At 34.2% G+C, this 72,089-nt stretch overlaps 2 protein-coding genes and 4 long non-coding RNA genes across 6 annotated transcripts; all 6 read right to left on the minus strand.

The window, feature by feature from the left end:
- Positions 1–1,088: 1,088 nt before the first annotated feature.
- LOC148587314 (uncharacterized) lies at positions 1,089–11,281 on the minus strand. The gene is made up of 3 exons (XR_015911501.1): positions 10,810–11,281; positions 2,646–2,739; positions 1,089–1,374 (listed from the first exon to the last, which is right to left on the minus strand). It is a non-coding gene; the product is annotated as an uncharacterized LOC148587314 (long non-coding RNA).
- A 2-nt stretch (positions 11,282–11,283) lies between these two features.
- LOC148587315 (putative disease resistance protein RGA1) lies at positions 11,284–13,836 on the minus strand. Its single transcript, XM_088512549.1, has 2 exons — positions 11,339–13,836; positions 11,284–11,301 (listed from the first exon to the last, which is right to left on the minus strand). Exons 1-2 carry the CDS (start codon positions 13,688–13,690, stop codon positions 11,284–11,286), a joined length of 2,370 nt encoding a protein of 789 aa, XP_088368675.1. The 5' UTR covers positions 13,691–13,836.
- Positions 13,837–21,299: 7,463 nt separating this feature from the next.
- LOC148587316 (uncharacterized) lies at positions 21,300–22,580 on the minus strand. Its single transcript, XR_015911503.1, has 3 exons — positions 22,471–22,580; positions 21,476–21,558; positions 21,300–21,375 (listed from the first exon to the last, which is right to left on the minus strand). It is a non-coding gene; the product is annotated as an uncharacterized LOC148587316 (long non-coding RNA).
- Positions 22,581–35,556: 12,976 nt separating this feature from the next.
- Positions 35,557–45,335, minus strand: LOC148587317 (uncharacterized). Its single transcript, XR_015911512.1, has 3 exons — positions 45,284–45,335; positions 37,114–37,207; positions 35,557–35,842 (listed from the first exon to the last, which is right to left on the minus strand). It is a non-coding gene; the product is annotated as an uncharacterized LOC148587317 (long non-coding RNA).
- A 27-nt stretch (positions 45,336–45,362) lies between these two features.
- LOC148587318 (putative disease resistance protein RGA1) lies at positions 45,363–48,310 on the minus strand. The gene has a single exon (XM_088512550.1). The coding sequence runs from the start codon at positions 48,162–48,164 to the stop codon at positions 45,363–45,365; it is 2,802 nt and encodes a 933-aa protein (XP_088368676.1). The 5' UTR covers positions 48,165–48,310.
- A 7,461-nt stretch (positions 48,311–55,771) lies between these two features.
- Positions 55,772–57,052, minus strand: LOC148587319 (uncharacterized). Its single transcript, XR_015911504.1, has 3 exons — positions 56,943–57,052; positions 55,948–56,030; positions 55,772–55,847 (listed from the first exon to the last, which is right to left on the minus strand). It is a non-coding gene; the product is annotated as an uncharacterized LOC148587319 (long non-coding RNA).
- Between the last annotated feature and the right edge of the window lie 15,037 nt (positions 57,053–72,089).

The raw sequence follows: 72,089 nt of genomic DNA on the forward strand, positions 1-72,089 counted from the left end.
TTATGTAAAACTTTTGCATATTGAGTCATTGACAATTAAAGAGTTAGAAGAAATCTCACTCACTATCTTTATTTTAGAGGCACACTAAAGAAAAACTCTTTTCTCAAGAGTAACCCCAATAACATTTCGTCTGACCATTTATAGTATATTCAAGATTTAGGAGAACCATTGACGTACCCAAGAAAAGAACCTGGAGGGTGTAAAAGGGTTTATAACTTCTCTATATTTCGTAATTGGGTGGTCCAATGATGAATTGTGCTGAAAAGGCACCTCATCAATTATGATGGGAAAAAAAAAATGGAAGGTAGTCTTAAATAATTATCCATAGTGCTCTTGCTTTATAATTTGATTATTATCCCTACAAATTGTTTCATGATTACTTGTGATACACATTTTCTTCAAGCTAATGTTTTATGATGAGATTTGCCTTATCTCTTATATTACTTGTGATACACATTTTATCATGAGATTTGCCTTATGTCTTATATTTTCTTACTGGGTTGTGAAACTCGCCAATTTTAACTCTAAACCCCGTTTACTAACCCTGCGACTAATGGAAATTTTCTTTATCCTTCTCTTGTGCAGGAAGTGTAGCTTAAGAAAACCTGTGTTCAAGTTTTCTCACCATTACAGAAATGTATCCTTACAAGGGAAAGTAGTATCTTTTCTTTTACTTGTTCTCAAGCTAAATTACAATTATTATACAATTGGTTAAAATGAGAAAAGTTGAGTCCATCTAATATAACTTGTAATTGGGTGGCCCAATAATTCATGCTCCACAGCTTCATTCTTAGATGTATGTTGTTCAACCAGAAACATTTTTTCACTAAGGGAACTGTTTTTTATCCTTCCCACCAACCCCCCCCCCCCCCCCCCCCCCCCCCACTTTTTTTTTTTTCATGTAACTTTTTTAACAACCAGCCATTGGATTTGTAAAATCCATATTGGTGAAGAAATGAGTCCTACAGATCCAATGACTGATTTTTTAAAAAGATGTATGAAAAAAAAAAGGACAGGAGAAGAACAAATAGCAATTCTCTTTTCACTTATACCAGTTGCAATATTGATATTATCACCAGGTTATAACATGTCATAATTCATAAAGATATTATTACTACCTGATTAATTGAACCATAATTCATAAAGTAAGATACAACACCCACAGGATCCAAATGACTTCAACATAGTGTGATGGCCTTCAATGTTGGTCACAATCTTTTGTTTTCAAAACAGTCACAAAACTAATCACAAAACAGACACAATTAACAAAAGATTTAAAATACAAGATTAACAGGATCCATGACTTCAACACCATTGCTTTCGACTTGAGTATACGTGTTGTGCCAATCATCCCAATCATTTCACATATTTCAACTGGTTGAACCAAGAAAAATAGATAAATTAATAAAAGCCATAAATTTAATAAACATCATGGCACTTATGGAGGAAAAAATCAATGGCAACAGATAACTTATCATGCGTCTACCATTCACCTGCATAGGAATTGAATTAAATATAGCTATCAACTTTTAAATTTTGAGCTCAGATGTTGCAAAAGGAAATTGATAAAGAAAATATAGATTATAGCTAAAAAGAAAAAATTCCTACAAGCAACAAACTAAACAAACAGGAAACAGCAGTAATGATAGAATAGTAATGATACACTCAATTTTGTCATTTCTTATACTAATAAGTAATACAATATAGGGCTAAGCAAATTACCGACTAACCGACTTCCGACCGACTTTCGACTGACACCGACCGTTACCGACTAGATGGAGGATGGTAGGTGGCATGATTTTTTTATTCCGAATTTTTCGGTTCGGTAGGCGGAAGAGGTTTTTTAACCAAACCGACTTTACCGACAAATTTGCCACTTTTCCACATACCGACATTACCGAAACCGACTTTCCCGACTTCCGACCGACACCGACTTTACCAACCGCCATTCGGTTCGAAATGCGAAATAAAATAAAATTTGGCGGTATAAGTCGGTGAAATAACCGACTTTACCAGCATTGTCTGTTCGAAAGGCGAAAATACAATTTTTCTACCGAAACCGACATTACCGATTGACGCTTAGCCCTAATACAATATCTCCAACAATCATGTAGACATGAATGATGCAATTTTTAATTTATGTAGATGATCAAGAGGCCCCCTACAGGCCTGCCTTTTGCTTGATTTTGGGCTGGCCCTGCTGGCAGTAAAGTTTTTACTATCTATTTTTGGAAACGCAACTTAGAGAATCCTCTTTTCTAAATGATATGAGTATTCTCCCCTATTCAATTTTGTAATATCATGAATCATTTTGCCATCCTATGGAACTTCTCTTTTTCGAGAGTAAGATTTAGTAGTTGAGATTCGAGCTGCAAGTAGCCATTTTCTGTTCATTTTATGTAAGGTAAAATTCAACTAGGAGCAAATATCTTGATATTCACTTTTAATCATACAGAGATGAATATAAACAGTCAAAGAGTTATAGCAAGCATACACTCATACAATGATCAGGCTCTCCAAAAACAAAAGATTGCCAGTAAGGTTTACATCATGAATAAGGTTCAGAGAAAGCCCACAATCGTAGATACAAGTGCTGATTTTCTATTTCCTTCTCTTATGACATAAACAGGGGAAAGAATACTCACAGTAGATATGTATGTAACATCTTCCATGGAAACACTTTTCTCGTTCCTTCTCCTAGACCTTCACTGCATGTTCCTCCCTTCATTCATGAGATCCCTACAAATTATGACAAACATTACAGATGGTAGGAGACATTTTATTCAAGTCAATAATTATCATATCATGCCCGCTAATTTTTTTATTTTAATCATATCCTTCAGTCTTTTCACCGGCACATCAATCACAAAATGAACAAGGCGATAGGCATGCTGACCCAATCCAATCAAAAGAGGACTATATCCCGTAAATGAGTGAAAATTTCCTTGTACACTTTCTCTTTTCCCTTTCAGTGAATAAAAGGTAACTCATATTCTAAAATTTCTGAAAAGAAAAATTCAAATGCTATGCATTCAGTATCCTCATTTTTAATCAATGTCGCATTTGAGGGCAATGCTTCCTGACTATCTTTTGTGGCCTAGATATAGGAATGCTTCTTGACTCCTCAAGAACCATAAAAAGTAACCAAACCATTTAATCACAGACGTTACGCTTCTATTAGCTAATAATGGTTCAGGGCAACCCATACATTCTTAAACCGATAAATCCTTTTGGTAAGTATATACTTGATTGGAATTTTATAATATTTCAAAGTAGAAACAAGATTTTTGAAACTTGATTCAGAAACATTCAGAAAATCAAAAAATTTGATCCATAAATAAGAAACTCCCACTACTTTTAATTTGACAATATCAAGCCCATAAATGCATGAAACCTACCTTTTTCAACTTAACAGTGTGCAAAATTATAGTGTGCAAAACTTAACAGTGTGCAAAACCTACCTTTTGCTGACAATACTATCTATGACTATTCTTTGCTCTCTGTTTCTTTGGGATTAAAGATTATTCAGGGCAAATGGAAAAGATTGGCTACTTTCCAAAAATAGACTATAGCATGTAAACCTGAGAAGCTCTTACAATGTCCTTGACCGAGGTACTAACATTTCATTTTGTAGGTTTCACCTCCCGCTCCCTTAAAGTTGAACACAAAAAATATTTGTTAGTTTAGGTTTTGGCACATTCGGTTTGCATGTAAGTTGTTGAAAATGAACACCTCAACATGTCCCAGAAGCAGATTCTAGAAGGCCCTGTCCGGACCACTAGAAGCCAGGTCCGGACCCAATTTCCAGAAAATATCTATTGAAGGGCATGTCCGGACCGCCAGAAGCTGGGTCTGGACTTGATTTCCAGAAACTGCATTTTGATGAAGAGGTCCGAACCACCAGAAGCTGGGTCCGGACCCCATTTCCAGAAAGCCTCAATCTTTATGAGATGTCCAGACACAAGTGTTGGAGGTCCGGACATCGCTAGGTTACGCATATGTTACCCTAGCCATGTCCGGACCCCAGATTAGCCCTGTCCGGACATGGCTGCTTTATTTTGTTTTATTTTCTATTTAAACACGATTTTGCTACATTTATACGTACGTATTTTGGTGAGCAAAATCAGAGAGCTTAGAGAGAGATATTGTTCTAGCTTATTTGAGAAGGGATTAAATACGTGAAGCCAATCAGAGTTCCGGTGAAAGGAAATCGTATAGAAGAATTGTGCCAGATGTTCTGGAAAGGGCTACTGCGGTAGAAGTCAAGTGAGTCGCTTGTCGTGTATAAGGAAGAGTAGATTGCAAAGGTTTTGTAATTCTTCTTGTATTCCTTATTCTTCTTATAGTGGATTGATTTCCTGGGTTTGGCTGCCCCGGAGAGGTTTTACATTTAGAGAGTTCTCTAAATGGTTTCCTCTTCGTAATCAAATATCTGTGTTTTTGTTTTTCATTACATATCTGAATTTGGTTGATTATTAATTGTTAGGTCAGATCTTATTCTGCTTAATATTTGTGAATCACCTAGACATTTAAATAGGTGTCGTTTGGAGTCGTTTTAAAATTTTCAATTGGTATCAGAGCGGGTTCACTCTGAAGGATTTATTTCCTGAGTGTGATCCGAGACTCCATATCAAATGTCTCATACTGTTGCTCCTAATTCTCTTCCCGTCTTTGACGGAACAAATTATACGCTTTGGAAAATTCATATGAGAGCATATTTTAAATCCATTAATGTTTGGCATATTGTCGAATCTGGATGGACACGTCCAGAAAAAGCAATAGCTGAATGGACAACAGAGGAAAAGAATAATGCTACTGCGAATGACAAAGCTATAAATGCTATTTACATCTCTGTTTCAAATGAGGAATTTTCTAGAATTTCTAGATGTGAAATAGCTAAAGAAGCCTGGGAAACTTTAGAAATCACACATGAAGGAACTAAGGTTGTTAGAACTTCAAAAATTCAAATGTTGGTTTCTCAGTTTGAGGAGATTAGAATGCAGGAAGATGAATCTTTTGATGAATTTTATTCAAAGCTTAGTGCCATTAGAAACTCTACCATTAATTTGGGAAAGAAAATGGATGATGCTAAAGTGGTGAAAAAAATCTTAAGATCTTTGCCTGAGAGGTTTATTCCACAAATTGCTGCTATACAACAGAACAAGGACTTAGATACTATGAGAGTAGAAGAACTTGTAGGTTCCCTTCAGACCTTTGAGCTAATTCTTCCTAAACACAAAAACACCAAAAATATTGCTCTTAAGGCAAAAAATGTTAAGGTTGACTCTTGTGGTTCATCTGATGAGGATTCTGGAAATGAGGAAGAAATTGCTATGTTTGCTAAGAAGTTTAGGAAATTTTTTAGAGCCAAGAAAGGAAATTTTAGAAATAGCAATTCACAATTTTCTGAGAAATCTAGAAATGAGAATGTTGAGAAAGGAAAGTCACCTAGAGGTATCAAGTGTCACGAATGTGGAGGACATGGGCACATTCGTGTTGACTGTGCTAACTTGAGAAAGTAAAATGGCAAGACATTTAATGTGACTCAAAGTGATGAGTCAGATAAGGATGATGCTGAACAGGGAGTTAATTACTTAGCATTTGGAGTTAGTTATGAGAGTGAGCATGAGAATAGTGAGTGTAATTCTCAAGACAAACAAAGTGTGTCCGATAATGATTCGAAAGAAGAAGATGATTTGCAAAATGCTTATAATAATCTCTTTGTGGAATACACTGAACTGAAAAAGCTGAATAAGCAGCAATTGAAGAAACTCAATGAGGTTAATCTTGAAAATGATCAACTTTCTGTCACCTTAACTGATTCTCTTGCTACTCATAATACTTTGATGTCTGAAAATCAAATGCTAATTGCCAAAGTGAAATCTTTAGAGAATGAACTGAATGAATCAAAGAATCATTTAACAAAATTCTCTAGTGAAAAGCTAAATCAAATGTTACATAATCAGAAACATTCGTTTGATAGAACTGGATTGGGTTTTGATAAATCTGCTATTTTATCTACTAATGTTGCTTCTTCTTCAGATATGATTTTTGTGAAACCAGTAAACAAAGAAGATAACTTGGCTGAAAAGAAGGTAATTTCTCCTCAAATTTCCAAAGGTGGAAAAGGTAAGGGAACTCTAACTGATTCCTATATGTCTAGTTCTAAGTCGAGAAGTATGCACATGTTAAGAAACCAACCTTCTCAAAGGTTTATTCCTACGTGTTATAACTGTGGTAAGTTTGGACATATTCGTCCTAAGTGTTTTCAGCTTAACAGTCATGGGCCTAAAAGAAAATATTTCCATTCTAGAAATAGTTATGAGAAATTATTCAACATGATGAGAGACGTAGTAACACGGTTAGATGTCTTGGATAAGAGTCACACAGTTGTCCCTGATGTGAATAAAGTTTGGGTCAAGAAGATTAATACCATTCACCCATTGAGGAGGAGTGGTAATGGACTCACCTAGATTAGGTGGACACATAGACCATGCCTAGAAATTGAGCATATTGATATTTGTTTATAGCTGTTCTAGGACATTTTTGTTTCTTTTTTAATTTTTGTTTGCTTTGTTTTTATTTTCTTTGATTATTTTTTTATTCTTTTAGATTGTTTTAAGTGTTGGATACTCAGTTTCTCATGTTTTGTGCTCAAATGAATATTTTACATATGAGTGGGGTCAATATTTCTGCAATTTACATCTATTGCTCCATATGTTTCTGATATACCTTGTTTTTCTGAAGACTGTTAAAGGAGTAAGAGTCAGTTTTTCTCATGTTCGAAATTGTGCACTTTTTGCCCCCATTAAGTTTAGATTTTTGTTATGTGTTTGGGAATTTGGAGCAAACATTTTGCTTGGAAGATAGGTAGTGTCAGTTCCATTCACTTGACCAACTCGTTAGTTGAACCTAGCTCTAAAAAATTCCAACATTTTCTTCCACAAAAAAAGAAAAAAAAAAGGGAAAGGGCATAAAATAAGCCCAAATGACTTAGTTTTGCTTCTATATGTCCCTAAAGAAAGAATCAGTGATCAAATCATTGCGGAAATAGATGATTACTAAAAGACATGGTAAAAGCAAATGATTAGTCTCAGGGGGAGTGTATCGGATGAGGGAATCTAGATCCTAACATTATAAGGTTTTACTGTGGCTTGAATCAGACTGTTTGTCTTTCATTTACAAAATGTCTGCCTAGATTTTCATTCCACTGATAAAATCTTATTTAATGGGAGTTTTCACACACTACACATTCACATGAGATTTCTGATTATTGCCTACTTGACTGCATTCACAGAATAAGGTTGTGTCATGTATATGATACATTTAAGATGTAAGTGTAATTTGTTGATCACTCCAAATTGTTAAGATATTCATGAGGACATGCATGGTTTATTGATTATCTATACAATTTATCTTTTCCTTTTCAATTTAAAAAAATAAATAAATAATAATAATAATAATAATAATAATAATAAAAATTAAAAAAAATTATGTTTTCCTTTTCAATAAAAAAAAAAAAAAATTTATTATGAATTTATTTTTTTTGGGATGCGGTCCGGACAAGGAAATTTCCTGTCCAGACACGGCATTGGTTATTTTATATAACCTGCAGTGTGTTCCATATCATACTTCTCTCTCTCTCGTCCGATTAACTTCATACAAATTTTTTTTGTTTCGTTTTTTTTTTGTTTCTTTCTTTTTATCTCTGATTTCTCTGTTTCATAGTCCAGTATCCACATTCAATCATCACAGGTATGTTTTTCTTTCCTTCTTCTTTTCAATTTTGTGTTCAAATAAACTTCTCGGCTGTGACTGTTTGGGTTTAATTTTACAATTCCGAATTGTTTGAGTCCTTGATTCACATTGATTATTCTTTCTATCTCATATGATTGTTGCAAACTACATGCACTTTGATGTATTTAGGAATGGTTTTTAATCTTAACATGTGTCTTCCATGCCTACATGTTTTTTTGGCATACAATGTGTTTGATAAAATGTCTCAAAGATTCCGGTTTTCAATTGAGCTACAATTTTTCAATTACATTATTATATTTCACTGTCATTGGGTTTTAGATATTGGTTGGAATGTTCCTAGGCAAGGTATTTTCGGTTTTCATGAATTCTTTTCATCATGTTATATTCAATACCTTAATGCCTATCACCTGTTTGATTGAATGTCTACATGACATATGTTTGCATCTATCTTCACTTTTCCTTGTGAAATAAATTATTTTTGTTGTGTTCAACATTTATTTTTTGTTTCTGGTACATCTATCTCATTTTTCGAATCACATGTTTCCTATAAAATTTTTTTTTCAATCTAATTTCTTCTAGTAATTTGTGATATTCTTTTATCATTTACTTCTTTCTTTGGGGTGAGAATGCAGAAAATGGTGTATCAAAATTCGGAATCCACACCAAGGAGGAAGCGCGCTCGAGAAGAAAAATCAATCTTACAAGACAAGCCTTTGACACGCAACATTGTGATCGAGCGTGGAGTAGAGCAAAATGATCTTCAAGTGGAACCGTTTCGATTCATTCATGAAATATTCCAGGCCAATCAATGGACCTCTGTGTTCGTTCCTGTTAATGCATAAACTCGATTAGTTCGGGAATTCTACTACAACATCGAAGACATTGACTTGGTTGGTTTTCCGTCATTCAAGACCAAGGTCTCAGGGAAAACTCTCAATGTCACTCCTGAGTTGATAAGTGAAGTTACTGGGATTCCTTTGACAAATAAGAAGCCGCTTCCATTTTTGGAGACTGAGCCATAACCAACTAAAGCGGAGATCATGGCGGTTCTTAATCCAAGTCGAAAGCTTGTATGGGACGAAAACAAGAACAAAATTCCGATTGGTTATGTACGGGCTCTAGAGAGGCTGCTAACACAGATTGCGCTGCATAATATTTGACTTACTTAAAGCCTAAGGCCAAAGCATTGAAGCTATCAACAACCGCCTGATGACTCAAGGCCAAAGCATCGAAGCTATAACCACCCGCCTAACTACTTTGGAGAAAGATGTAAAGTATATCAAGGACAGTTTTTGGCAAGAATGATCTTCTCATATGTTTTGTTTTGTTCTTCTTTTGGCCAGAATATTTTTTTTAGTCTACTTATTTATAGGTTTAATGGGTTGTTTTTCTTTGTTTTTTTTTTAACTCTAGAATTTCATTTGTTTTTGTGTGCCTCCTTTGTTCTTCTGAGACAAAAAGGGGGAGTTGATTTTGATGTGTCATTTTCATGTATATTTTTGTCCCCGAATGGCCAAAGGGGGAGTTTGTTAGTTTAGGTTTTGGCACATTCGGTTTGCGTGTAAGTTGTTGAAAATGAGCACCTCAACATGTCCCGGAAGCAGATTCTAGAAGGCCCTGTCCGGACCACCAGAAGCCAGGTCCGGACCCAATTTCCAGAAAATATCTATTGAAGGGCATGTCCGGACCGCCAGAAGCTGGGTCCGGACCTGATTTCCAGAAACTGCATTTTGATGAAGAGGTCCGGACCACTAGAAGCTGGGTTCGGACCCCATTTCCAGAAAGCCTCAATCTTTATGAGATGTCCGAACATAAGTGTTGGAGGTCCGGACATTGCTAGGTTACGCATATGTAACCCTAGCCATGACCGGACCCCAGATTAGCCCTGTCCGGACATTGCTGCTTTATTTTGTTTTATTTTCTATTTAAACACGATCTTGCTACATTTATACGTACGTATTTTGGTGAGCAAAATCAGAGAGCTTAGAGAGAGATATTGTTCTAGCTTATTTGAGAAGGGATTAAATACGTGAAGCCAATCGGAGTTCCGGTGAAAGGAAATCGTATAGAAGAATTGTGCCAGATGTTCTGGAAAGGGCTACTGCGGTAGAAGTCAAGTGGGTCGCTTGTCGTGTACAAGGAAGAGTAGATTGCAAAGGTTTTGTAATTCTTCTTGTATTCCTTATTCTTCTTATAGTGGATTGATTTCCTGGGTTTGGCTGCCCCGGAGAGGTTTTACATTTAGAGAGTTCTCTAAATGGTTTCCTCTTCGTAATCAAATATCTGTGTTCTTGTTTTTCATTACATATCTGAATTTGGTTGATTATTAATTGTTAGGTCAGATCTTATTCTGCTTAATATTTGTGAATCATCTAGACATTTAAATATGTGTCGTTTGGAGTCGTTTTAAAATTTTCAATATTGTTCGACACTTAACAGACTTTTGACTACCAAGGATTGTTAAATAGCGTGCACAAACTTTTATGATTTTAGCAAATGCAATAAGAATCGCATGAAAAATATACAATACTTGATCACGGATTGATAAATTTGAGTAATCTCAACAATTTAGAAGAATTTGATCAGAATTCATAATATTTCCAAGCTACCAAATAAACCGAAAGAGCAAGAAAAAGAGGTAGTGAATAAATGCATGCCCCATTATCTTAGTTTCAGTACCAAGAAAAATTACCGATATGCATAAACAATTAAGTAAATCATCAAATTGCAATAACCAGGTGAAAGTATTAACTAAATAACAAAAAAAAAAAAAAATAGTTAAAATAAATACATCCAAACAACGAAGTAAATCCCAATGTAATTAACAATTAACTCCAAAAACAATAGGTCTTCAACCTCCTCAGTTATGAATCATAACTGCAAGTATAAATACTTATAAGATTTGGAATTTGATACTTCGAAAGATAGTGGAGGACAATGGGAGAGAGACGGACACTAGAAACCCAGCCTAATATTTACATAAAAAAAAGAAAGACGAGTACAAAAAAATTAAATACTAGTAGCAATTAATAATAGGAAACAAAAGCTTACCAAGCAAGGCTCAGGATCAAAGATGCCTGGGTGCTAGAACTAAGTATACCCCTGGAAAGTCAACAATCTTTTCCCAATCCTCACCAGTGTCATTCTCGCATCTTCGCAATAACATGGGACAACCCCAAATTGATAGGCTCTGCAAAGACGTTGGCCTACGCATTCCTTCAGGCAGTGATGTCAAACTGGAGCATTCATAAATGTCTAAGTATTGAAGTGATTTGAAGTTGTGGATCCAATCTGGTATAGCCTTCAAGCTTTCACAATTCGAAAGACTAAGCCTTTGTAGAGTGGTAGTATGTTGAAGTCCTGAGGGGAGAGAAACCAATTTTGGAAGTCCTCTGAAGGAAAGAGAGAGGAGGCTCGTAAGGCCATGCCATTGCATCCCATCCTCATCATTGGCTAGCTCAAGGTCAAGACAACGCTCAAGAATCAAGTCTTGAACGGAAGTGAGATGTTGAAGGGGGAGAGACTTTAATGAATGACAATCAACTAGCCACAAGCACACAAGATTTCTCAATGAAAAAACCCAACTCGGAAGCCTTGAACCCGGATAATCATATAAGCCTAGATGTTTCAGATTTGGGGGCGGTTGGAAGCCTTCCAATTGCATTTTATCATCAACAACGTCCCAATCATTGACATATCCTTTAGTACTCCAGCATAAAAACAAAGAATGAAGATATTGCATCTCCTTTAGATTTGCAGCCTCATATTCTAATGCAACATCTTTCCCACGTCCAAGATTTGAAATCTGTAAACTTCCTCTTAGCTTATTGAGCCCATTCAATTCTCGTAAACCACTGCAGTGCTTGAATTTAGAACCCGAGTGGACCACAAAATTTGTTAACCTCTCAAGATTAGTCAATTGCCCCAATCCCTGTGGCATATAAGTCAAACCATCACAGCTATCTATATCAAGATGCCTAAGATTGACCAATTTTTTAATGTCTCTCGGCAATTCTTTAAGTGACTCACAATAAAAGAGTCTTAATGTTTGCAAATTGTGCAACCTAGTTATAGAATCTGGTAACTTCTTGATATTCTTATTGCCAGAAAGATCAAGACACCTTAAATGCTTCAGCTCCCCGATAGAGCTTGGCACATAATCAAGATCTCTACTAGACAGATCCAACATGCGCAAGAACTTGAAACTTGAAAAAATTGCATCACAATCAATCTTATACTTATACACATCGTTATCGAGGCAAAGAAATGAACGTATCCTACTTGCTTCACACAATGAAGAAATATGTTTATTGTAACCACGCAATGATAGATGACGATTTTTCTCATCGATGTTTGTCTCCTTATCACCTAATGTGGCCATCAACGATCCTGCCACTGATATGGCAAGATCATGCATGAGGTCATGCATTTTGCATTGATACATGTCACCAAACAGAAAGGTTTCAGCTTCTTGAAAGAATGATCTCTGTAGTAAATCTATAAAATACTCCCTACCAACCTCTTCCAAGCATCGGCTTTGATCATCAGAAGACTTGACAAACCCTTGTGCTATCCAAAGCCGAATTAGTTCTGCTGAAGAAAATTCGTAATGCTTTGGAAACAAACTACAATAAGCAAAGCAGTGCTTCAAATGTGAAGGAAGATGGTCGTAACTCAACTTCAGAGTTGGTAAGAGGTCAGTTTCATTTTGAGATATTTTTAAGAGATCACTGTTCTTAAAAGAAAACCACTCTGCTTCTGAAGTTTTGGAGCCCAGTAAACTTCCGATTGTCAATATGGCCAGAGGGACGCCTAAACACTTTGTTACTATCTCCTTCCCAAGTGTGACAATGCTTGAATTCTCTGGCTCTTGTCCTCTCTCAAAAGCCTTTTGCTTAAATAAAGACCATGACGCATCTTCATCTAAACATTCCAAGGGATATGATTTAACAGTCCCAATAATCCCTGCAACGCTTTCCTGGCGGATGGTCCTTGCAACGATTTCTTGGCGGGTAGTCACTACTATTCTACTGCCTCTCGCACCACCCATCAGCACTTCTTTCAAGCGACACCATTTTCTATGATCACCACTCCACACATCATCCAACACTAGGAAGTATTTCTTTCCTTGGATTTTTTCTCTAAGTTTAGCCACCAATGTATCCATTTCAGCGTCTTCTGGTTTCTCCTCGGTTGCAGATTCTAAGACTTTTGCAACAATATTTTTAACATCGAAGATATCAGAGACACACACCCACATTTTGAGCTCAAAATGTTTCTGGATTTGGTGATCATTGAATACGAATTGAGCGAGTGTAGTCTTTCCCAATCCACCGATGCCAACAATTGGAAGGATGGAAACATTCTCTTCAACGTTGGAGTCCAGCAGAAGGTGTATGACAGCCTTTTTATCATCCTCTCGCCCAATAACTACTTCATCAGGTACAAAAGAATGAGTGTTATCCCTCTCCCTTTTCCCGACTCGTGGCTCAACCTGGAGTACCTCCAAGTGGAAATTCTGCCTATCGGCGTTGATGGCATCTAACTTCTTTCGGATGGCTTTAATCTCACGGGCCATTCTAATACGAAAGGCAAACTGGTTTGATTCAGAAAAGAAAATGCGTACCTTTTTGGCCTTCTTATCACGGGTCATTATTTCTCTTCTTAGAGCTTCAGTTGAAACGGCATCCAGCAAGTCATCTGCATCATAAATCACATCTTCTAGCCTTCCGAGCCAACGTTTAACAGCACGGTCTCCTGCAGCTTGTTTGTCCTCCGCATCCAGAAGCACATCTTTGATTGTTGAAACGGTGTCGGTGAGGCTTTGAAGCTCATCTTTGACACCCCAGAGCAGCCCGATCTGTTTGACAGCAAGTGAGCCCAAAGTCTTAATGATTTGCTCGGCAACAAAGGAGAGAAGTGGTTCCGCCATTTCCTGATGGTGAGTGAAGGAATGAATGCTCAGAAGTGAAACTACACAGCGCTGTTGATGGAAGGGGTTGAAGGGTAGAGTGAAGAAATGATGAGTGAAGTAGTTAGTTGAAGGGTAGAATTGCAGAAATGTGTTGAGAAGAAGAAATGATGAGTGAAGGAACGAGCAATTATTATGACTTGGTTGGACACTTTTTAGTAATGTTGCAGAAATGTTTTTAATTAACTTGTTTTCATTCGCATTTTTCTTTTTTCATTCACACGCATGGATTGATTTTTACTGATTTTGCTTTTTCTCTCTCCTTATAGTTGTACACCTTCCTTCCAAGGGCTTCTTCTTTTTACAAGTCAAACATTTTTTTTTTTTTTTTTTTTTTACAAAAATGCATCAAAGCAATTATCTTCACGTGGATAAAGCTGTTAATGATGGACTACTCTTCTTTCTCTTCACATGCTATGTTCCGCTTCTTCTTTTTTTGGTCATCTTCAAGAATCTTAAGAATTCCCTTCTTCAAATCTCTCATTTACAAATTCATTGTATTAGATTTTGTACATTGAAAACAAATTGTGCACTAGTGTCTTTATATGAAAATAAGTGAACGCATATGATGTTCCCCATCCTTTAGAAAAACATTATAGCCCTTTATATGACAACAAGCTGACTTTGACTACTACATCACACACTACTGCTAGTTGTCTACACTGAGCCTCATAATTAGCCGTAGAACACTAAAAAGGGATTGAATTCAAACTATGCACACTTCACACCAAGATCGATGTCTCATAGTTTAGTGGAAATATTCCGAGAGTAATCTGATGTATATTAATGAGGTTTATTTTTTTTAAAAAAATTATTTATTTAAATGCAGTGTTGAGCTTATTGAGCATTGTAGCAATTGGCCAAAGTAATTAGTTGAGAAATTTTTTTGCTATTTTTTTTTTTCTATATATGGGTTAAAATAATCTTTTGCCTATTTTGGCTAGAGGCCAATTATCTCGTCGGTACAAAAAAAAAAAAAAAATTATCTCATCAGATTTGGAGATCCAAGCTTCATATATATATATATATAAACAAAAAAAGGTGCACATCGACTACAAATTCTAGTACATTGCAGTATAAAAGTTGCACTCACTTTATTTTATTAGATGTAATTTCATACAAAATGCCATGGATTAACTGATAAAACTGTTCTTAGAAATATGTAGTACTAGACTTTAGTTAAAAATTGCTCAAAATATCATTGGTTAATTAAGTGGATAAATTTTTACTTTGCTAAATTTTGTGAGATTTACCAAACATTAATAGCGTCTTAATCGTCTTCAAATAGCAGTTCAATCGCAAGTGACCATGCATCTTGATGCGGATGTCATTAAATTGAATTATCTACCCCCTTTCCTCTCCTGATGTGAACATGTTAAAAAAAAAAAAATAGAGACGTTGGTATGCCTTTTTAACAACAAGCCATTTTTTAGATTGTATTTAAAAAATAAAAATTCTCAATCTCGTTTAATGGAAAGGATCATAGGCCACACATAAATCAAAGACCAAAGGAATCTAAAGCCACAATTAAAAAACAAGAATTTGTAAAAACACGTGTGAAACCGATTTGAAAACAAATCACGAAAAAACAACAACTAACGCCACTGGCTCACCATAGAATTACACTATAGCCCTTGATATGACAACACGCAAAACTTTGCCTATATTCCACGCTGCCTACAGTCTACGCGACTAAAGTGATATTGCAGTCCATTCTGCTTCTTCTGTAATTGAATGTTAGCAGCGTTGCTTGAAGTTGATGGGCTTGCAGAATGATGAAAAGTTTCACGAAGAATGGAATCAACCAAGTGTGCAATCTACATCCGTCTCCCTTCACCAAATTCTTTGAGCGCTTCACAAAATTCCTTGAGCACTTCAAAATTCCTTGAGCACTAGATGTGTTATCAATGTTGGGAGATATGCTGTTCGAGAGTTTGTCCGTTTAAGTTTGCGATTTTAAAAAGTGTAATTTAAAAGTTACGATTTTAAAATGTGTGATTTGACAACATGATTTTTAAAAACACAGTTAAACGTTTAGAAAAATCGTAATTTAACCTTTAAAATTGTAATTTATCTTTTAAAAATTGTGCGTTTTTTAAAAAAACACATCATTATGTATAATTTGAAAATGCAGATTTTTTATATTTTTCATATTTGGACACGACATAAACCAAAAAGTCTAAGCTAATGAACTTGGGTTGACTTAGGTATGTTAACCACTATTCTTCAATACAAACCAAAGTTTAAGCTAATGGACTTGAGTTGACTTAAGTATATTAACCACTATTTTTTAATCATAAGTTCAATGGCAATTTTAAAAATCATCTTACGCTTAGAAGGGCACAAAAAAGACTCCTAATATTACTCATAATGCCACACTCATTTTTTTTTCACCTCCATTTTCAGACACTTTTAAAATTATTATTAAATTTAAAATAATTTTTTACCCAGTTTAATTTAATAATGAATCTAAAGGTTTGTGTGAAAATAAATGTACGAAAGTAATAGTATATGTACCATTACTTTTTTCCGACCAAGATTGATGCGTCATAGATATTCCAAAAGAGTAACTCCATGTTATGTATTCTATTCTTAATCATTAGTTGAGTTTTTTTTTTTTTTTTTTTAAGAGGAAGGAGAGGTCTGCAGCGACCGGCCAATTCTTTAGCCAGATTTTTTTTCCCGTGTCTACAGCATTAGCTAAAACAACTATTAAGTACTGAGCCAAACGTGAATGTTCTTAGGTTATATGAAAGCGCGAGAGGTATTTGTATCATTGCGAGTTGATTTCAACTAAAGAGGATCCGGTCCCTTTTAAGTGAAGAGTAAAACTGTAAACAAAAATGTAAAACAAACATTCCGTTCTTCACTTAAATGGACTACCTTCTCTCCTGTTAATCAACTTGAGAGAATCAATTTCTAAGCGAGAGAAGGGTCAATGCACTTCATCAAAAGGGTAACAAGAAACCAATAAAAAGCAAAGTAAAGACTATAGAAGATGAACTCAATTATGCCAATTATGTCATCAGTTGTGGAGATCTAAGCTTCATATAAAAAAAAAAAATAAAAAATAAAAAAAAATGGTCCACATCCATTACAAGTTCTAGGCAATTACATTGCAACATAAAAGTTGCACTTACTTCCTATGCCTTTAGTGATGAAATATCTGTCAAAGTGCAAGTGGGTCTTTATATAAATCTGTAAGCTGTCTTGTGCCTATCTCAACTATTATATAGACATTCGGAATATTTGCACTGCAACTCATTCTTTATTTGTTGTACTAATTTAGATTTGCCAGCATTATTTGAGGAAAAAAATGATCCAAAAGTATTCTTCTGCATGCTTTTTCAAAAGTAGCGCTTATTTTTCTTCTGATGCCTTATCTTCAATCTTCCCCATTGTGGTAGGGTCAAAGATAAAGTTGATAATGATGCTCATCCAGCTGTTTGGCGGGAATCTTTTTACAGTTTGATGATCATCATGCTGTCCTCTAGATAGCTCCCTTGTCTAATTAATTTGATTCTTTAAAAAATACAATAATTGAGTTCAAAAAGTTTTTATTTGTAAAAATAACTTAAGGAATTACATAGTCTACGCCTCATTCAATAAAACCAAAGGAATCCCAGTCCATGAGAAATATGCTTCGGAAAACTCACACTACAACACAACTTCCCAATCCCCACGTCTTTCATGATCCTCTGTTTGGGTTCTCCGTTTTTGGGAGCCAAAATTTAGATGACATTGATTCCGATATTGCAGTCCATTAATATTCTGCTTCTTCTGTAATTGAATGTTAGCCGTGTTGCTTTGAAGGTGATGGGCTTGCAGAATGATGAGAAGCTTCTCAAAGAATGGAATCAACCAAGTGCAATCTCCATCAGTCTTCCTTCACAAAATTCCTTGAGCACTTGACAAAATTCCTTGAGCACTTGTTGTGTTATCAATGGTAGGAGATACGCTGTCTGAGAGTTTGTCGGTTTTAGTTTGCGGTTTTAAAAAGTGCGATTTAAAAATAACGATTTTAAAATGTGTGACTTGACAACGTCATTTTTAAAAACACAGTTAAGCGTTTGGCAAAATCGCGGTTTAACCTTTAAAATTGTAGTTTAACTTTTAAAACTTGTTTGTTTTTAAAAAAACACATCATTACCTGCGATTTGAAAATGCAGATTTTCTAGCCTTTTCAAATCACAATTTTTTTAAAATGTAATCACAAACAATTTATTTTCTGTAATTTTGTTTAAAATTGCACTTTTTGTCTATGAAATATCAATGCCAAACGCACCATAATATACATATTTCGACATCACACTAACCAAAAAGTCTAAGCTAATGGACTTGGGTCGACTTAAATATATTAACCAATGTTTTTTGAATCATAAGCCCAATGATGATTTTAAAAGCCACCCTATTCTTGGAGGAACACAAGAGAGACTTCTAACATTATTCGTAATGACACACTCATTTTTTCACCTCCATTTTCAGACATTTTTTAACTGGCTTTTAAAATTATTATTAAATTTTGAATGAATTTTTATTGTGTTTAATTTAATAATAATTTTACAAGTCATCTAAAGGTGTGTAAAAATAAATGTACGAAAATGAGAGTGTATGTAACATTATTTTTTTTTCCAACCAATATTGATGCGTTATCATATTCCAAAAGAGTAACTCCATGTACATTATTCTTCATCATTAGTTGAGTAATTTATTAGAGGAAGGAGAATATATATTGCAGAGGCCTGTAGCAACTAGCCAATTGGCCCAATTCTTTAGCAAGATGGAGAGGTTTCTTTAGCTTCTCTTCTGTTCAGCTATTTTAACTAGGACAATATGAATGCTCTTGGGCTATATAAAAGAGAGAGGGCTCAAAAGGGTAGAAATAAACCAATAAAGACAGAAGATGAACTCAATTAGGCCAATTATGTCATCAGTTGTCTAGATCCAAGCTTCTTATAAAAAAAAAAACAAATGGTCCACATCCATTGCAAATTCTAGGCAATTACATTGCAATTTATAAGTTGAACTTATTTTCCATGCCTTAGTACTGATCAAACATCTGTCAAAGGCACAATGCAAGTGGGTCATTATAAATCTGTTAGCAGTCTCGAGCCCATCTCAACTATTAAATAGACACTGGTACCATTGCAGATGGGGAAAATTTGCATTCTTGTGACACATCATTATTTGTTGTACTAATTTACATTTTCCAACATTATTTGAGGAAAATAATGATCCAAAAGTATTTTTGTGTTAATCAAAGGCATGGTTAACAATTTAAAGGTTTACCTTAAACAAACCCCTAAAGTTGCATCAGCATCTCAATAAAAATATCTAAACACAAAAAGTGGAAATTTCATAGGACTTAAAGGAAGAGCAGAGTTCAAATAATTATCAATTGGTTCTTAAAGAATGAACAGTGCATTATTTTGTTAGAAAAACTTCACACATCATTTAAATAATTACTATGGCAAATATTTTATAAAAGGTGCATTCCAAAGTTTAACAACCCACATTAAACTTCTGTTACAAAATGAAAAAAATATTATGTAATGGTAAGAATACCTACGATTGAGCTCTACGTAAGGGTAGGAAGAGCTTTGAGATAGTTATGTAGAAAGACATTTTATGTAATTCTTGGTGGTTTTGTTTCGATATTTCCATGCTTTTAGGAGCTGCTTAGAGGGTCCTCTGTATTATGTTCTAGTTTTGATTTTATGTATTGGTAAAACCAAGGTCATACGTTGAAGCCATTGTTTTGAAAATGGATCCTCGAAAAAGTGTACAAATTGGGATAGTTAAAATTGAGATAATTTTGTCCCACCTTTTTATTTAACCCGCTTATCTCCATTTCATTTGAAATTAAGAGTATCTAATTTTCATTGTCTCTAATGTATGGTCATGAACCTTAAGAATCATAGCATGTTATGACTTTTGTCTTTATTAAATAGTCGCTTACCACGTTTATAAATAAAGACCATCAAGTTTAGACAAAAAGGTTATCAAAAAGTTTCATACTCATTTTTTGAGTTTTCAACTTCGTCATTCATAACTCATTATTGGTTCTAGTATTTCACTTTGTTACTTAAAGAGAGAAATATAGAGCAATTCAGTGCTCATTTTTCATTTTATTACATTGAATCTTGTAATTAAACTAAATGGTTGTTTATTTGACCTTCGTACTTTGAAGTGCATCCTTAATTAAGGTAGTCACTATAATCTAATTCTTAAAGGTTAAGTGTCAACAGACCCAATCGTACCGAGTTGAATACTTCACGGGACAAAAAATCAACATTTAAGGACAACGCTCTTACATGATTCTATAGCATTATGAGATATTTCCTTGCTTTAATTTTAATTTCTTGCATTGTGAGTATCTTATTATTTATTTTTCGAATTAATATTATTTAGTACCAATAAGATATTTTCCACCTTCAAAATAATCATCTACTGACATATACTTGCTATTATTTATTTTTCATAGTTGCGAGAAATTATATTTGTCACAGAGGGCTAAGAATGACCACTACAGAAAATTAAGGAAATAGCCATTCCATTCATCAACAAACCAATTATGTTTACCCTTTTTGAGACAAATGAGTTTTCTATTCATAAACAAATCAATTCCAAATAAAAGAAAAATCTCTAATTATCTTTAAGTTGATCAATTGGGAACACTGTTTGGCTTCAAAAGTGATCTGTAGCTCTCTGATCAAATGCAATTAGGAAAAATGTTTGGCTTCATGCTTCAACATTCTTCTGCTACTTTGCCCTGTAAGGGCCCTTATGTTAATATTGGTAGCACAACTCTCATTTTCTGAAGAAAGATATCATACAGCATTACAAGAAATTAGCAATTTCACAAACAGAAGAAAAGATCATGGAACCCTGAGCTCAAAGCTAGAGTCCTTGCTCAAATAGCAATGTAAAAAGGATTGAATTAACACCCAGCAGAGATAGTCTCAATCATTGAAAATAAAGTTTTATTTTCATTCAAAGAAGTTCAATATTAACAGTGCCTCTATAACCAACATGTTAAATAAAGTGGAATTACAACTGTATATGATAATTCCACTACATCAATTATCAGTCGTTAAATGGAAACTGAAATCAACTAAATGTTCTCCATAATTTTGGTAAGGCATCAACCTAAGTACTGTAAAAATTAAAAAAGAAAAAAAATAATAATAACAATCACATGAAAATATATGTACTTGATCATGGATGGATAAATCAGAGTAATGTCAACAATTTGGAATCTGATAAGAATTCATAATCTCAACAAATCAACCAAAAGAGAGAGAGAGAGAGAAAGAGAGAGAGTGGTGAATAGATGCATGCCCCATTATCTTAGTTTCAGTACCAAGAAAAGCTACAGATATACATAAACAATCAAGTAAATCACCAAATTGTAATAACCAACTGAAAGTACTAACTACATCAAATATTTGAACTAGTTTAAATAAACACATCAAACAATCTAATTAACAATTAACTCCGAAAACCGCAGGTCTTCAACAACCTCTATTTCATACCATATTGAGTCAGGAGTAGCACCAAAAAACATAACCCCCAAAGTTTCAGCAAAGATGGCACATTTTCTAGTAGGTTTCCTTGCTATATATCTCCTCAGTTCCGAATCATAGCTGCAAGTATAAATGCTTTTAAGATTTGGAATTTGTTACTTTGAAAGATAGTAGAGAACCATAGGAGAGAGACAGAGACAGAGGTAAACAAATAGAAAACCTGCAAATGCTGCAATCAGCATTCAGCCCATTATATTAGCTTGATTGGTCTTCTTTTGTAAATATATCTCTATATATATTTTCCTGTGAAAGCAATACACTATATGTAAGGTGGGAGGAAAAATCAAAGAAAGATCTAGATTCAAATTAAAGCAACCAAAGTCCCAACTAAAAAAATATATAAATTTCGTATGTATGACATTTCATACAACTATTAATGGGTTTATTGCTCATACACCTCACAGAAAATCACAGTAAGACCACTTAAGACAAAACTATTAAACAAACACTCTTGAGTTCTAAGCGGAAAAGGTTTAAAAAAAACAGAAAATAAGTAAATTAATGGAACTAACTTAAGTAATAACTTGTCACAAACAGAAATGTTCTGCTTAAGAGGAAAGCAGGCCAAAAAGTAAACAATTAATTTTGCTCTTTATTTCTAGAGAAAATGTTTGTTATCAAACAAATGGTTCTAAAAAAACAAATTAAGAGCTCTGTATAAAGGCTTTTGGAGCATATGGAAAAGCCAATGGAAAATGTCCAATGATGTTCAATGTCATCAAAATAACTTTGGCCTATGCAATGGCTTAGCTCATTAGTAATCTCCTAGGCAATTGCAAGGACAACTTTATACTTGCAATATCATCATTCGATGCACTTATGTAAAACTTTTGAATATTAACAATCGAAGCGCCAGAAGACATATCACTCACTACTATCTTTTTAGAGGCACACTCAAGAATAACTCTTTTCTAATGAGTAACCCCATGAACATTTTGAATGGCCATCTATAATATATTATACAATGAAAAATTGGACAATAATTATCTTCCAACTAGCAGATGTAGTTTTCCAGCGTAACCCAATAAATCATAGCAGTACATCTATCAAAACAAATACTAGAAACCCAACCACATATTTACATAAAAAAATGAGATACAAGTACAAAAAATTTTAAGTACTAGTAGCAGTTAATAATAGGAAATAGAAGCTTACCAAGCAAGGCTCAAGCCCAAAGAACCCAGTAGTGTAAGTCATCCTCTTTCATTTGGCATCTACAGCATTATCAACAAGTACAAAAACCATCCCATCTTTTTTTCGGTAAAAAAAAAAAAGAAAAGCTGAAAAAGAAGACAAGAAACCAAAATTAAAGAAAACCAAACGTTTGGATACCAATTCCCGTGTAGGGGCCAATCTGTGCTTTGTCCCACTTGTCAACGTTCAATCCTCCTTGATAGTGTTAGTTCTTGTGTTGGCTTAATTCAGTTCCAAAATGCAGAGGCTACTGTTCACGAGCTCAAACACTGATATAGAATGCTCAGAATCCAATCTCCACCGTTCATAATGTAGATTCATGTGTTATGAACGTCCCTGCAAAATTTCAGCTCAATCGGACCACAAACGCCCATCGATCGGGGCTGTTGATCAAGACTGGACAGCATTTCCAGAATGCTGTTTCACCCATGTCCGGACATGCCTTCCCCGGGTCCGGACCTCATTTCCAGAAACTCAAATTTTGCTCCGCAAAGCTGTGTCCGGACAGCCCATTAACATGTCCGGACACCCCGTAAGTTTTAGGCCCAAAAACATGATTTTAAGTGGGTTAGGTCTAGGGTTTTGTCGGAGATATATATACATCATTATAGAAGAGAGAAGTACGAATTTTCACCCCCAGAGAGTTCGTCGGAGGCTGTGCTAAGAGAGATCATATGTGGTGAGCGTTAAAGTGAATCTCTTAAAGTTTTAATTATTCCTTTGATAAATCTACGGTTGAGAAGTCTATCGGAAGGGTCCGGTAAAGGAGAATCACGTTGAAGAAGATTGTGAGCGCGGAGACGAGTTGTAGGCTTGTCGATCTTACAGAGCCAAGGTCTTGCAAAGGGTTGTAAGTGTTCCTAGTGTCTGTAATCTCTGGATAATCTTTTGATAGTGATTTCCTGGGTTTGGCTGCCCCGGAGAGGTTTTACTTTTAGATCGGTCTCTAAAAGGTTTCCTCTTCGTCACCAAAATCTTTGTGTGTGATTGTTCATATTTTGGTGATTGTTTGCTTTGATAAATATCCGTTAATTCCGCATAAAATTGTGATATTTTTCTGTTTAGAGTTTTTCAATTGGTATCAGAGCGGGTTCACTCTGTTTGGATTAAATTCTTGAGTGAGATCTGTTGACTCCTGTTTACTATGAATACTTCTCAAGGGGAATATGATCTTATAAACTCCTTCAACAATTTGTTGGAAAAATTCACTCTTTTGAGACATCAATACACAAATTGTTTGGGGGATTTTCAAGATCTTAAGCATGTGAATGAATCTATTGTTAATTAATTGTCTGAATCACATGTCCTAATTGATTCTTTGAAATCTGATAAAGAATCTTTGGCGAATGATTTGTCTAAATCACATATCTTGATTGATTCTTTGAAATCTGAGATTTCTGTGCTTGTTGAAAAGTCTTTATCACTTGAGAATGAATTGAATGTTTCTAAGGAACTCTCACGAAATTTCTCTAGTGATAATTTGAAAAGTTTTCTTTGTACTAAAGAATTTGTTTCTAACAAGCCTAGTATGATTGTTGATAATGTTGGTGCATCTACTTCACATGTTTCTAATGAGTCCTTGAATCATAATCCTGTGAATGTTAAAGAAACCAAGGCTAATTTTTCTAAGACTCCTTCAGTTAAACAAACTCAAGGTAAGCTTTTTCCTACATGCCATCATTGTGGGATTGTTGGTCACATTAGACCAAACTGTTGGAAATTCAAAGCTGCTCCAAAGAAAGAAAATCATGCAGCTGCTCCGACTCTCCATGGTAAGAAAGGTAAGAAAATTTATGTTAAGCATCATGCATCTTTCCCTAAGCTTAGAGTCATGCATCCTCATAGAAAATTATCTTCTAAAAGGTTTGTGCCCACTTGTCATCATTGTGGAAAGGTTGGTCATATTCGACCAAAGTGTTTTGATTTGAAATCCCATAAGCATAAAAGTGAAAATTCCTATTCTAGGAAAGAAAGTGAGGGTTTGGTCATAATGATGAGAGAAGTGCTATCTAGGCTAGATAAGTTTGAGCAAAGTCATAAGTCTAGACCTAAGATTTCTCAAGTGTGGGTTAGGAAGGATGATATCATTCACCCATTGAGGGGGAGTGGTAGTGATCTCACCTAAAATTAGGTGAGTCAATAACATGCCTAGGATTGATTGTTTTGCTTATTTTATAATATCCTAGAGCATGTTGTTTTTTTTTTCATTGCATTTTTTTTGTTTTTGCTTTATTGTTTATGCACTGCATTGTTTTTGTTGTTACACTTTCTGTATGAAGAGTATATACATGATTGTTTTGAGATTCATGTTTTGAGGCATATTCATAAAGGATTTTTCAAGAAATTCATATATCATGATCTTTGAAAAGTTTATAAATGAGATGTTGTGTGCGGACCACCAAGATTTTTGTCTACTTGCTAATCAAATGTTTAGGAATGTGTAATGTCTTGTGAAGACCTAGAAGTAGTTATTAAACCAAATCATTATTTTGTAGTGGGACCTATAAGATGTGATGAAAGTTTAATGCTAAAGGACATTCATGTCTTGCCAAATGTAATCTCAATTCAAGCATGTTGCTTTGTTTTGCATTGCATTTTTATTTGTTTTGCATTTGTTTTTCTTTTGTGAAAAATTTCAAAAAGACAAAAATATTTTACTTTGGTTGTTTTTTTTCTTTTCTTTATTTTGTCTTATGCACCTAGATAGTTCATTAATTTCTCATGTTGCTTTTTATGAATTTAATTCCTTACGTCTTGGAATGTTCTTAATATGCATGAGATGAAAATTTGTGTCAATAGACTTGTTTTTGTGGTTACCTAAAGCCTGAGCTTATGTGGTACTTTTTGCCTATGCTTTATCTCTTGTGCACAGTTAAGCTTAAATTGAAGTTTTGTTTCACTTTATTTGTGAGGTCTGTTAGGTAGCCATATGAGGTTTTTGACTAGTCATATTTTTCAAATTGACCATATGCTAGTTGAACCTAGGGCTTAAAAATTCCTGCTTTCTCTGTTGTGATAAGCTCCAAAAGTTTAAGGACACTTTCTCAAAGAGAAAAATAAACAAAATAGTGAAACAAATAAAATCAAAATATCATATTCCAAAAGGAATTTATTTCACTGTGTCAAACTTGTGCAAAATATTTTACAAAGAGAATTGTATAGGATGAGAGTGGCTAGACCCTAGTATGATAAGGTTTCACTTTTGATTTGATATACTTGTCAAAACCTCATGGTGGTGAAACTTTCTCCTCATTTTATAAATTGAAAATTTTTCTCTTTGGATGGCTTACCCACACACCACACAAACATAGGTTGAATGGAACATTTTCTTGGCTTGGGTTAAGCAATATGAGTTTCTAGCCATTTCTAGTCTCATGTATATTTTGCATATTTGGAGCATGTTTGGATATTCATTGTACAATACATGAGTCATTGATGTGTTATCATGTGTGTTCTTTTAACTTTTAAGGGGGAGAAACATGTTTTGCATTTCCAGTTTCCTGTTGTTAATTGAGTCATACATTGAGGGGGAGTTTTGCTGATGTTTCTTTATAATCACGCATGCTACGTCATTTTTTTATCATGAGTTTTATTTATGTCTTCTTGTTCCACATATGCCTTGATGTATTTTGTGAAGTGTTTCAGGAAATATGAAGACCTTTTGTCATTCTGTGACAAAAAGGGGGAGTAAATATGGGGAGATGATGGGATTGGCTCGACATTTTGGTTTTGTCACTGAATTGCCAAAGGGGGAGTTTGTTAGTTCTTGTGTTGGCTTAATTCAGTTCCAAAATGCAGAGGCTACTGTTCACGAGCTCAAACACTGATATAGAATGCTCAGAATCCAATCTCCACCGTTCATAATGTAGATTCATGTGTTATGAACGTCCCTGCAAAATTTCAGCTCAATCGGACCACAAACGCCCATCGATCGGGGCTGTTGATCAAGACTGGACAGCATTTCCAGAATGCTGTTTCACCCATGTCCGGACATGCCTTCCCCGGGTCCGGACCTCATTTCCAGAAACTCAAATTTTGCTCCGCAAAGCTGTGTCCGGACAGCCCATTAACATGTCCGGACACCCCGTAAGTTTTAGGCCCAAAAACATGATTTTAAGTGGGTTAGGTCTAGGGTTTTGTCGGGGATATATATACATCATTATAGAAGAGAGAAGTACGAATTTTCACCCCCAAAGAGTTCGTCGGAGGCTGTGCTAAGAGAGATCATATGTGGTGAGCGTTAAAGTGAATCTCTTAGAGTTTTAATTATTCCTTTGATAAATCTACGGTTGAGAAGTCTATCGGAAGGGTCCGGTAAAGGAGAATCACGTTGAAGAAGATTGTGAGCGCGGAGACGAGTTGTAGGCTTGTCGATCTTACAGAGCCAAGGTTTTGCAAAGGGTTGTAAGTGTTCCTAGTGTCTGTAATCTCTGGATAATCTTTTGATAGTGATTTCCTGGGTTTGGCTGCCCCGGAGAGGTTTTACTTTTAGATCGGTCTCTAAAAGGTTTCCTCTTCGTCACCAAAATCTTTGTGTGTGATTGTTCATATTTTGGTGATTGTTTGCTTTGATAAATATCCGTTAATTCCGCATAAAATTGTGATATTTATCTGTTTAGAGTTTTTCAGATAGTGCAACTCACACAACGTCGTGTAGGGGTGGGCAAAGATCTGATGAGAGCGGTTGTTTGAGATGACAGTAGTGTGGAATTGGAGGAGAGTGATGAACAAAGGTTCTCTGTTGCAAATTGATTAAGTGGGGTTGAGGGAAAGAGCAAGAATAGAGACTAACTATTTCTCATGATATGTGAAGAATCAAGAATGCAGTGCGCTACATTTTTGAAAGTTACTCTTCTACGTCTCCGACATTTTTAGTTTCTAGGAAATTTATGTTTGAAGACGTATCTGGTACCAATTTTCTTGACATAAAGGGTCTTAGTTGGACACTTATTTATTTATTATTTATTATTATTTTTAATTCAAATAAGGGGAAGCCGGAAGCGGGTTATGCATCATACAACAATAAAAGTGTGGGCAACCCAACAACAAAGTTCAAATAAAAAATATAGTACAGTGAAAATAACAGTAATAGACTAGCAATGGTGTTATTCATGGTCCCAGAAGGATCATAAATAAGTCTGGTATTTTTAAGGGCTGCACAAGGCGGTAATTAATGACAAAATGGCTAAATAAAGAGTTGCAACCGGTGAAGGCAACAACCACAATTAAGAGGTTGTTGCAAGAAAGGTACTGCAGTAAACCAGATGGACTCCTTAAATGGTGTCTTTTGAATCTTGATTTTGTGCATATACAATGCCTTCCAAATGCATATATTGTTTATGGAAGTCATTTTGTGAGGTAATTTTCCTTGCGATAAGAAGGGATAATTATATTTACCTCTATGTGGTAAAATGATAATTAATACAAAACTACTTCTGTTAGTCGGTAACTGCTTTTTAAATAGAATTTAAAAAAAAAATAAAATCCAATACGATAATTTGATAATACTCTACTATATATAACGTCATTTTTAGAATTATATATATATATAATACTTTTAAAAACTTTTACCCGTAAATTTTTAAAAACTTTATAAAACGTCACATTGAGTTCTATTGATGCCATAGTGAGGCGGGTGTTAAGCTATGGCTCGATCAATCTACTACAAAAAAATAGAGGTTTAGTAATGTTTTTTTATGATGGTTTAGGGCTAAAAACCGTCGCTATAAAACTAGTGGCGGTTTTGTAGTGACGATTCCAAAGAGTAGCTAAACAAGGGTAGGGAAATGGGAAAAAGTTGTCGGTTTAGGCAAAACTGACACTAATTAGTGATGGTTTGTCCAAACCGACACCTTTTGAAAGGTGTCGGTTTGTCTTTGTAGTGACGGTTCCAAAGAGTAGTTAAACATGGGTAGGAAAATGGGAAAAGGTGTCGGTTTAGGCAAAACCGACACTAATTTATTAGATTCCAAAAAATATATATATATATATACCCACATATATTTTCCACTTATTTATTGATTTCATTTTTCATTTTTTACATTTTATTTTTATTTTCATTTTAATGTCGATCAGATCCAAATCTCCTCCTTCTTCTTCTTCTCCCTCTCTTTTCTCGATCTCTCTTTGTTGACGTCGGCATCGATCTCTCTGTATGTTGGACTTCTTCTTCTTCTTCTCCCTCTCTTTTCTCGACCTCTCTCTGTTTACGCCGGCATCGATCTCTCTGTTGGGCTTCTTCTTCGTGTGATTTTGGCTCTTGCGGCTTGCAATCCAAATATGGCACGCACAAAATCAACCATGGATTCCAAGAAAGTAGCACAAAACTTCATTTCTCGAACGGGCTTAGATTCACAAACATCCAGTATCCTCTTAATTGTCTTGGCTTGGGAAAAATGTTGAGGAACCACCAAATGAACAATCGCCTACAGAAAAATGAAGGAAAAAAAAAGGTGATCAGTAGATCCAGTCAGAAAAATAAAAGAAGATGAAAAAAAGAAAAAAGAAAAAAAGGAAGAAACGTGAAATGGGATTATAGTGTGTTAAACTTTTAAACCCAAAAAAATATTTAAATTAGAAAGGAGGGTTGAATTGGTATTCAAAATTCAAAATTTGAAATTGGTGTCAATCGGTTGAACAGTAAACCAACACTATTATTAGTGTCAGTTACTGTTCAACTGACACCATTTTTAATTTGATGTCGGTTGAACAGAAACCAACACCTTATAGTGTCGGTTTCTTCCAAATCGTCAATAAAACTAGTTTTTTTTTTTTTTTTGGTAGTGGTCATGAGAGTGCGTTTGCGGAAACTCCTCTTAAGCGGCACCCCGCGAGTTGGTGTTATTATGGTCAAGCCCTGGTAAGATAGCTACAATTGGCCTCTCACTCCAACCGTCTAAAAAAAAGTTTTAATGATTTTATCTCCCAGGCTAGTGGTTCTTTGTAAAAAAACTACTTGAATCATTAAAAGGAGAATCTATTTTGATCGGTCAAATCATTAAAAGTAATAAAACAAAATACTTTTTTATAGACTCAAGCAAATTAGCGAGTTTTATTTTGTGAGTAAACAATACTCACCAAAATCATTAAAAATCACAAAAAAAAAAAAAAAAAAAAACTTGTCAATAGACTCAGCAAAGTTTTGCTTGGAATATATATATAAACTTGCTACAATTTTCCATAGTCGTTATGCTTGCAATTGAAGTTTGTATATGGGCTTTGCATGTTGAGAAGGGCATTTTAATTCACGGGATTCATTTTAATTCATGGCCAATCGACGTCAAGCTTTCAAAAGCGCATGCGCCAAGTTGTCTTTCCTAGTATTGGAATACAGACTCCAATTGCACCTGCAATGACTATGGAAGCAGCCACAATAGCGAGTTTATATATAATGGAGAGCTTTTTTTTTTTTTTTTTTTTTTTTAATTGAATAAGGGAAAAAAGGCTACAGGGAAATATATAATGGAGACCTTGATGCAATTTTCATACTCTTTATCCTCCCAAAACTTAGGAAAGGTGTAGAAAAAAAAAAACATAAGGAAAAAATTATACTTTAACCACCTAAACTATTATCACATATTTTTTTTAAGCTTTTAAACTTTAAAAAGTGACATTAGGGCGTCTTATAGTATTAATACCGTGTGTCAAATTAGGGATTTAGCTTAAGTACCGTTAAAAAAAAAAACTACAACATATGTGTTGTAGTTTCAATGATCCAGATTTAATTTCAAGTTTTCCTTCCAAGTGTTCCGTGAGAAAAAAAAAAAAAAAGAAGAAATTAAACCTGGACTATTGAGAAAATTACAACACGTATACTATAGCTTTTTTTTTTTTTTTTTTTTTTTTTTTTTACAACATTTAAGCAAAATCCTCAAATTTAAGACTTTTGTATTTTTCTCTCCCACATACCATTAAAGTTATTTAAAAATAACCGTTTAAAAAAGCTAAATTTATTAAAAAAACTTAAGGTTAAAAAAAGGGGTGGCCCTTTTCATATTAACCATTTTTTTTAAAAAAATAATAATGATTTAGGGGTATTTTAGGGAGAAAAAAAATGTAAAAGTGCTTAATTTGTTAGGCAATGGTTCTATGGGAGCCCTAATGTCACTTTGAAAGTTTGGAGATGTAAATGAATATGTGGTGATAGTTCAAAGAGTTAAAATATATTTTTCCTAAAAATAAAGTGCAAGTCCTTTATGAAATTCAGTATAAGATGGGAAAAAAAAAATCAGCTTCATTATGGGAATTGCTTGAATTATTGGTATCCATCAACTCATGAAAAATCGAGAAGCCTCCAGAATTTTGTAAGTAAAATTTATCTGATTATGAAACATAAGTTATTCTTATAGGTGGGAAATAATATTTGTAGCCCCCGTGATAATTGCTATACCCCATGAAGATACAAGGCAAGTATCTATAATTATGTGGATGCTGTATTACTATTTACTTAAGGAAATACTAAGGCTTTGTTTGGTTTGCCGATCGGATATTCTATAAGAAAATGAATAATTATTAGTGGGAATAGAGAAGAGTGGAATGAAATAGTTATTCCTATTATTTAGTTTGGCAATAACACATATGTTCTTACTGGAATTAAATCAAAATTACTACAAACCCCACATTTTTTTTAAACTCATATTAGAAAATTTTTTTTTTTTAAAAATAAATAAAAAAAAAAACCACTAAAAAATATAGTGGGTGACCAACCACGGAAGCAGTCGGGATAAAAGTCTTTCTCTACTAGCACTACTCTCGATCCAAGAGTTGGTTAGAATTATCATGCCAACATTATAAAATAATGATGAAATAAAAATATAATTTATAGGATTATTACTCTTTATAAAACTACCTTAATTTTTGCGTGTTTGTTTTAACTATACGTTTCCTCTGATATTCTAAGGACATTGTAAGGTTCTTGATTCATAATACAGTCAAGATAAAGGTGTTTGGGTATGGTAAACAAGTATTTGACAGGTAAAGCTTTGGTGGGGGTTGCTCTAACCATTTGAGGATTAAGATAAAGCTTCCGTCTGGTGATCAGATCTTGGAGGTCAGAGTGGGTTGCATCCATGGGAGGTAGTGGAGAAGATAGATAGCAGAGAAGACAAAAGTCTTCAGAAAATCAGTCAAAAAAGAGAAAAGATACAGAGTAGTGAAAGATCCGGCTATGTTTTAATTTTTGTAAATTTTATTTCCTTAATAATATCTTTCAATAAAATTACAAAGGGAAATTTTAACCTTAATGAGATTCAAACACATCTCCTAATGTACCACTCCATTTAGACGATAAGAGTTCGTTTGAATTTATGATTTTAAAAAGTGAGATTTAACAATAGTGATTTTAAAATGTGTAATTTGAAAATGTGATTTTTAAAAACACAGTTAATCATTTGGAAAATTGCAGTTTGACTTTTAAAATCACAGTTTGCGTTTTAAAAAAAACGCAAATTTCCTACGTTTTCACATTGTAATTTTTTAAAAACACAATTTTAAATGATATATTTTCTACGTTTGGCTTAAAATCACATTTTTTATCTATGAAATCAAAATGTCAAACGCACGTAAACCCTAAATGTCTTTCAAAATAAAATTAATTATCTCATTTATGGACCCTTGATCTATTAAGCTATTTTGGACCCAATTAATAGAGCCTTGACATTTAAGCCCATTACCATGATGGGCTAACCTACAAACTTAGCTGAATAATGTTACAACTTAAGAGATGGGGTTGCAAATCGGTTTTCAAAATGATCTGTCACATCACTTTGGGCTCTAATCGACACCTTCACCTTATTTTGTGTTTAATAAAATTCTAAAAGAAAATTCAAAATGATGAGATTTAAACTAGGGTTATACATGTAGGCAGTTGGTAACCGCTATCTGTTATCTGCATATGTAGATATATACATATAGCGGTTTTTATATGTGTGTGTTTTTGTTGGATTTGTAACGTTGTTGAATTTCTTCTAAAACAGTAAACACATGTTTACAGATTTTCAAAATCGCTTAAAATAAGTCTTAAAAAAGACACAAAGAAAACCCAGAAAAATAAAATATGCCCCTAAGGCACTGAATTTGGCCCGACTCCAAAGTTTAACAAAACTTCATTGGTGTCAATTGGTAAAGTATTCCTTCTTGACATTATGTCATTTTTATAACTACTTGTGACAGATAAATTAAATTTGTGTTATTTATGAAAGATTAAAATAACATTGTAGTGTCAAATGCATAAGAAGAGGGGAGGTTGGAGTTTAGTTATCTCCGCCTGATTTTTTAATTAATTATTTATAATTTAGGAAAAAAAGTACATATATCTCATTCAAACTATTTAACAATTTGTAATGTTTTCCCTCTCCCAGACTTTTAATTAAAATAATATTATATCCCTTACTCCTTCCCAAAACTACCAAAAAATTACAACGTACCACTTTGTATTAAGAATGACAAAAATACCTTTATTAAAAAAAAAATCAGAAAAATACAGGATATAAAGGGTAATACCCCGAATTTATATAGATTTTTACATCCAAATCATTTAGCCTAATGCCATTCCAAAAATGATAAATAGTAGTACTTCGACACAGCTTGCAAATGTTAACAACACTTGTTATATATAGTTGCTTTTTGGAGAAAGAAGTTTTTCAAAATTAAAATTGAAAAACTCTACTTAAGATTGACAACATCATTTTTTTAAAAAAGAAAAAAGAAAAAAAGAAAAGTGAATTAGCCATAATATCAATTAAAAATGATATTTTAGAAAAGCTTGAATAGAAAATTTTAATTATTAAGTTTGCATTCAAAAAAACAAAAAGAATAAGGAAAAATTACAGTTTACCCCCTCAAAGTTGACAGCCTTTTTCAATTCGAACAACAAAGTTTCAATTTTTGCAATCCACCCCCACAAAGTTTCAATTTTTTTTTCAATTTGACCAATATTATCCAAAAATTTCCATATTGCCCATAATTTTTATTTTTTTTATGAAAAGAAATAAATAAATTTGGGGCTGCAAAAATGGCAAGATGGCCAAAGTGGTGGCTACAGCCATCCCGAATTCTTTTAAATTTTTTTTATAAAAAATAAAAAAATAAAAATTAGGGGCAATATGATAAGTTTTGGATACAATTGGTCAAATTGCAAAAATTTGAAACTTTGAGGGGGTGGATTGCAAAAATTGAAACTTTGATGTTCGAATTGAAAAACGCTATCAACTTTAGGGGGGTAAACTGTAATTTTCCCAAAGAATAATTATAGAAAATATTCTATAATATATCATAGAATTGCATCAATGAAAATCCCTTTGAGCAAACTGTCAGCAAGCCCATGATTCGGCCATATGTGGCGTGAGAAATAAATTATTAAAGAAAGAGATAGAGAACAGAGGATAAGAGAAGATAAAGGAGAAGAATATGAGTAAATGCAAGCCTATGATCCGGCCATATGCGGCGTGAGGAATAAAATTCTAAAGAAAGAGAGATGAAGAAATAGAGGAGGGGAAGAAGATGAAGGTGAGGAAAAAGTAGTAAAAGGAAGAAAAGCCTCGTGTGATATGGCAGCAGGTAACATATCATGCATCTAGTATTCACCTGTGCATAGGAATTGAAAGTAATATAGCTATCAACTATATTAGCCTAATTGGTCTTCTTCTGTAAATATATCTCTATATTTTCCAGTGAAAGCAATACACAATATGTAAGGTGGGAGGAAAAATCAAATAAAGACTGTTTGGATTCAATTTAAAGCAACCAAAGTCCCAACTAAAAATTATATAAACTTCGTATGAATGACATTTCATACAACTATTAATGGGTCTATTGCCAAAAAGACTCTTACACCTCAAAGAATCGTACCTTTTCTGCTTAGAACTCAACTATTAATGGGTCTATTGCAACGGATTCATTAGTAATCTCCTAGGCAATTGCAAAGCCAACTTAATTCTTGCAAAATCATCATTCCACACACTTATGTAAAACTTTTGCATATTGAGTCATTGACAATTAAAGAGTTAGAAGAAATCTCACTCACTATCTTTATTTTAGAGGCACACTAAAGAAAAACTCTTTTCTCAAGAGTAACCCCAATAACATTTCGTCTGACCATTTATAGTATATTCAAGATTTAGGAGAACCATTGACGTACCCAAGAAAAGAACCTGGAGGGTGTAAAAGGGTTTATAACTTCTCTATATTTCGTAATTGGGTGGTCCAATGATGAATTGTGCTGAAAAGGCACCTCATCAATTATGATGGGAAAAAAAAAATGGAAGGTAGTCTTAAATAATTATCCATAGTGCTCTTGCTTTATAATTTGATTATTATCCCTACAAATTGTTTCATGATTACTTGTGATACACATTTTCTTCAAGCTAATGTTTTATGATGAGATTTGCCTTATCTCTTATATTACTTGTGATACACATTTTATCATGAGATTTGCCTTATGTCTTATATTTTCTTACTGGGTTGTGAAACTCGCCAATTTTAACTCTAAACCCCGTTTACTAACCCTGCGACTAATGGAAATTTTCTTTATCCTTCTCTTGTGCAGGAAGTGTAGCTTAAGAAAACCTGTGTTCAAGTTTTCTCACCATTACAGAAATGTATCCTTACAAGGGAAAGTAGTATCTTTTCTTTTACTTGTTCTCAAGCTAAATTACAATTATTATACAATTGGTTAAAATGAGAAAAGTTGAGTCCATCTAATATAACTTGTAATTGGGTGGCCCAATAATTCATGCTCCACAGCTTCATTCTTAGATGTATGTTGTTCAACCAGAAACATTTTTTCACTAAGGGAACTGTTTTTTATCCTTCCCACCAACCCCCCCCCCCCCCCCCCCCCCCCCCACTTTTTTTTTTTTCATGTAACTTTTTTAACAACCAGCCATTGGATTTGTAAAATCCATATTGGTGAAGAAATGAGTCCTACAGATCCAATGACTGATTTTTTAAAAAGATGTATGAAAAAAAAAAGGACAGGAGAAGAACAAATAGCAATTCTCTTTTCACTTATACCAGTTGCAATATTGATATTATCACCAGGTTATAACATGTCATAATTCATAAAGATATTATTACTACCTGATTAATTGAACCATAATTCATAAAGTAAGATACAACACCCACAGGATCCAAATGACTTCAACATAGTGTGATGGCCTTCAATGTTGGTCACAATCTTTTGTTTTCAAAACAGTCACAAAACTAATCACAAAACAGACACAATTAACAAAAGATTTAAAATACAAGATTAACAGGATCCATGACTTCAACACCATTGCTTTCGACTTGAGTATACGTGTTGTGCCAATCATCCCAATCATTTCACATATTTCAACTGGTTGAACCAAGAAAAATAGATAAATTAATAAAAGCCATAAATTTAATAAACATCATGGCACTTATGGAGGAAAAAATCAATGGCAACAGATAACTTATCATGCGTCTACCATTCACCTGCATAGGAATTGAATTAAATATAGCTATCAACTTTTAAATTTTGAGCTCAGATGTTGCAAAAGGAAATTGATAAAGAAAATATAGATTATAGCTAAAAAGAAAAAATTCCTACAAGCAACAAACTAAACAAACAGGAAACAGCAGTAATGATAGAATAGTAATGATACACTCAATTTTGTCATTTCTTATACTAATAAGTAATACAATATAGGGCTAAGCAAATTACCGACTAACCGACTTCCGACCGACTTTCGACTGACACCGACCGTTACCGACTAGATGGAGGATGGTAGGTGGCATGATTTTTTTATTCCGAATTTTTCGGTTCGGTAGGCGGAAGAGGTTTTTTAACCAAACCGACTTTACCGACAAATTTGCCACTTTTCCACATACCGACATTACCGAAACCGACTTTCCCGACTTCCGACCGACACCGACTTTACCAACCGCCATTCGGTTCGAAATGCGAAATAAAATAAAATTTGGCGGTATAAGTCGGTGAAATAACCGACTTTACCAGCATTGTCTGTTCGAAAGGCGAAAATACAATTTTTCTACCGAAACCGACATTACCGATTGACGCTTAGCCCTAATACAATATCTCCAACAATCATGTAGACATGAATGATGCAATTTTTAATTTATGTAGATGATCAAGAGGCCCCCTACAGGCCTGCCTTTTGCTTGATTTTGGGCTGGCCCTGCTGGCAGTAAAGTTTTTACTATCTATTTTTGGAAACGCAACTTAGAGAATCCTCTTTTCTAAATGATATGAGTATTCTCCCCTATTCAATTTTGTAATATCATGAATCATTTTGCCATCCTATGGAACTTCTCTTTTTCGAGAGTAAGATTTAGTAGTTGAGATTCGAGCTGCAAGTAGCCATTTTCTGTTCATTTTATGTAAGGTAAAATTCAACTAGGAGCAAATATCTTGATATTCACTTTTAATCATACAGAGATGAATATAAACAGTCAAAGAGTTATAGCAAGCATACACTCATACAATGATCAGGCTCTCCAAAAACAAAAGATTGCCAGTAAGGTTTACATCATGAATAAGGTTCAGAGAAAGCCCACAATCGTAGATACAAGTGCTGATTTTCTATTTCCTTCTCTTATGACATAAACAGGGGAAAGAATACTCACAGTAGATATGTATGTAACATCTTCCATGGAAACACTTTTCTCGTTCCTTCTCCTAGACCTTCACTGCATGTTCCTCCCTTCATTCATGAGATCCCTACAAATTATGACAAACATTACAGATGGTAGGAGACATTTTATTCAAGTCAATAATTATCATATCATGCCCGCTAATTTTTTTATTTTAATCATATCCTTCAGTCTTTTCACCGGCACATCAATCACAAAATGAACAAGGCGATAGGCATGCTGACCCAATCCAATCAAAAGAGGACTATATCCCGTAAATGAGTGAAAATTTCCTTGTACACTTTCTCTTTTCCCTTTCAGTGAATAAAAGGTAACTCATATTCTAAAATTTCTGAAAAGAAAAATTCAAATGCTATGCATTCAGTATCCTCATTTTTAATCAATGTCGCATTTGAGGGCAATGCTTCCTGACTATCTTTTGTGGCCTAGATATAGGAATGCTTCTTGACTCCTCAAGAACCATAAAAAGTAACCAAACCATTTAATCACAGACGTTACGCTTCTATTAGCTAATAATGGTTCAGGGCAACCCATACATTCTTAAACCGATAAATCCTTTTGGTAAGTATATACTTGATTGGAATTTTATAATATTTCAAAGTAGAAACAAGATTTTTGAAACTTGATTCAGAAACATTCAGAAAATCAGAAAATTTGATCCATAAATAAGAAACTCCCACTACTTTTAATTTGACAATATCAAGCCCATAAATGCATGAAACCTACCTTTTTCAACTTAACAGTGTGCAAAATTATAGTGTGCAAAACTTAACAGTGTGCAAAACCTACCTTTTGCTGACAATACTATCTATGACTATTCTTTGCTCTCTGTTTCTTTGGGATTAAAGATTATTCAGGGCAAATGGAAAAGATTGGCTACTTTCCAAAAATAGACTATAGCATGTAAACCTGAGAAGCTCTTACAATGTCCTTGACCGAGGTACTAACATTTCATTTTGTAGGTTTCACCTCCCGCTCCCTTAAAGTTGAACACAAAAAATATTTGTTAGTTTAGGTTTTGGCACATTCGGTTTGCATGTAAGTTGTTGAAAATGAACACCTCAACATGTCCCAGAAGCAGATTCTAGAAGGCCCTGTCCGGACCACTAGAAGCCAGGTCCGGACCCAATTTCCAGAAAATATCTATTGAAGGGCATGTCCGGACCGCCAGAAGCTGGGTCTGGACTTGATTTCCAGAAACTGCATTTTGATGAAGAGGTCCGAACCACCAGAAGCTGGGTCCGGACCCCATTTCCAGAAAGCCTCAATCTTTATGAGATGTCCAGACACAAGTGTTGGAGGTCCGGACATCGCTAGGTTACACATATGTTACCCTAGCCATGTCCGGACCCCAGATTAGCCCTGTCCGGACATGGCTGTTTTATTTTGTTTTATTTTCTATTTAAACACGATTTTGCTACATTTATACGTACGTATTTTGGTGAGCAAAATCAGAGAGCTTAGAGAGAGATATTGTTCTAGCTTATTTGAGAAGGGATTAAATACGTGAAGCCAATCAGAGTTCCGGTGAAAGGAAATCGTATAGAAGAATTGTGCCAGATGTTCTGGAAAGGGCTACTGCGGTAGAAGTCAAGTGAGTCGCTTGTCGTGTATAAGGAAGAGTAGATTGCAAAGGTTTTGTAATTCTTCTTGTATTCCTTATTCTTCTTATAGTGGATTGATTTCCTGGGTTTGGCTGCCCCGGAGAGGTTTTACATTTAGAGAGTTCTCTAAATGGTTTCCTCTTCGTAATCAAATATCTGTGTTTTTGTTTTTCATTACATATCTGAATTTGGTTGATTATTAATTGTTAGGTCAGATCTTATTCTGCTTAATATTTGTGAATCACCTAGACATTTAAATAGGTGTCGTTTGGAGTCGTTTTAAAATTTTCAATTGGTATCAGAGCGGGTTCACTCTGAAGGATTTATTTCCTGAGTGTGATCCGAGACTCCATATCAAATGTCTCATACTGTTGCTCCTAATTCTCTTCCCGTCTTTGACGGAACAAATTATACGCTTTGGAAAATTCATATGAGAGCATATTTTAAATCCATTAATGTTTGGCATATTGTCGAATCTGGATGGACACGTCCAGAAAAAGCAATAGCTGAATGGACAACAGAGGAAAAGAATAATGCTACTGCGAATGACAAAGCTATAAATGCTATTTACATCTCTGTTTCAAATGAGGAATTTTCTAGAATTTCTAGATGTGAAATAGCTAAAGAAGCCTGGGAAACTTTAGAAATCACACATGAAGGAACTAAGGTTGTTAGAACTTCAAAAATTCAAATGTTGGTTTCTCAGTTTGAGGAGATTAGAATGCAGGAAGATGAATCTTTTGATGAATTTTATTCAAAGCTTAGTGCCATTAGAAACTCTACCATTAATTTGGGAAAGAAAATGGATGATGCTAAAGTGGTGAAAAAAATCTTAAGATCTTTGCCTGAGAGGTTTATTCCCCAAATTGCTGCTATACAACAGAACAAGGACTTAGATACTATGAGAGTAGAAGAACTTGTAGGTTCCCTTCAGACCTTTGAGCTAATTCTTCCTAAACACAAAAACACCAAAAATATTGCTCTTAAGGCAAAAAATGTTAAGGTTGACTCTTGTGGTTCATCTGATGAGGATTCTGGAAATGAGGAAGAAATTGCTATGTTTGCTAAGAAGTTTAGGAAATTTTTTAGAGCCAAGAAAGGAAATTTTAGAAATAGCAATTCACAATTTTCTGAGAAATCTAGAAATGAGAATGTTGAGAAAGGAAAGTCACCTAGAGGTATCAAGTGTCACGAATGTGGAGGACATGGGCACATTCGTGTTGACTGTGCTAACTTGAGAAAGTAAAATGGCAAGGCATTTAATGTGACTCAAAGTGATGAGTCAGATAAGGATGATGCTGAACAGGGAGTTAATTACTTAGCATTTGGAGTTAGTTATGAGAGTGAGCATGAGAATAGTGAGTGTAATTCTCAAGACAAACAAAGTGTGTCCGATAATGATTCGAAAGAAGAAGATGATTTGCAAAATGCTTATAATAATCTCTTTGTGGAATACACTAAACTGAAAAAGCTGAATAAGCAGCAATTGAAGAAACTCAATGAGGTTAATCTTGAAAATGATCAACTTTCTGTCACCTTAACTGATTCTCTTGCTACTCATAATACTTTGATGTCTGAAAATCAAATGCTAATTGCCAAAGTGAAATCCTTAGAGAATGAACTGAATGAATCAAAGAATCATTTAACAAAATTCTCTAGTGAAAAGTTAAATCAAATGTTACATAATCAGAAACATTCGTTTGATAGAACTGGATTGGGTTTTGATAAATCTGCTATTTTATCTACTAATGTTGCTTCTTCTTCAGATATGATTTTTGTGAAACCAGTAAACAAAGAAGATAACTTGGCTGAAAAGAAGGTAATTTCTCCTCAAATTTCCAAAGGTGGAAAAGGTAAGGGAACTCTAACTGATTCCTATATGTCTAGTTCTAAGTCGAGAAGTATGCACATGTTAAGAAACCAACCTTCTCAAAGGTTTATTCCTACGTGTTATAACTGTGGTAAGTTTGGACATATTCGTCCTAAGTGTTTTCAGCTTAACAGTCATGGGCCTAAAAGAAAATATTTCCATTCTAGAAATAGTTATGAGAAATTATTCAACATGATGAGAGACGTAGTAACACGGTTAGATGTCTTGGATAAGAGTCACACAGTTGTCCCTGATGTGAATAAAGTTTGGGTCAAGAAGATTAATACCATTCACCCATTGAGGAGGAGTGGTAATGGACTCACCTAGATTAGGTGGACACATAGACCATGCCTAGAAATTGAGCATATTGATATTTGTTTATAGCTGTTCTAGGACATTTTTGTTTCTTTTTTAATTTTTGTTTGCTTTGTTTTTATTTTCTTTGATTATTTTTTTATTCTTTTAGATTGTTTTAAGTGTTGGATACTCAGTTTCTCATGTTTTGTGCTCAAATGAATATTTTACATATGAGTGGGGTCAATATTTCTGCAATTTACATCTATTGCTCGATATGTTTCTGATATACCTTGTTTTTCTGAAGACTGTTAAAGGAGTAAGAGTCAGTTTTTCTCATGTTCGAAATTGTGCACTTTTTGCCCCCATTAAGTTTAGATTTTTGTTATGTGTTTGGGAATTTGGAGCAAACATTTTGCTTGGAAGATAGGTAGTGTCAGTTCCATTCACTTGACCAACTCGTTAGTTGAACCTAGCTCTAAAAAATTCCAACATTTTCTTCCACAAAAAAAGAAAAAAAAAAAGGGAAAGGGCATAAAATAAGCCCAAATGACTTAGTTTTGCTTCTATATGTCCCTAAAGAAAGAATCAGTGATCAAATCATTGCGGAAATAGATGATTACTAAAAGACATGGTAAAAGCAAATGATTAGTCTCAGGGGGAGTGTATCGGATGAGGGAATTTAGATCCTAACATTATAAGGTTTTACTGTGGCTTGAATCAGACTGTTTGTCTTTCATTTACAAAATGTCTGCCTAGATTTCCATTCCACTGATAAAATCTTATTTAATGGGAGTTTTCACACACTACACATTCACATGAGATTTCTGATTATTGCCTACTTGACTGCATTCACAGAATAAGGTTGTGTCATGTATATGATACATTTAAGATGTAAGTGTAATTTGTTGATCACTCCAAATTGTTAAGATATTCATGAGGACATGCATGGTTTATTGATTATCTATACAATTTATCTTTTCCTTTTCAATTTAAAAAAATAAATAAATAATAATAATAATAATAATAATAATAATAATAATAAAAATTAAAAAAAATTATGTTTTCCTTTTCAATAAAAAAAAAAAAAAATTTATTATGAATTTATTTTTTTTGGGATGCGGTCCGGACAAGGAAATTTCCTGTCCAGACACGGCATTGGTTATTTTATATAACCTGCAGTGTGTTCCATATCATACTTCTCTCTCTCTCGTCCGATTAACTTCATACAAATTTTTTTTGTTTTGTTTTTTTTTTTGTTTCTTTCTTTTTATCTCTGATTTCTCTGTTTCATAGTCCAGTATCCACATTCAATCATCACAGGTATGTTTTTCTTTCCTTCTTCTTTTCAATTTTGTGTTCAAATAAACTTCTCGGCTGTGACTGTTTGGGTTTAATTTTACAATTCCGAATTGTTTGAGTCCTTGATTCACATTGATTATTCTTTCTATCTCATATGATTGTTGCAAACTACATGCACTTTGATGTATTTAGGAATGGTTTTTAATCTTAACATGTGTCTTCCATGCCTACATGTTTTTTTGGCATACAATGTGTTTGATAAAATGTCTCAAAGATTCCGGTTTTCAATTGAGCTACAATTTTTCAATTACATTATTATATTTCACTGTCATTGGGTTTTAGATATTGGTTGGAATGTTCCTAGGCAAGGTATTTTCGGTTTTCATGAATTCTTTTCATCATGTTATATTCAATACCTTAATGCCTATCACCTGTTTGATTGAATGTCTACATGACATATGTTTGCATCTATCTTCACTTTTCCTTGTGAAATAAATTATTTTTGTTGTGTTCAACATTTATTTTTTGTTTCTGGTACATCTATCTCATTTTTCGAATCACATGTTTCCTATAAAATTTTTTTTTCAATCTAATTTCTTCTAGTAATTTGTGATATTCTTTTATCATTTACTTCTTTCTTTGGGGTGAGAATGCAGAAAATGGTGTATCAAAATTCGGAATCCACACCAAGGAGGAAGCGCGCTCGAGAAGAAAAATCAATCTTACAAGACAAGCCTTTGACACGCAACATTGTGATCGAGCGTGGAGTAGAGCAAAATGATCTTCAAGTGGAACCGTTTCGATTCATTCATGAAATATTCCAGGCCAATCAATGGACCTCTGTGTTCGTTCCTGTTAATGCATAAACTCGATTAGTTCGGGAATTCTACTACAACATCGAAGACATTGACTTGGTTGGTTTTCCGTCATTCAAGACCAAGGTCTCAGGGAAAACTCTCAATGTCACTCCTGAGTTGATAAGTGAAGTTACTGGGATTCCTTTGACAAATAAGAAGCCGCTTCCATTTTTGGAGACTGAGCCATAACCAACTAAAGCGGAGATCATGGCGGTTCTTAATCCAAGTCGAAAGCTTGTATGGGACGAAAACAAGAACAAAATTCCGATTGGTTATGTACGGGCTCTAGAGAGGCTGCTAACACAGATTGCGCTGCATAATATTTGACTTACTTAAAGCCTAAGGCCAAAGCATTGAAGCTATCAACAACCGCCTGATGACTCAAGGCCAAAGCATCGAAGCTATAACCACCCGCCTAACTACTTTGGAGAAAGATGTAAAGTATATCAAGGACAGTTTTTGGCAAGAATGATCTTCTCATATGTTTTGTTTTGTTCTTCTTTTGGCCAGAATATTTTTTTTAGTCTACTTATTTATAGGTTTAATGGGTTGTTTTTCTTTGTTTTTTTTTTAACTCTAGAATTTCATTTGTTTTTGTGTGCCTCCTTTGTTCTTCTGAGACAAAAAGGGGGAGTTGATTTTGATGTGTCATTTTCATGTATATTTTTGTCCCCGAATGGCCAAAGGGGGAGTTTGTTAGTTTAGGTTTTGGCACATTCGGTTTGCGTGTAAGTTGTTGAAAATGAGCACCTCAACATGTCCCGGAAGCAGATTCTAGAAGGCCCTGTCCGGACCACCAGAAGCCAGGTCCGGACCCAATTTCCAGAAAATATCTATTGAAGGGCATGTCCGGACCGCCAGAAGCTGGGTCCGGACCTGATTTCCAGAAACTGCATTTTGATGAAGAGGTCCGGACCACTAGAAGCTGGGTTCGGACCCCATTTCCAGAAAGCCTCAATCTTTATGAGATGTCCGAACATAAGTGTTGGAGGTCCGGACATTGCTAGGTTACGCATATGTAACCCTAGCCATGACCGGACCCCAGATTAGCCCTGTCCGGACATTGCTGCTTTATTTTGTTTTATTTTCTATTTAAACACGATCTTGCTACATTTATACGTACGTATTTTGGTGAGCAAAATCAGAGAGCTTAGAGAGAGATATTGTTCTAGCTTATTTGAGAAGGGATTAAATACGTGAAGCCAATCGGAGTTCCGGTGAAAGGAAATTGTATAGAAGAATTGTGCCAGATGTTCTGGAAAGGGCTACTGCGGTAGAAGTCAAGTGGGTCGCTTGTCGTGTACAAGGAAGAGTAGATTGCAAAGGTTTTGTAATTCTTCTTGTATTCCTTATTCTTCTTATAGTGGATTGATTTCCTGGGTTTGGCTGCCCCGGAGAGGTTTTACATTTAGAGATTTCTCTAAATGGTTTCCTCTTCGTAATCAAATATCTGTGTTCTTGTTTTTCATTACATATCTGAATTTGGTTGATTATTAATTGTTAGGTCAGATCTTATTCTGCTTAATATTTGTGAATCATCTAGACATTTAAATATGTGTCGTTTGGAGTCGTTTTAAAATTTTCAATATTGTTCGACACTTAACAGACTTTTGACTACCAAGGATTGTTAAATAGCGTGCACAAACTTTTATGATTTTAGCAAATGCAATAAGAATCGCATGAAAAATATACAATACTTGATCACGGATTGATAAATATGAGTAATCTCAACAATTTAGAAGAATTTGATCAGAATTCATAATATTTCCAAGCTACCAAATAAACCGAAAGAGCAAGAAAAAGAGGTAGTGAATAAATGCATGCCCCATTATCTTAGTTTCAGTACCAAGAAAAATTACCGATATGCATAAACAATTAAGTAAATCATCAAATTGCAATAACCAGGTGAAAGTATTAACTAAATAACAAAAAAAAAAAAAAAGTTAAAATAAATACATCCAAACAACGAAGTAAATCCCAATGTAATTAACAATTAACTCCAAAAACAATAGGTCTTCAACCTCCTCAGTTATGAATCATAACTGCAAGTATAAATACTTATAAGATTTGGAATTTGATACTTCGAAAGATAGTGGAGGACAATGGGAGAGAGACGGACACTAGAAACCCAGCCTAATATTTACATAAAAAAAAGAAAGACGAGTACAAAAAAATTAAATACTAGTAGCAATTAATAATAGGAAACAAAAGCTTACCAAGCAAGGCTCAGGATCAAAGATGCCTGGGTGCTAGAACTAAGTATACCCCTGGAAAGTCAACAATCTTTTCCCAATCCTAACCAGTGTCATTCTCGCATCTTCGCAATAACATGGGACAACCCCAAATTGATAGGCTCTGCAAAGACGTTGGCCTACGCATTCCTTCAGGCAATGATGTCAAACTGGAGCATTCATAAATGTCTAAGTATTGAAGTGATTTGAAGTTGTGGATCCAATCTGGTATAGCCTTCAAGCTTTCACAATTCGAAAGACTAAGCCTTTGTAGAGTGGTAGTATGTTGAAGTCCTGAGGGGAGAGAAACCAATTTTGGAAGTCCTCTGAAGGAAAGAGAGAGGAGGCTCGTAAGGCCATGCCATTGCATCCCATCCTCATCATTGGCTAGCTCAAGGTCAAGACAACGCTCAAGAATCAAGTCTTGAACGGAAGTGAGATGTTGAAGGGGGAGAGACTTTAATGAATGACAATCAACTAGCCACAAGCTCACAAGATTTCTCAATGAAAAAACCCAACTCGGAAGCCTTGAACCCGGATAATCATATAAGCCTAGATGTTTCAGATTTGGGGGCGGTTGGAAGCCTTCCAATTGCATTTTATCATCAACAACGTCCCAATCATTGACATATCCTTTAGTACTCCAGCATAAAAACAAAGAATGAAGATATTGCATCTCCTTTATATTTGCAGCCTCATATTCTAATGCAACATCTTTCCCACGTCCAAGATTTGAAATCTGTAAACTTCCTCTTAGCTTATTGAGCCCATTCAATTCTCGTAAACCACTGCAGTGCTTGAATTTAGAACCCGAGTGGACCACAAAATTTGTTAACCTCTCAAGATTAGTCAATTGCCCCAATCCCTGTGGCATATAAGTCAAACCATCACAGCTATCTATATCAAGATGCCTAAGATTGACCAATTTTTTAATGTCTCTCGGCAATTCTTTAAGTGACTCACAATAAAAGAGTCTTAATGTTTGCAAATTGTGCAACCTAGTTATAGAATCTGGTAACTTCTTGATATTCTTATTGCCAGAAAGATCAAGACACCTTAAATGCTTCAGCTCCCCGATAGAGCTTGGCACATAATCAAGATCTCTACTAGACAGATCCAACATGCGCAAGAACTTGAAACTTGAAAAAATTGCATCACAATCAATCTTATACTTATACACATCGTTATCGAGGCAAAGAAATGAACGTATCCTACTTGCTTCACACAATGAAGAAATATGTTTATTGTAACCACGCAATGATAGATGACGATTTTTCTCATCGATGTTTGTCTCCTTATCACCTAATGTGGCCATCAACGATCCTGCCACTGATATGGCAAGATCATGCATGAGGTCATGCATTTTGCATTGATACATGTCACCAAACAGAAAGGTTTCAGCTTCTTGAAAGAATGATCTCTGTAGTAAATCTATAAAATACTCCCTACCAACCTCTTCCAAGCATCGGCTTTGATCATCAGAAGACTTGACAAACCCTTGTGCTATCCAAAGCCGAATTAGTTCTGCTGAAGAAAATTCGTAATGCTTTGGAAACAAACTACAATAAGCAAAGCAGTGCTTCAAATGTGAAGGAAGATGGTCGTAACTCAACTTCAGAGTTGGTAAGAGGTCAGTTTCATTTTGAGATATTTTTAAGAGATCACTGTTCTTAAAAGAAAACCACTCTGCTTCTGAAGTTTTGGAGCCCAGTAAACTTCCGATTGTCAATATGGCCAGAGGGACGCCTAAACACTTTGTTACTATCTCCTTCCCAAGTGTGACAATGCTTGAATTCTCTGGCTCTTGTCCTCTCTCAAAAGCCTTTTGCTTAAATAAAGACCATGACGCATCTTCATCTAAACATTCCAAGGGATATGATTTAACAGTCCCAATAATCCCTGCAACGCTTTCCTGGCGGATGGTCCTTGCAACGATTTCTTGGCGGGTAGTCACTACTATTCTACTGCCTCTCGCACCACCCATCAGCACTTCTTTCAAGCGACACCATTTTCTATGATCACCATTCCACACATCATCCAACACTAGGAAGTATTTCTTTCCTTGGATTTTTTCTCTAAGTTTAGCCACCAATGTATCCATTTCAGCGTCTTCTGGTTTCTCCTCGGTTGCAGATTCTAAGACTTTTGCAACAATATTTTTAACATCGAAGATATCAGAGACACACACCCACATTTTGAGCTCAAAATGTTTCTGGATTTGGTGATCATTGAATACGAATTGAGCGAGTGTAGTCTTTCCCAATCCACCGATGCCAACAATTGGAAGGATGGAAACATTCTCTTCAACGTTGGAGTCCAGCAGAAGGTGTATGACAGCCTTTTTATCATCCTCTCGCCCAATAACTACTTCATCAGGTACAAAAGAATGAGTGTTATCCCTCTCCCTTTTCCCGACTCGTGGCTCAACCTGGAGTACCTCCAAGTGGAAATTCTGCCTATCGGCGTTGATGGCATCTAACTTCTTTCGGATGGCTTTAATCTCACGGGCCATTCTAATACGAAAGGCAAACTGGTTTGATTCAGAAAAGAAAATGCGTACCTTTTTGGCCTTCTTATCACGGGTCATTATTTCTCTTCTTAGAGCTTCAGTTGAAACGGCATCCAGCAAGTCATCTGCATCATAAATCACATCTTCTAGCCTTCCGAGCCAACGTTTAACAGCACGGTCTCCTGCAGCTTGTTTGTCCTCCGCATCCAGAAGCACATCTTTGATTGTTGAAACGGTGTCGGTGAGGCTTTGAAGCTCATCTTTGACACCCCAGAGCAGCCCGATCTGTTTGACAGCAAGTGAGCCCAAAGTCTTAATGATTTGCTCGGCAACAAAGGAGAGAAGTGGTTCCGCCATTTCCTGATGGTGAGTGAAGGAATGAATGCTCAGAAGTGAAACTACACAGCGCTGTTGATGGAAGGGGTTGAAGGGTAGAGTGAAGAAATGATGAGTGAAGTAGTTAGTTGAAGGGTAGAATTGCAGAAATGTGTTGAGAAGAAGAAATGATGAGTGAAGGAACGAGCAATTATTATGACTTGGTTGGACACTTTTTAGTAATGTTGCAGAAATGTTTTTAATTAACTTGTTTTCATTCGCATTTTTCTTTTTTCATTCACACGCATGGATTGATTTTTACTGATTTTGCTTTTTCTCTCTCCTTATAGTTGTACACCTTCCTTCCAAGGGCTTCTTCTTTTTACAAGTCAAACATTTTTTTTTTTTTTTTTTTTTACAAAAATGCATCAAAGCAATTATCTTCACGTGGATAAAGCTGTTAATGATGGACTACTCTTCTTTCTCTTCACATGCTATGTTCCGCTTCTTCTTTTTTTGGTCATCTTCAAGAATCTTAAGAATTCCCTTCTTCAAATCTCTCATTTACAAATTCATTGTATTAGATTTTGTACATTGAAAACAAATTGTGCACTAGTGTCTTTATATGAAAATAAGTGAACGCATATGATGTTCCCCATCCTTTAGAAAAACATTATAGCCCTTTATATGACAACAAGCTGACTTTGACTACTACATCACACACTACTGCTAGTTGTCTACACTGAGCCTCATAATTAGCCGTAGAACACTAAAAAGGGATTGAATTCAAACTATGCACACTTCACACCAAGATCGATGTCTCATAGTTTAGTGGAAATATTCCGAGAGTAATCTGATGTATATTAATGAGGTTTATTTTTTTAAAAAAAATTATTTATTTAAATGCAGTGTTGAGCTTATTGAGCATTGTAGCAATTGGCCAAAGTAATTAGTTGAGAAATTTTTTTGCTATTTTTTTTTTTCTATATATGGGTTAAAATAATCTTTTGCCTATTTTGGCTAGAGGCCAATTATCTCGTCGGTACAAAAAAAAAAAAAAAATTATCTCATCAGATTTGGAGATCCAAGCTTCATATATATATATATATAAACAAAAAAAGGTGCACATCGACTACAAATTCTAGTACATTGCAGTATAAAAGTTGCACTCACTTTATTTTATTAGATGTAATTTCATACAAAATGCCATGGATTAACTGATAAAACTGTTCTTAGAAATATGTAGTACTAGACTTTAGTTAAAAATTGCTCAAAATATCATTGGTTAATTAAGTGGATAAATTTTTACTTTGCTAAATTTTGTGAGATTTACCAAACATTAATAGCGTCTTAATCGTCTTCAAATAGCAGTTCAATCGCAAGTGACCATGCATCTTGATGCGGATGTCATTAAATTGAATTATCTACCCCCTTTCCTCTCCTGATGTGAACATGTTAAAAAAAAAAAAATAGAGACGTTGGTATGCCTTTTTAACAACAAGCCATTTTTTAGATTGTATTTAAAAAATAAAAATTCTCAATCTCGTTTAATGGAAAGGATCATAGGCCACACATAAATCAAAGACCAAAGGAATCTAAAGCCACAATTAAAAAACAAGAATTTGTAAAAACACGTGTGAAACCGATTTGAAAACAAATCACGAAAAAACAACAACTAACGCCACTGGCTCACCATAGAATTACACTATAGCCCTTGATATGACAACACGCAAAACTTTGCCTATATTCCACGCTGCCTACAGTCTACGCGACTAAAGTGATATTGCAGTCCATTCTGCTTCTTCTGTAATTGAATGTTAGCAGCGTTGCTTGAAGTTGATGGGCTTGCAGAATGATGAAAAGTTTCACGAAGAATGGAATCAACCAAGTGTGCAATCTACATCCGTCTCCCTTCACCAAATTCTTTGAGCGCTTCACAAAATTCCTTGAGCACTTCAAAATTCCTTGAGCACTAGATGTGTTATCAATGTTGGGAGATATGCTGTTCGAGAGTTTGTCCGTTTAAGTTTGCGATTTTAAAAAGTGTAATTTAAAAGTTACGATTTTAAAATGTGTGATTTGACAACATGATTTTTAAAAACACAGTTAAACGTTTAGAAAAATCGTAATTTAACCTTTAAAATTGTAATTTATCTTTTAAAAATTGTGCGTTTTTTAAAAAAACACATCATTATGTATAATTTGAAAATGCAGATTTTTTATATTTTTCATATTTGGACACGACATAAACCAAAAAGTCTAAGCTAATGAACTTGGGTTGACTTAGGTATGTTAACCACTATTCTTCAATACAAACCAAAGTTTAAGCTAATGGACTTGAGTTGACTTAAGTATATTAACCACTATTTTTTAATCATAAGTTCAATGGCAATTTTAAAAATCATCTTACGCTTAGAAGGGCACAAAAAAGACTCCTAATATTACTCATAATGCCACACTCATTTTTTTTTCACCTCCATTTTCAGACACTTTTAAAATTATTATTAAATTTAAAATAATTTTTTACCCAGTTTAATTTAATAATGAATCTAAAGGTTTGTGTGAAAATAAATGTACGAAAGTAATAGTATATGTACCATTACTTTTTTCCGACCAAGATTGATGCGTCATAGATATTCCAAAAGAGTAACTCCATGTTATGTATTCTATTCTTAATCATTAGTTGAGTTTTTTTTTTTTTTTTTTAAGAGGAAGGAGAGGTCTGCAGCGACCGGCCAATTCTTTAGCCAAATTTTTTTTCCCGTGTCTACAGCATTAGCTAAAACAACTATTAAGTACTGAGCCAAACGTGAATGTTCTTAGGTTATATGAAAGCGCGAGAGGTATTTGTATCATTGCGAGTTGATTTCAACTAAAGAGGATCCGGTCCCTTTTAAGTGAAGAGTAAAACTGTAAACAAAAATGTAAAACAAACATTCCGTTCTTCACTTAAATGGACTACCTTCTCTCCTGTTAATCAACTTGAGAGAATCAATTTCTAAGCGAGAGAAGGGTCAATGCACTTCATCAAAAGGGTAACAAGAAACCAATAAAAAGCAAAGTAAAGACTATAGAAGATGAACTCAATTATGCCAATTATGTCATCAGTTGTGGAGATCTAAGCTTCATATAAAAATAAAAAAAAAAAAAAAAAAAAAAAATGGTCCACATCCATTACAAGTTCTAGGCAATTACATTGCAACATAAAAGTTGCACTTACTTCCTATGCCTTTAGTGATGAAATATCTGTCAAAGTGCAAGTGGGTCTTTATATAAATCTGTAAGCTGTCTTGTGCCTATCTCAACTATTATATAGACATTCGGAATATTTGCACTGCAACTCATTCTTTATTTGTTGTACTAATTTAGATTTGCCAGCATTATTTGAGGAAAAAAATGATCCAAAAGTATTCTTCTGCATGCTTTTTCAAAAGTAGCGCTTATTTTTCTTCTGATGCCTTATCTTCAATCTTCCCCATTGTGGTAGGGTCAAAGATAAAGTTGATAATGATGCTCATCCAGCTGTTTGGCGGGAATCTTTTTACAGTTTGATGATCATCATGCTGTCCTCTAGATAGCTCCCTTGTCTAATTAATTTGATTCTTTAAAAAATACAATAATTGAGTTCAAAAAGTTTTTATTTGTAAAAATAACTTAAGGAATTACATAGTCTACGCCTCATTCAATAAAACCAAAGGAATCCCAGTCCATGAGAAATATGCTTCGGAAAACTCACACTACAACACAACTTCCCAATCCCCACGTCTTTCATGATCCTCTGTTTGGGTTCTCCGTTTTTGGGAGCCAAAATTTAGATGACATTGATTCCGATATTGCAGTCCATTAATATTCTGCTTCTTCTGTAATTGAATGTTAGCCGTGTTGCTTTGAAGGTGATGGGCTTGCAGAATGATGAGAAGCTTCTCAAAGAATGGAATCAACCAAGTGCAATCTCCATCAGTCTTCCTTCACAAAATTCCTTGAGCACTTGACAAAATTCCTTGAGCACTTGTTGTGTTATCAATGTTAGGAGATACGCTGTCTGAGAGTTTGTCGGTTTTAGTTTGCGGTTTTAAAAAGTGCGATTTAAAAATAACGATTTTAAAATGTGTGACTTGACAACGTCATTTTTAAAAACACAGTTAAGCGTTTGGCAAAATCGCGGTTTAACCTTTAAAATTGTAGTTTAACTTTTAAAACTTGTTTGTTTTTAAAAAAACACATCATTACCTGCGATTTGAAAATGCAGATTTTCTAGCCTTTTCAAATCACAATTTTTTTAAAATGTAATCACAAACAATTTATTTTCTGTAATTTTGTTTAAAATTGCACTTTTTGTCTATGAAATATCAATGCCAAACGCACCATAATATACATATTTCGACATCACACTAACCAAAAAGTCTAAGCTAATGGACTTGGGTCGACTTAAATATATTAACCAATGTTTTTTGAATCATAAGCCCAATGATGATTTTAAAAGCCACCCTATTCTTGGAGGAACACAAGAGAGACTTCTAACATTATTCGTAATGACACACTCATTTTTTCACCTCCATTTTCAGACATTTTTTAACTGGCTTTTAAAATTATTATTAAATTTTGAATGAATTTTTATTGTGTTTAATTTAATAATAATTTTACAAGTCATCTAAAGGTGTGTAAAAATAAATGTACGAAAATGAGAGTGTATGTAACATTATTTTTTTTTCCAACCAATATTGATGCGTTATCATATTCCAAAAGAGTAACTCCATGTACATTATTCTTCATCATTAGTTGAGTAATTTATTAGAGGAAGGAGAATATATATTGCAGAGGCCTGTAGCAACTAGCCAATTGGCCCAATTCTTTAGCAAGATGGAGAGGTTTCTTTAGCTTCTCTTCTGTTCAGCTATTTTAACTAGGACAATATGAATGCTCTTGGGCTATATAAAAGAGAGAGGGCTCAAAAGGGTAGAAATAAACCAATAAAGACAGAAGATGAACTCAATTAGGCCAATTATGTCATCAGTTGTCTAGATCCAAGCTTCTTATAAAAAAAAAACAAATGGTCCACATCCATTGCAAATTCTAGGCAATTACATTGCAATTTATAAGTTGAACTTATTTTCCATGCCTTAGTACTGATCAAACATCTGTCAAAGGCACAATGCAAGTGGGTCATTATAAATCTGTTAGCAGTCTCGAGCCCATCTCAACTATTAAATAGACACTGGTACCATTGCAGATGGGGAAAATTTGCATTCTTGTGACACATCATTATTTGTTGTACTAATTTACATTTTCCAACATTATTTGAGGAAAATAATGATCCAAAAGTATTTTTGTGTTAATCAAAGGCATGGTTAACAATTTAAAGGTTTACCTTAAACAAACCCCTAAAGTTGCATCAGCATCTCAATAAAAATATCTAAACACAAAAAGTGGAAATTTCATAGGACTTAAAGGAAGAGCAGAGTTCAAATAATTATCAATTGGTTCTTAAAGAATGAACAGTGCATTATTTTGTTAGAAAAACTTCACACATCATTTAAATAATTACTATGGCAAATATTTTATAAAAGGTGCATTCCAAAGTTTAACAACCCACATTAAACTTCTGTTACAAAATGAAAAAAATATTATGTAATGGTAAGAATACCTACGATTGAGCTCTACGTAAGGGTAGGAAGAGCTTTGAGATAGTTATGTAGAAAGACATTTTATGTAATTCTTGGTGGTTTTGTTTCGATATTTCCATGCTTTTAGGAGCTGCTTAGAGGGTCCTCTGTATTATGTTCTAGTTTTGATTTTATGTATTGGTAAAACCAAGGTCATACGTTGAAGCCATTGTTTTGAAAATGGATCCTCGAAAAAGTGTACAAATTGGGATAGTTAAAATTGAGATAATTTTGTCCCACCTTTTTATTTAACCCGCTTATCTCCATTTCATTTGAAATTAAGAGTATCTAATTTTCATTGTCTCTAATGTATGGTCATGAACCTTAAGAATCATAGCATGTTATGACTTTTGTCTTTATTAAATAGTCGCTTACCACGTTTATAAATAAAGACCATCAAGTTTAGACAAAAAGGTTATCAAAAAGTTTCATACTCATTTTTTGAGTTTTCAACTTCGTCATTCATAACTCATTATTGGTTCTAGTATTTCACTTTGTTACTTAAAGAGAGAAATATAGAGCAATTCAGTGCTCATTTTTCATTTTATTACATTGAATCTTGTAATTAAACTAAATGGTTGTTTATTTGACCTTCGTACTTTGAAGTGCATCCTTAATTAAGGTAGTCACTATAATCTAATTCTTAAAGGTTAAGTGTCAACAGACCCAATCGTACCGAGTTGAATACTTCACGGGACAAAAAATCAACATTTAAGGACAACGCTCTTACATGATTCTATAGCATTATGAGATATTTCCTTGCTTTAATTTTAATTTCTTGCATTGTGAGTATCTTATTATTTATTTTTCGAATTAATATTATTTAGTACCAATAAGATATTTTCCACCTTCAAAATAATCATCTACTGACATATACTTGCTATTATTTATTTTTCATAGTTGCGAGAAATTATATTTGTCACAGAGGGCTAAGAATGACCACTACAGAAAATTAAGGAAATAGCCATTCCATTCATCAACAAACCAATTATGTTTACCCTTTTTGAGACAAATGAGTTTTCTATTCATAAACAAATCAATTCCAAATAAAAGAAAAATCTCTAATTATCTTTAAGTTGATCAATTGGGAACACTGTTTGGCTTCAAAAGTGATCTGTAGCTCTCTGATCAAATGCAATTAGGAAAAATGTTTGGCTTCATGCTTCAACATTCTTCTGCTACTTTGCCCTGTAAGGGCCCTTATGTTAATATTGGTAGCACAACTCTCATTTTCTGAAGAAAGATATCATACAGCATTACAAGAAATTAGCAATTTCACAAACAGAAGAAAAGATCATGGAACCCTGAGCTCAAAGCTAGAGTCCTTGCTCAAATAGCAATGTAAAAAGGATTGAATTAACACCCAGCAGAGATAGTCTCAATCATTGAAAATAAAGTTTTATTTTCATTCAAAGAAGTTCAATATTAACAGTGCCTCTATAACCAACATGTTAAATAAAGTGGAATTACAACTGTATATGATAATTCCACTACATCAATTATCAGTCGTTAAATGGAAACTGAAATCAACTAAATGTTCTCCATAATTTTGGTAAGGCATCAACCTAAGTACTGTAAAAATTAAAAAAGAAAAAAAATAATAATAACAATCACATGAAAATATATGTACTTGATCATGGATGGATAAATCAGAGTAATGTCAACAATTTGGAATCTGATAAGAATTCATAATCTCAACAAATCAACCAAGAGAGAGAGAGAGAGAGAAAGAGAGAGAGTGGTGAATAGATGCATGCCCCATTATCTTAGTTTCAGTACCAAGAAAAGCTACAGATATACATAAACAATCAAGTAAATCACCAAATTGTAATAACCAACTGAAAGTACTAACTACATCAAATATTTGAACTAGTTTAAATAAACACATCAAACAATCTAATTAACAATTAACTCCGAAAACCGCAGGTCTTCAACAACCTCTATTTCATACCATATTGAGTCAGGAGTAGCACCAAAAAACATAACCCCCAAAGTTTCAGCAAAGATGGCACATTTTCTAGTAGGTTTCCTTGCTATATATCTCCTCAGTTCCGAATCATAGCTGCAAGTATAAATGCTTTTAAGATTTGGAATTTGTTACTTTGAAAGATAGTAGAGAACCATAGGAGAGAGACAGAGACAGAGGTAAACAAATAGAAAACCTGCAAATGCTGCAATCAGCATTCAGCCCATTATATTAGCTTGATTGGTCTTCTTTTGTAAATATATCTCTATATATATTTTCCTGTGAAAGCAATACACTATATGTAAGGTGGGAGGAAAAATCAAAGAAAGATCTAGATTCAAATTAAAGCAACCAAAGTCCCAACTAAAAAAATATATAAATTTCGTATGTATGACATTTCATACAACTATTAATGGGTTTATTGCTCATACACCTCACAGAAAATCACAGTAAGACCACTTAAGACAAAACTATTAAACAAACACTCTTGAGTTCTAAGCGGAAAAGGTTTAAAAAAAACAGAAAATAAGTAAATTAATGGAACTAACTTAAGTAATAACTTGTCACAAACAGAAATGTTCTGCTTAAGAGGAAAGCAGGCCAAAAAGTAAACAATTAATTTTGCTCTTTATTTCTAGAGAAAATGTTTGTTATCAAACAAATGGTTCTAAAAAAACAAATTAAGAGCTCTGTATAAAGGCTTTTGGAGCATATGGAAAAGCCAATGGAAAATGTCCAATGATGTTCAATGTCATCAAAATAACTTTGGCCTATGCAATGGCTTAGCTCATTAGTAATCTCCTAGGCAATTGCAAGGACAACTTTATACTTGCAATATCATCATTCGATGCACTTATGTAAAACTTTTGAATATTAACAATCGAAGCGCCAGAAGACATATCACTCACTACTATCTTTTTAGAGGCACACTCAAGAATAACTCTTTTCTAATGAGTAACCCCATGAACATTTTGAATGGCCATCTATAATATATTATACAATGAAAAATTGGACAATAATTATCTTCCAACTAGCAGATGTAGTTTTCCAGCGTAACCCAATAAATCATAGCAGTACATCTATCAAAACAAATACTAGAAACCCAACCACATATTTACATAAAAAAATGAGATACAAGTACAAAAAATTTTAAGTACTAGTAGCAGTTAATAATAGGAAATAGAAGCTTACCAAGCAAGGCTCAAGCCCAAAGAACCCAGTAGTGTAAGTCATCCTCTTTCATTTGGCATCTACAGCATTATCAACAAGTACAAAAACCATCCCATCTTTTTTTCGGTAAAAAAAAAAAAGAAAAGCTGAAAAAGAAGACAAGAAACCAAAATTAAAGAAAACCAAACGTTTGGATACCAATTCCCGTGTAGGGGCCAATCTGTGCTTTGTCCCACTTGTCAACGTTCAATCCTCCTTGATAGTGTTAGTTCTTGTGTTGGCTTAATTCAGTTCCAAAATGCAGAGGCTACTGGTCACGAGCTCAAACACTGATATAGAATGCTCAGAATCCAATCTCCACCGTTCATAATGTAGATTCATGTGTTATGAACGTCCCTGCAAAATTTCAGCTCAATCGGACCACAAACGCCCATCGATCGGGGCTATTGATCAAGACTGGACAGCATTTCCAGAATGCTGTTTCACCCATGTCCGGACATGCCTTCCCCGGGTCCGGACCTCATTTCCAGAAACTCAAATTTTGCTCCGCAAAGCTGTGTCCGGACAGCCCATTAACATGTCCGGACACCCCGTAAGTTTTAGGCCCAAAAACATGATTTTAAGTGGGTTAGGTCTAGGGTTTTGTCGGAGATATATATACATCATTATAGAAGAGAGAAGTACGAATTTTCACCCCCAGAGAGTTCGTCGGAGGCTGTGCTAAGAGAGATCATATGTGGTGAGCGTTAAAGTGAATCTCTTAAAGTTTTAATTATTCCTTTGATAAATCTACGGTTGAGAAGTCTATCGGAAGGGTCCGGTAAAGGAGAATCACGTTGAAGAAGATTGTGAGCGCGGAGACGAGTTGTAGGCTTGTCGATCTTACAGAGCCAAGGTCTTGCAAAGGGTTGTAAGTGTTCCTAGTGTCTGTAATCTCTGGATAATCTTTTGATAGTGATTTCCTGGGTTTGGCTGCCCCGGAGAGGTTTTACTTTTAGATCGGTCTCTAAAAGGTTTCCTCTTCGTCACCAAAATCTTTGCGTGTGATTGTTCATATTTTGGTGATTGTTTGCTTTGATAAATATCCGTTAATTCCGCATAAAATTGTGATATTTTTCTGTTTAGAGTTTTTCAATTGGTATCAGAGCGGGTTCACTCTGTTTGGATTAAATTCTTGAGTGAGATCTGTTGACTCCTGTTTACTATGAATACTTCTCAAGGGGAATATGATCTTATAAACTCCTTCAACAATTTGTTGGAAAAATTCACTCTTTTGAGACATCAATACACAAATTGTTTGGGGGATTTTCAAGATCTTAAGCATGTGAATGAATCTATTGTTAATTAATTGTCTGAATCACATGTCCTAATTGATTCTTTGAAATCTGATAAAGAATCTTTGGCGAATGATTTGTCTAAATCACATATCTTGATTGATTCTTTGAAATCTGAGATTTCTGTGCTTGTTGAAAAGTCTTTATCACTTGAGAATGAATTGAATGTTTCTAAGGAACTCTCACGAAATTTCTCTAGTGATAATTTGAAAAGTTTTCTTTGTACTAAAGAATTTGTTTCTAACAAGCCTAGTATGATTGTTGATAATGTTGGTGCATCTACTTCACATGTTTCTAATGAGTCCTTGAATCATAATCCTGTGAATGTTAAAGAAACCAAGGCTAATTTTTCTAAGACTCCTTCAGTTAAACAAACTCAAGGTAAGCTTTTTCCTACATGCCATCATTGTGGGATTGTTGGTCACATTAGACCAAACTGTTGGAAATTCAAAGCTGCTCCAAAGAAAGAAAATCATGCAGCTGCTCCGACTCTCCATGGTAAGAAAGGTAAGAAAATTTATGTTAAGCATCATGCATCTTACCCTAAGCTTAGAGTCATGCATCCTCATAGAAAATTATCTTCTAAAAGGTTTGTGCCCACTTGTCATCATTGTGGAAAGGTTGGTCATATTCGACCAAAGTGTTTTGATTTGAAATCCCATAAGCATAAAAGTGAAAATTCCTATTCTAGGAAAGAAAGTGAGGGTTTGGTCATAATGATGAGAGAAGTGCTATCTAGGCTAGATAAGTTTGAGCAAAGTCATAAGTCTAGACCTAAGATTTCTCAAGTGTGGGTTAGGAAGGATGATATCATTCACCCATTGAGGGGGAGTGGTAGTGATCTCACCTAAAATTAGGTGAGTCAATAACATGCCTAGGATTGATTGTTTTGCTTATTTTATAATATCCTAGAGCATGTTGTTTTTTTTTTCATTGCATTTTTTTTGTTTTTGCTTTATTGTTTATGCACTGCATTGTTTTTGTTGTTACACTTTCTGTATGAAGAGTATATACATGATTGTTTTGAGATTCATGTTTTGAGGCATATTCATAAAGGATTTTTCAAGAAATTCATATATCATGATCTTTGAAAAGTTTATAGATGAGATGTTGTGTGCGGACCACCAAGATTTTTGTCTACTTGCTAATCAAATGTTTAGGAATGTGTAATGTCTTGTGAAGACCTAGAAGTAGTTATTAAACCAAATCATTATTTTGTAGTGGGACCTATAAGATGTGATGAAAGTTTAATGCTAAAGGACATTCATGTCTTGCCAAATGTAATCTCAATTCAAGCATGTTGCTTTGTTTTGCATTGCATTTTTATTTGTTTTGCATTTGTTTTTCTTTTGTGAAAAATTTCAAAAAGACAAAAATATTTTACTTTGGTTGTTTTTTTTCTTTTCTTTATTTTGTCTTATGCACCTAGATAGTTCATTAATTTCTCATGTTGCTTTTTATGAATTTAATTCCTTACGTCTTGGAATGTTCTTAATATGCATGAGATGAAAATTTGTGTCAATAGACTTGTTTTTGTGGTTACCTAAAGCCTGAGCTTATGTGGTACTTTTTGCCTATGCTTTATCTCTTGTGCACAGTTAAGCTTAAATTGAAGTTTTGTTTCACTTTATTTGTGAGGTCTGTTAGGTAGCCATATGAGGTTTTTGACTAGTCATATTTTTCAAATTGACCATATGCTAGTTGAACCTAGGGCTTAAAAATTCCTGCTTTCTCTGTTGTGATAAGCTCCAAAAGTTTAAGGACACTTTCTCAAAGAGAAAAATAAACAAAATAGTGAAACAAATAAAATCAAAATATCATATTCCAAAAGGAATTTATTTCACTGTGTCAAACTTGTGCAAAATATTTTACAAAAAGAGAATTGTATAGGATGAGAGTGGCTAGACCCTAGTATGATAAGGTTTCACTTTTGATTTGATATACTTGTCAAAACCTCATGGTGGTGAAACTTTCTCCTCATTTTATAAATTGAAAATTTTTCTCTTTGGATGGCTTACCCACACACCACACAAACATAGGTTGAATGGAACATTTTCTTGGCTTGGGTTAAGCAATATGAGTTTCTAGCCATTTCTAGTCTCATGTATATTTTGCATATTTGGAGCATGTTTGGATATTCATTGTACAATACATGAGTCATTGATGTGTTATCATGTGTGTTCTTTTAACTTTTAAGGGGGAGAAACATGTTTTGCATTTCCAGTTTCCTGTTGTTAATTGAGTCATACATTGAGGGGGAGTTTTGCTGATGTTTCTTTATAATCACGCATGCTACGTCATTTTTTTATCATGAGTTTTATTTATGTCTTCTTGTTCCACATATGCCTTGATGTATTTTGTGAAGTGTTTCAGGAAATATGAAGACCTTTTGTCATTCTGTGACAAAAAGGGGGAGTAAATATGGGGAGATGATGGGATTGGCTCGACATTTTGGTTTTGTCACTGAATTGCCAAAGGGGGAGTTTGTTAGTTCTTGTGTTGGCTTAATTCAGTTCCAAAATGCAGAGGCTACTGTTCACGAGCTCAAACACTGATATAGAATGCTCAGAATCCAATCTCCACCGTTCATAATGTAGATTCATGTGTTATGAACGTCCCTGCAAAATTTCAGCTCAATCGGACCACAAACGCCCATCGATCGGGGCTGTTGATCAAGACTGGACAGCATTTCCAGAATGCTGTTTCACCCATGTCCGGACATGCCTTCCCCGGGTCCGGACCTCATTTCCAGAAACTCAAATTTTGCTCCGCAAAGCTGTGTCCGGACAGCCCATTAACATGTCCGGACACCCCGTAAGTTTTAGGCCCAAAAACATGATTTTAAGTGGGTTAGGTCTAGGGTTTTGTCGGGGATATATATACATCATTATAGAAGAGAGAAGTACGAATTTTCACCCCCAAAGAGTTCGTCGGAGGCTGTGCTAAGAGAGATCATATGTGGTGAGCGTTAAAGTGAATCTCTTAGAGTTTTAATTATTCCTTTGATAAATCTACGGTTGAGAAGTCTATCGGAAGGGTCCGGTAAAGGAGAATCACGTTGAAGAAGATTGTGAGCGCGGAGACGAGTTGTAGGCTTGTCGATCTTACAGAGCCAAGGTCTTGCAAAGGGTTGTAAGTGTTCCTAGTGTCTGTAATCTCTGGATAATCTTTTGATAGTGATTTCCTGGGTTTGGCTGCCCCGGAGAGGTTTTACTTTTAGATCGGTCTCTAAAAGGTTTCCTCTTCGTCACCAAAATCTTTGTGTGTGATTGTTCATATTTTGGTGATTGTTTGCTTTGATAAATATCCGTTAATTCCGCATAAAATTGTGATATTTATCTGTTTAGAGTTTTTCAGATAGTGCAACTCACAACACGTCGTGTAGGGGTGGGCAAAGATCTGATGAGAGCGGTTGTTTGAGATGACAGTAGTGTGGAATTGGAGGAGAGTGATGAACAAAGGTTCTCTGTTGCAAATTGATTAAGTGGGGTTGAGGGAAAGAGCAAGAATAGAGACTAACTATTTCTCATGATATGTGAAGAATCAAGAATGCAGTGCGCTACATTTTTGAAAGTTACTCTTCTACGTCTCCGACATTTTTAGTTTCTAGGAAATTTATGTTTGAAGACGTATCTGGTACCAATTTTCTTGACATAAAGGGTCTTAGTTGGACACTTATTTATTTATTATTTATTATTATTTTTAATTCAAATAAGGGGAAGCCGGAAGCGGGTTATGCATCATACAACAATAAAAGTGTGGGCAACCCAACAACAAAGTTCAAATAAAAAATATAGTACAGTGAAAATAACAGTAATAGACTAGCAATGGTGTTATTCATGGTCCCAGAAGGATCATAAATAAGTCTGGTATTTTTAAGGGCTGCACAAGGCGGTAATTAATGACAAAATGGCTAAATAAAGAGTCGCAACCGGTGAAGGCAACAACCACAATTAAGAGGTTGTTGCAAGAAAGGTACTGCAGTAAACCAGATGGACTCCTTAAATGGTGTCTTTTGAATCTTGATTTTGTGCATATACAATGCCTTCCAAATGCATATATTGTTTATGGAAGTCATTTTGTGAGGTAATTTTCCTTGCGATAAGAAGGGATAATTATATTTACCTCTATGTGGTAAAATGATAATTAATACAAAACTACTTCAGTTAGTCGGTAACTGCTTTTTAAATAGAATTTAAAAAAAAAATAAAATCCAATACGATAATTTGATAATACTCTACTATATATAACGTCATTTTTAGAATTATATATATAATACTTTTAAAAACTTTTACCCGTAAATTTTTAAAAACTTTATAAAACGTCACATTGAGTTCTATTGATGCCATAGTGAGGCGGGTGTTAAGCTATGGCTCGATCAATCTACTACAAAAAAATAGAGGTTTAGTAATGTTTTTTTATGATGGTTTAGGGCTAAAAACCGTCGCTATAAAACTAGTGGCGGTTTTGTAGTGACGATTCCAAAGAGTAGCTAAACAAGGGTAGGGAAATGGGAAAAAGTTGTCGGTTTAGGCAAAACTGACACTAATTAGTGATGGTTTGTCCAAACCGACACCTTTTGAAAGGTGTCGGTTTGTCTTTGTAGTGACGGTTCCAAAGAGTAGTTAAACATGGGTAGGAAAATGGGAAAAGGTGTCGGTTTAGGCAAAACCGACACTAATTTATTAGATTCCAAAAAATATATATATATATATACCCACATATATTTTCCACTTATTTATTGATTTCATTTTTCATTTTTTACATTTTATTTTTATTTTCATTTTAATGTCGATCAGATCCAAATCTCCTCCTTCTTCTTCTTCTCCCTCTCTTTTCTCGATCTCTCTTTGTTGACGTCGGCATCGATCTCTCTGTATGTTGGACTTCTTCTTCTTCTTCTCCCTCTCTTTTCTCGACCTCTCTCTGTTTACGCCGGCATCGATCTCTCTGTTGGGCTTCTTCTTCGTGTGATTTTGGCTCTTGCGGCTTGCAATCCAAATATGGCACGCACAAAATCAACCATGGATTCCAAGAAAGTAGCACAAAACTTCATTTCTCGAACGGGCTTAGATTCACAAACATCCAGTATCCTCTTAATTGTCTTGGCTTGGGAAAAATGTTGAGGAACCACCAAATGAACAATCGCCTACAGAAAAATGAAGGAAAAAAAAAGGTGATCAGTAGATCCAGTCAGAAAAATAAAAGAAGATGAAAAAAAGAAAAAAGAAAAAAAGGAAGAAACGTGAAATGGGATTATAGTGTGTTAAACTTTTAAACCCAAAAAAATATTTAAATTAGAAAGGAGGGTTGAATTGGTATTCAAAATTCAAAATTTGAAATTGGTGTCAATCGGTTGAACAGTAAACCAACACTATTATTAGTGTCAGTTACTGTTCAACTGACACCATTTTTAATTTGATGTCGGTTGAACAGAAACCAACACCTTATAGTGTCGGTTTCTTCCAAATCGTCAATAAAACTAGTTTTTTTTTTTTTTTTGGTAGTGGTCATGAGAGTGCGTTTGCGGAAACTCCTCTTAAGCGGCACCCCGCGAGTTGGTGTTATTATGGTCAAGCCCTGGTAAGATAGCTACAATTGGCCTCTCACTCCAACCGTCTAAACAAAAGTTTTAATGATTTTATCTCCCAGGCTAGTGGTTCTTTGTAAAAAAACTACTTGAATCATTAAAAGGAGAATCTATTTTGATCGGTCAAATCATTAAAAGTAATAAAACAAAATACTTTTTTATAGACTCAAGCAAATTAGCGAGTTTTATTTTGTGAGTAAACAATACTCACCAAAATCATTAAAAATCACAAAAAAAAAAAAAAAAAAAAAACTTGTCAATAGACTCAGCAAAGTTTTGCTTGGAATATATATATAAACTTGCTACAATTTTCCATAGTCGTTATGCTTGCAATTGAAGTTTGTATATGGGCTTTGCATGTTGAGAAGGGCATTTTAATTCACGGGATTCATTTTAATTCATGGCCAATCGACGTCAAGCTTTCAAAAGCGCATGCGCCAAGTTGTCTTTCCTAGTATTGGAATACAGACTCCAATTGCACCTGCAATGACTATGGAAGCAGCCACAATAGCGAGTTTATATATAATGGAGAGCTTTTTTTTTTTTTTTTTTTTTTTAATTGAATAAGGGAAAAAAGGCTACAGGGAAATATATAATGGAGACCTTGATGCAATTTTCATACTCTTTATCCTCCCAAAACTTAGGAAAGGTGTAGAAAAAAAAAAACATAAGGAAAAAATTATACTTTAACCACCTAAACTATTATCACATATTTTTTTTAAGCTTTTAAACTTTAAAAAGTGACATTAGGGCGTCTTATAGTATTAATACCGTGTGTCAAATTAGGGATTTAGCTTAAGTACCGTTAAAAAAAAAAACTACAACATATGTGTTGTAGTTTCAATGATCCAGATTTAATTTCAAGTTTTCCTTCCAAGTGTTCCGTGAGAAAAAAAAAAAAAAAAGAAGAAATTAAACCTGGACTATTGAGAAAATTACAACACGTATACTATAGCTTTTTTTTTTTTTTTTTTTTTTTTTTTTTTTTACAACATTTAAGCAAAATCCTCAAATTTAACACTTTTGTATTTTTCTCTCCCACATACCATTAAAGTTATTTAAAAATAACCGTTTAAAAAAGCTAAATTTATTAAAAAAACTTAAGGTTAAAAAAAGGGGTGGCCCTTTTCATATTAACCATTTTTTTAAAAAAAATAATAATGATTTAGGGGTATTTTAGGGAGAAAAAAAATGTAAAAGTGCTTAATTTGTTAGGCAATGGTTCTATGGGAGCCCTAATGTCACTTTGAAAGTTTGGAGATGTAAATGAATATGTGGTGATAGTTCAAAGAGTTAAAATATATTTTTCCTAAAAATAAAGTGCAAGTCCTTTATGAAATTCAGTATAAGATGGGAAAAAAAAAATCAGCTTCATTATGGGAATTGCTTGAATTATTGGTATCCATCAACTCATGAAAAATCGAGAAGCCTCCAGAATTTTGTAAGTAAAATTTATCTGATTATGAAACATAAGTTATTCTTATAGGTGGGAAATAATATTTGTAGCCCCCGTGATAATTGCTATACCCCATGAAGATACAAGGCAAGTATCTATAATTATGTGGATCCTGTATTACTATTTACTTAAGGAAATACTAAGGCTTTGTTTGGTTTGCCGATCGGATATTCTATAAGAAAATGAATAATTATTAGTGGGAATAGAGAAGAGTGGAATGAAATAGTTATTCCTATTATTTAGTTTGGCAATAACACATATGTTCTTACTGGAATTAAATCAAAATTACTACAAACCCCACATTTTTTTTAAACTCATATTAGAAAATTTTTTTTTTTTTAAAATAAATAAAAAAAAAACCACTAAAAAATATAGTGGGTGACCAACCACGGAAGCAGTCGGGATAAAAGTCTTTCTCTACTAGCACTACTCTCGATCCAAGAGTTGGTTAGAATTATCATGCCAACATTATAAAATAATTATGAAATAAAAATATAATTTATAGGATTATTACTCTTTATAAAACTACCTTAATTTTTGCGTGTTTGTTTTAACTATACGTTTCCTCTGATATTCTAAGGACATTGTAAGGTTCTTGATTCATAATACAGTCAAGATAAAGGTGTTTGGGTATGGTAAACAAGTATTTGACAGGTAAAGCTTTGGTGGGGGTTGCTCTAACCATTTGAGGATTAAGATAAAGCTTCCGTCTGGTGATCAGATCTTGGAGGTCAGAGTGGGTTGCATCCATGGGAGGTAGTGGAGAAGATAGATAGCAGAGAAGACAAAAGTCTTCAGAAAATCAGTCAAAAAAGAGAAAAGATACAGAGTAGTGAAAGATCCGGCTATGTTTTAATTTTTGTAAATTTTATTTCCTTAATAATATCTTTCAATAAAATTACAAAGGGAAATTTTAACCTTAATGAGATTCAAACACATCTCCTAATGTACCACTCCATTTAGACGATAAGAGTTCGTTTGAATTTATGATTTTAAAAAGTGAGATTTAACAATAGTGATTTTAAAATGTGTAATTTGAAAATGTGATTTTTAAAAACACAGTTAATCATTTGGAAAATTGCAGTTTGACTTTTAAAATCACAGTTTGCGTTTTAAAAAAAACGCAAATTTCCTACATTTTCACATTGTAATTTTTTAAAAACACAATTTTAAATGATATATTTTCTACGTTTGGCTTAAAATCACATTTTTTATCTATGAAATCAAAATGTCAAACGCACGTAAACCCTAAATGTCTTTCAAAATAAAATTAATTATCTCATTTATGGACCTCTGATCTATTAAGCTATTTTGGACCCAATTAATAGAGCCTTGACATTTAAGCCCATTACCATGATGGGCTAACCTACAAACTTAGCTGAATAATGTTACAACTTAAGAGATGGGGTTGCAAATCGGTTTTCAAAATGATCTGTCACATCACTTTGGGCTCTAATCGACACCTTCACCTTATTTTGTGTTTAATAAAATTCTAAAAGAAAATTCAAAATGATGAGATTTAAACTAGGGTTATACATGTAGGCAGTTGGTAACCGCTATCTGTTATCTGCATATGTAGATATATACATATAGCGGTTTTTATATGTGTGTGTTTTTGTTGGATTTGTAACGTTGTTGAATTTCTTCTAAAACAGTAAACACATGTTTACAGATTTTCAAAATCGCTTAAAATAAGTCTTAAAAAAGACACAAAGAAAACCCAGAAAAATAAAATATGCCCCTAAGGCACTGAATTTGGCCCGACTCCAAAGTTTAACAAAACTTCATTGGTGTCAATTGGTAAAGTATTCCTTCTTGACATTATGTCATTTTTATAACTACTTGTGACAGATAAATTAAATTTGTGTTATTTATGAAAGATTAAAATAACATTGTAGTGTCAAATGCATAAGAAGAGGGGAGGTTGGAGTTTAGTTATCTCCGCCTGATTTTTTAATTAATTATTTATAATTTAGGAAAAAAAGTACATATATCTCATTCAAACTATTTAACAATTTGTAATGTTTTCCCTCTCCCAGACTTTTAATTAAAATAATATTATATCCCTTACTCCTTCCCAAAACTACCAAAAAATTACAACGTACCACTTTGTATTAAGAATGACAAAAATACCTTTATTAAAAAAAAAATCAGAAAAATACAGGATATAAAGGGTAATACCCCGAATTTATATAGATTTTTACATCCAAATCATTTAGCCTAATGCCATTCCAAAAATGATAAATAGTAGTACTTCGACACAGCTTGCAAATGTTAACAACACTTGTTATATATAGTTGCTTTTTGGAGAAAGAAGTTTTTCAAAATTAAAATTGAAAAACTCTACTTAAGATTGACAACATCATTTTTTTAAAAAAGAAAAAAGAAAAAAAGAAAAGTGAATTAGCCATAATATCAATTAAAAATGATATTTTAGAAAAGCTTGAATAGAAAATTTTAATTATTAAGTTTGCATTCAAAAAAACAAAAAGAATAAGGAAAAATTACAGTTTACCCCCTCAAAGTTGACAGCTTTTTTCAATTCGAACAACAAAGTTTCAATTTTTGCAATCCACCCCCACAAAGTTTCAATTTTTTTTTCAATTTGACCAATATTATCCAAAAATTTCCATATTGCCCATAATTTTTATTTTTTTTATGAAAAGAAATAAATAAATTTGGGGCTGCAAAAATGGCAAGATGGCCAAAGTGGTGGCTACAGCCATCCCGAATTCTTTTAAATTTTTTTTATAAAAAATAAAAAAATAAAAATTAGGGGCAATATGATAAGTTTTGGATACAATTGGTCAAATTGCAAAAATTTGGAACTTTGAGGGGGTGGATTGCAAAAATTGAAACTTTGATGTTCGAATTGAAAAACGCTATCAACTTTAGGGGGGTAAACTGTAATTTTCCCAAAGAATAATTATAGAAAATATTCTATAATATATCATAGAATTGCATCAATGAAAATCCCTTTGAGCAAACTGTCAGCAAGCCCATGATTCGGCCATATGTGGCGTGAGAAATAAATTATTAAAGAAAGAGATAGAGAACAGAGGATAAGAGAAGATAAAGGAGAAGAATATGAGTAAATGCAAGCCTATGATCCGGCCATATGCGGCGTGAGGAATAAAATTCTAAAGAAAGAGAGATGAAGAAATAGAGGAGGGGAAGAAGATGAAGGTGAGGAAAAAGTAGTAAAAGGAAGAAAAGCCTCGTGTGATATGGCAGCAGGTAACATATCATGCATCTAGTATTCACCTGTGCATAGGAATTGAAAGTAATATAGCTATCAACTATATTAGCCTAATTGGTCTTCTTCTGTAAATATATCTCTATATTTTCCAGTGAAAGCAATACACAATATGTAAGGTGGGAGGAAAAATCAAATAAAGACTGTTTGGATTCAATTTAAAGCAACCAAAGTCCCAACTAAAAATTATATAAACTTCGTATGAATGACATTTCATACAACTATTAATGGGTCTATTGCCAAAAAGACTCTTACACCTCAAAGAATCGTACCTTTTCTGCTTAGAACTCAACTATTAATGGGTCTATTGCAACGGATTCATTAGTAATCTCCTAGGCAATTGCAAAGCCAACTTAATTCTTGCAAAATCATCATTCCACACACTTATGTAAAACTTTTGCATATTGAGTCATTGACAATTAAAGAGTTAGAAGAAATCTCACTCACTATCTTTATTTTAGAGGCACACTAAAGAAAAACTCTTTTCTCAAGAGTAACCCCAATAACATTTCGTCTGACCATTTATAGTATATTCAAGATTTAGGAGAACCATTGACGTACCCAAGAAAAGAACCTGGAGGGTGTAAAAGGGTTTATAACTTCTCTATATTTCGTAATTGGGTGGTCCAATGATGAATTGTGCTGAAAAGGCACCTCATCAATTATGATGGGAAAAAAAAAATGGAAGGTAGTCTTAAATAATTATCCATAGTGCTCTTGCTTTATAATTTGATTATTATCCCTACAAATTGTTTCATGATTACTTGTGATACACATTTTCTTCAAGCTAATGTTTTATGATGAGATTTGCCTTATCTCTTATATTACTTGTGATACACATTTTATCATGAGATTTGCCTTATGTCTTATATTTTCTTACTGGGTTGTGAAACTCGCCAATTTTAACTCTAAACCCCGTTTACTAACCCTGCGACTAATGGAAATTTTCTTTATCCTTCTCTTGTGCAGGAAGTGTAGCTTAAGAAAACCTGTGTTCAAGTTTTCTCACCATTACAGAAATGTATCCTTACAAGGGAAAGTAGTATCTTTTCTTTTACTTGTTCTCAAGCTAAATTACAATTATTATACAATTGGTTAAAATGAGAAAAGTTGAGTCCATCTAATATAACTTGTAATTGGGTGGCCCAATAATTCATGCTCCACAGCTTCATTCTTAGATGTATGTTGTTCAACCAGAAACATTTTTTCACTAAGGGAACTGTTTTTTATCCTTCCCACCAACCCCCCCCCCCCCCCCCCACTTTTTTTTTTTTCATGTAACTTTTTTAACAACCAGCCATTGGATTTGTAAAATCCATATTGGTGAAGAAATGAGTCCTACAGATCCAATGACTGATTTTTTAAAAAGATGTATGAAAAAAAAAAGGACAGGAGAAGAACAAATAGCAATTCTCTTTTCACTTATACCAGTTGCAATATTGATATTATCACCAGGTTATAACATGTCATAATTCATAAAGATATTATTACTACCTGATTAATTGAACCATAATTCATAAAGTAAGATACAACACCCACAGGATCCAAATGACTTCAACATAGTGTGATGGCCTTCAATGTTGGTCACAATCTTTTGTTTTCAAAACAGTCACAAAACTAATCACAAAACAGACACAATTAACAAAAGATTTAAAATACAAGATTAACAGGATCCATGACTTCAACACCATTGCTTTCGACTTGAGTATACGTGTTGTGCCAATCATCCCAATCATTTCACATATTTCAACTGGTTGAACCAAGAAAAATAGATAAATTAATAAAAGCCATAAATTTAATAAACATCATGGCACTTATGGAGGAAAAAATCAATGGCAACAGATAACTTATCATGCGTCTACCATTCACCTGCATAGGAATTGAATTAAATATAGCTATCAACTTTTAAATTTTGAGCTCAGATGTTGCAAAAGGAAATTGATAAAGAAAATATAGATTATAGCTAAAAAGAAAAAATTCCTACAAGCAACAAACTAAACAAACAGGAAACAGCAGTAATGATAGAATAGTAATGATACACTCAATTTTGTCATTTCTTATACTAATAAGTAATACAATATAGGGCTAAGCAAATTACCGACTAACCGACTTCCGACCGACTTTCGACTGACACCGACCGTTACCGACTAGATGGAGGATGGTAGGTGGCATGATTTTTTTATTCCGAATTTTTCGGTTCGGTAGGCGGAAGAGGTTTTTTAACCAAACCGACTTTACCGACAAATTTGCCACTTTTCCACATACCGACATTACCGAAACCGACTTTCCCGACTTCCGACCGACACCGACTTTACCAACCGCCATTCGGTTCGAAATGCGAAATAAAATAAAATTTGGCGGTATAAGTCGGTGAAATAACCGACTTTACCAGCATTGTCTGTTCGAAAGGCGAAAATACAATTTTTCTACCGAAACCGACATTACCGATTGACGCTTAGCCCTAATACAATATCTCCAACAATCATGTAGACATGAATGATGCAATTTTTAATTTATGTAGATGATCAAGAGGCCCCCTACAGGCCTGCCTTTTGCTTGATTTTGGGCTGGCCCTGCTGGCAGTAAAGTTTTTACTATCTATTTTTGGAAACGCAACTTAGAGAATCCTCTTTTCTAAATGATATGAGTATTCTCCCCTATTCAATTTTGTAATATCATGAATCATTTTGCCATCCTATGGAACTTCTCTTTTTCGAGAGTAAGATTTAGTAGTTGAGATTCGAGCTGCAAGTAGCCATTTTCTGTTCATTTTATGTAAGGTAAAATTCAACTAGGAGCAAATATCTTGATATTCACTTTTAATCATACAGAGATGAATATAAACAGTCAAAGAGTTATAGCAAGCATACACTCATACAATGATCAGGCTCTCCAAAAACAAAAGATTGCCAGTAAGGTTTACATCATGAATAAGGTTCAGAGAAAGCCCACAATCGTAGATACAAGTGCTGATTTTCTATTTCCTTCTCTTATGACATAAACAGGGGAAAGAATACTCACAGTAGATATGTATGTAACATCTTCCATGGAAACACTTTTCTCGTTCCATCTCCTAGACCTTCACTGCATGTTCCTCCCTTCATTCATGAGATCCCTACAAATTATGACAAACATTACAGATGGTAGGAGACATTTTATTCAAGTCAATAATTATCATATCATGCCCGCTAATTTTTTATTTTAATCATATCCTTCAGTCTTTTCACCGGCACATCAATCACAAAATGAACAAGGCGATAGGCATGCTGACCCAATCCAATCAAAAGAGGACTATATCCCGTAAATGAGTGAAAATTTCCTTGTACACTTTCTCTTTTCCCTTTCAGTGAATAAAAGGTAACTCATATTCTAAAATTTCTGAAAAGAAAAATTCAAATGCTATGCATTCAGTATCCTCATTTTTAATCAATGTCGCATTTGAGGGCAATGCTTCCTGACTATCTTTTGTGGCCTAGATATAGGAATGCTTCTTGACTCCTCAAGAACCATAAAAAGTAACCAAACCATTTAA

The sequence above is a fragment of the Corylus avellana genome, chromosome 2, assembly GCF_965113065.1.
Source record: "Corylus avellana chromosome 2, dhCorAvel1.hap1.2, whole genome shotgun sequence".
NCBI classification, from domain to species: Eukaryota; Viridiplantae; Streptophyta; class Magnoliopsida; order Fagales; family Betulaceae; genus Corylus; species Corylus avellana.

What these genes read in the sequence shown, in the direction of transcription:
- LOC148587315 (XM_088512549.1), bottom strand. Translation starts at nt 13,690, where the DNA reads ATGGCGGAACCACTTCTCTCCTTTGTTGCCGAGCAAATCATTAAGACT.
- LOC148587318 (XM_088512550.1), bottom strand. Translation starts at nt 48,164, where the DNA reads ATGGCGGAACCACTTCTCTCCTTTGTTGCCGAGCAAATCATTAAGACT.